The 72,089-nt window shown below is 43.6% G+C and overlaps 3 protein-coding genes across 3 annotated transcripts in view; 2 read left to right on the top strand and 1 right to left on the bottom strand.

Moving 5' to 3' along the window:
• Positions 1 to 13,388: 13,388 nt before the first annotated feature.
• hibadha (3-hydroxyisobutyrate dehydrogenase a) lies at positions 13,389 to 58,333 on the bottom strand. Its single transcript, XM_080442277.1, has 8 exons — positions 58,222 to 58,333; positions 55,628 to 55,788; positions 52,650 to 52,759; positions 47,082 to 47,203; positions 30,585 to 30,718; positions 29,200 to 29,276; positions 17,988 to 18,144; positions 13,389 to 15,312 (listed from the first exon to the last, which is right to left on the bottom strand). Exons 1-8 carry the CDS (start codon positions 58,292 to 58,294, stop codon positions 15,151 to 15,153), a joined length of 996 nt encoding a protein of 331 aa, XP_080298403.1. The 5' UTR covers positions 58,295 to 58,333; the 3' UTR covers positions 13,389 to 15,150.
• LOC308095424 (aldo-keto reductase family 1 member A1-B-like) lies at positions 54,039 to 55,025 on the top strand (the record flags this gene model as incomplete). Its single annotated transcript, XM_080442483.1, has 1 exon — positions 54,039 to 55,025. Exon 1 carries the CDS (start codon positions 54,051 to 54,053, stop codon positions 55,023 to 55,025), a length of 975 nt encoding a protein of 324 aa, XP_080298609.1. The 5' UTR covers positions 54,039 to 54,050.
• Positions 58,334 to 60,382: 2,049 nt separating the features above from the next.
• tax1bp1a (Tax1 (human T-cell leukemia virus type I) binding protein 1a) overlaps positions 60,383 to 72,089 on the top strand; it is a 33,352-nt gene continuing 21,645 nt past the window's right edge. Inside the window, exons 1-5 of the mRNA XM_080442655.1 lie at positions 60,383 to 60,513; positions 62,163 to 62,388; positions 67,346 to 67,448; positions 69,727 to 69,920; positions 71,634 to 71,789. Coding sequence (XP_080298781.1) covers positions 62,197 to 62,388; positions 67,346 to 67,448; positions 69,727 to 69,920; positions 71,634 to 71,789 — 645 coding nt within the window. The 5' untranslated portion in view covers positions 60,383 to 60,513; positions 62,163 to 62,196. The remainder of the gene's footprint in view (positions 60,514 to 62,162; positions 62,389 to 67,345; positions 67,449 to 69,726; positions 69,921 to 71,633; positions 71,790 to 72,089) is intronic.

Below are 72,089 nucleotides of genomic sequence, written 5' to 3'. Positions count from 1 at the left end.
TATTCTGGGGGGTCCCCAGTTCAAATAGGATTATTTTGGGGGGTCACGGCCTGAAAAGGTTGAGAACCCCTGATCTACAGTACATGCGTCTCATTCCAGAATACCCCGAAGAACCATGGCAGCTATATAGGTCTGTGTGGTATAGTTACATTCAGGTTTGCCAGGTTTCTCTGACAAGGTTTCTCCCCAAGGTTCTCTCTATAGGACATGAGAGAAAGGCCGCGTATCAAAATTCCTGGCTCTGAGATCTTGCTCAGATCAAACCACTGCTTTAGCCATAAGAGCTATAATTAATAACACTTTCCAGTGGGTGGCAATGACTGTTTAATTAAAAACTGAAAACTAGCCTACACTTCGCTACCACAACCACATCGAAACAAAACCCAGACACCCTAACTTCCACCCTAAACTTGTCACCCCTCCCTAACCCTCTCCCCTCTGCAGAAGTCTCTCTCTCTCTCTCTCTCTCTCTCTCTCTCTCTCTCTCTCTCTCTCTCAACGCCAAAATCTCTCAGTTCAGGGACAGTGTTGCAGACATCAGGGCTGTAACGTCTTACATTATTTGGGACTGAGTTGAGGCGAATGCATTACCGCGGGGGAAGGAGGGGGTGGGGGGGGGTGTTGGAGGAGGTAAGGTGGGGTTGTGTTCCTCAGTCACGGATTGATGGACACAGGCTCGGACCGGGGTCTCCCTTCATAAAACACGGCTGAGGGATGAGAGAGAGAGGCCCAGGTTTCGACGCAACTTTTAATGCTCGACCATGACTCACGCTGACTGACTGTCCATAATGAGTTTTATTCACTTCCATCATTTGAGTGTCAATGGCGATCACCGGGACCGGCCGAGTGGGGAGATTGACGGGATCGGACGGGATATGTAGTGTGTGTGTGTGTGTGTGTGTGTGTGTGTGTGTGTGTGTGTGTGTGTGTGTGTGTGTGTGTGTGTGTGTGTGTGTGTGTGTGTGTGTGTGTGTACTGTAGTTGGGGCAATGGGGGAAGAGAGGGGGAGACTGGCTTATGTGAGCCTGAAAGGGAATAGTGACAAGAGCAGAGGAAGGATTATACAAAGCAGTGATTTCAGGACAATTCAACGCAACATATAATTACACACATCTCGTCTCTCTTCTTGTTCACCTCACATTCTATCTCTCTGGCCACTTCTCACTCACCTCCTCTCCCATTCTATCTCTCTCTCTCAGCTCTCTCCCTGCATAATCCTTCTCAACGTCTACTTAGCATTCCGATGCTCAACAAAAACAACAATGGTCATAATCCAAAAGGGAGAAATTCATATCTTCTATCTTTTTTTTTAAATGTTTACTTGCAAAGTTGTACCTCTTCTTTACCCTGAGCCATCCTGCCCCTTCTGAAACCTATATTGTAGGACCGCTCCTCAAGCAAGAACCCAAAGAGAGGGTGTTTAGAGACAATAATCAATATTGATCCTGTGATAAGAGTGAGGCAGAGAGGAAGACAGAGTGAGAGCATGAAGGAAAGAGTGCGTTGGGTGGGTCCTTACTCAGTGTGGCTCTTTGACACGATCAATGGGCTTCAGAGGATGGAGAATGGATAGTTCTGTAGGTTCACTGCCAATGACACAGATTGCACCTCAAAGGGCCCACATACTGTCCATCTAGCTCCAGGCTCACTCCTCCCCTTCTTCCTCCTTCATGGTCTTTCTTTCTCTCAGGGTTTTGCCTCCTCCATTCGCCTGTCTTGAACCCTGTTATATATTGTCGCTGTTTGGGCAGAAAACCTTGTATCTCCATGTTAGATCTTTTAATGTTTTTTTTTCGTGAATTAATCACCTATTTTCATCGTACGACGCAAAAGTAGCACGCGTACAAGCTCTGAAGATCTTTGCCCATAATGACATACCCAACACTTGAAATTGGGTTTTATAAATAATTAACCAAAGTATCAAGAAGAGCTTGTGACAAAATAACGACAACAATGGATCTACTGGAACGTAGGTTCTTTTTTCCATTTCCTGAACAGTAACCGTTTTGGACATACAAGGTTTCTGCCCCAAATGAACATACTTGTTTAGACGTGTGGAATGTGTGTGTGTGTGTGTGTGTGTGTGTGTGTGTGTGTGTGTGTGGTGGGGGGGGGGGGGGGCATGGGGGTGTAGCATCTGCCTTATTTTTTCACACACTCCGAGGTATTGACTTGGAATGCAATAAGGCAGTAATCTGCTGGACAGTTACATTAAGAAGACCTGATGGACACATACACCTTCTGCGGTTTTATGGGCCAGGAACATTAGTGGTAAATTACACACAGCGTGTGTCTCACACACACACACAAGCACACGCACGCACGCACGCACACACACACACACACACACACACACACACACACACACACACACACACACAAGCACACGCACGCACGCACGCACGCACACACACACACACACACACGCACATTCGATTACCCACAGCTTGCGCAAACATGCACATGCTTGTGCGCACACACATTCCAGTTGTTTAACCAGTTGAACCCCAAGGTCACTATTCTGCACATGTCATAATATAGTCGAACAGTCATAGGCAAACAATCCACAGAGGTATAGGAGATGTACAAGTTCACAATGTGTCGCAACACACATTTGGTGTGGAGGGAAAAACGGAGGGGGACCAAGTATAGACCCCTGGGGGACTCCGGTCAATGTAGAATATTGTCTCTGTCGGGTGGAAACCTATATACGTCCAAAACTGTTACTGTACATCTCAGGATTCAAATGAGAAAATATCAAAAGCAGCAGATCGACACGCTCAAAACACGTCGCTTCGTGCTGCGTTTTTGCTTTTCGGGTGACGCTGTAGTATGATCAAGTAGGGCGTTAATTTATGAAAAAACACAAAAAGTTAAGAATATGGAGATACTGTCGGAGGTTTCTGCCCGACAGCGACGATATGGAGATTAAGTGGTTAATCGCTTCCGTTACAACAAAGATATGACATTGGAATGTAATCCAAAGTAAAACATGGAAGAGTGTGCTGGATAGCAGACATGTGTGCTGGGTGGTGGTAGCTGTGGTGGTGTGGGGTGGAGTGGTGGTGGGGTGGGGTGGAGCGCTGAGGAATAGCCAGGCAAGGCTGGGTGTCCCTGGGCTCGGGAGGGAAAAGTGTGCTGCTCCAATTGGTCATGCTTACCCCTGACAGTAACACAGCCTTTCTATTCTAATAAAGGCTGTCCTCGCTATATTTACCTGCTTAGCACAGCCCAGTGCTCTGGGGCCACTGTGACCTGCCAGCCAGTGTGTGTGTGTGTGTGTGTGTGCGTGTGTGTGTGTGTGTGCGTGTGCGTGTGCGTGTGCGTGTGTGTGTGCGTGTGCGTGCTTGTGTAGTGTGTTGGAAAGAGACATGATGGTGACTTAGCACCCAGCCACGTCAAGTTGAACATATAGGTTCAGCAATGTCGATATATAGCAACAGAATTGGCAGCGGATGTGAATTTATTTGCAGACGCGTGTGTGTTTGCATCAGAGAGAACGAGTGGGAGAGAGAGTGAGAGAAAGAGGACGAGAGGGGGAGGGCATACATAAGTAGAGGAGCTAGTAAGAGAAAGAAAAAAAAAAAAATAAGAGACAGAGAACAAAAGGGAGAGATACAAAGGAAAAGGATACAAAAACGTGTGAGAGACTTAAAGATTTAGCTTGGTGGATGAGAGTGCTGGATTACAGATGACGGTAGGTAGACACAGAGGATCCCCCGTCATTCCACGGTGCAGGCCAGGGAGCGCTCCATTTGGACGCCGACACGGCCCTCTGGGGTTGGGGGTTGTGGGAGGCCGGGCGGGGGGGGGGGCGCCCGTCAAGTGGTCTTATGGCCTGATGGATATACATACTGTATACGATACAGGGACACAGGGAACACCCTGAATATTGCCTCTTTCTCGCAGCCTTCTCAGCTGCACAGGAATGTAAAAGACGTCAGCGTTACATGAGGAAAATGTCTCACAGCTAGTCGTGGATTTGTATGCACCTGCATACCCAGACACACACCACTGGCAAGATAGTGACAGAAATGTGCACACCATGGAGGTGTAGGAACACGCACGCACGCATGGACGCACACACAAACACACACACACACACACACACACACACACACACACACACACACACACACACACACACTACAAGGGGTTCCTATGCAACGCTGCAGAGTAGTTTTCCGCAACGAATGGGTGAACTGAGCAGCCCCGAAAACTTGCGGCTTCTTATATCAGACTGGCATACTAACTATGCATCAACTCAGCCAGCCAACCGTGTCTCTCCCTCCTGACACCCGCAGCCAATACGCTACCTGGATAGTCGAAAAGCTAATTTGTCAGAGTCAGCAGGAGTCCCTCCCATTTTCCTCTTTCTCCCCAAAGTGAATGTTATTGTCATCGCAAGTCTCAGAGGACGGTTTTATCATTCCTGCTTAGTACAGCAACGGAGACACACACAAACCTGTAGGCTGTCCAATGCGCCCGCACACACACCCTTGCATAAGCAAAGCACTGGTGAAGCCTTTTTTTAGCCTTTCGTTTGCTCCATTTGCGCGCGCGCACACACACACACACACACACACACACACACACACACACACACACACACACACACACACACACACACACACACACACACACACACACACACACACACACACACACACACACAATGAAGGCAGCGTGTGCTCTGCTTTCCTCTGCTCTAAACGAACCAATTATGGGTGTTTATGTCTCTCTAATGTGCGCAAGCGTCAGGAGAGAAACATTGCACCGCTCACCAGCTAATCAATGAGGCCTTGCGTGCTACAGCACCTCTCTCTCCTCCGCTTGCTCTTCCTCTTCCCCCCCATCCTTTCCTCTTCTCAAGCTCCTCTCATTGTCTCTCCTTCTCTCTCTCTCTCTCTCTCTCTCTCTTTCTTGCTCCATCTCTGCTCAATTAACAGACAGGGATGAGGCATCAGGTCAATTGACCATGAAGAGAGCTTTAAACGGTGAAAGACGAAGAGCCATTAAGTAGTTGTTATTGCTCGGGCCAATTGAGTCTTAAGAGGCTGCCGCTTATTGGTTCATTTCGAGCGGATCTCATATTTCTAAATAATGATTCAGATGGCGCTGCGATTCTTCACCGTACTTCTTTTGTAGTCGTCTCTTTGTATTCTATGAAGATTAGTAGAGGTGGTTTCTAGGACTCTTTTGAGAGGGCCATACAGACGTTAAAGTTGTTAGTTGGGGTAAATTAGGTGCCGGCTGCAGACATTTGGTGGGAGCCCCAGGTTCAGTCCTCCTTGGATTCTATTACTAATAAACACCTACATCCTCATGTACTGTACCTTCTGGTTTTTGTAGAACAGAATCATCTTCCCTCACAGACTATCTCCGCAAGAGCCTCGCCTTCAGCTGCTGTGGGCCTGGTGCAAACACAAACATCGCAAACACCTAAATCAGCCCTTATAACAACAACAACTTACCTTCTCTTTTCCACCACCAACACCAACCACCACCACGAGACCCCATGAAGCTGTGGCAGAGATGGATGCCACTTTGCGAGAACGCTGCGCCCCCTGGGTATTTAGAGCCCACCCCTGGCGTGCCCGTTGGGACCGTCCCGGGGACCGGGAGGCCCGTCGCCGCGTTACCGGCACCAGTGATTATTTACCGGAGCGCCCCGGGTCGCCATGGGAACCCGGCCGGTGATGGATTCTGACGGGGCCGATGATCACTCTTCCAATGAGAGTAATTAATACGATGAGGAGCTACTGAGCAAGTGCGGCGCAGGGTGATGAATAGAGTGCGGCCACTGTCGTTACTCACAGGTGACACGAGAGGTGGCGGAGGAAGAGGAGGAAGGAGACGGGAGGGGTATAGCGTTATACGAGGAGAGTGGAGAAGAGGAGAGAAAAGGGCAGAAACGAGAAACAACCGCGAGATGGGAAATATGAAGGCAAGTGACGGAAGACTGCCAGGAGTGCTGCCCCGGAATTCTTTACAGCCAAATTGCGTAACAATTGACATTTACGGGTCAATTCTTAGGATTTAAATTGTGCGGTCAGTCTTACCAACGTGCCGAGGTGGTTTACTAATGGCCACCAATTACTATATTCACGCCACCCGCCCTGTTTAACACTGGTGTTTAAAAAACGGGAACAGAGAGGATGCAAGAGAGAGAAAGATGGGACAAGAGAGGGAACACAAGGAGAAACTGTGTCAGACAACACGGCGAGACAAGTGCACGTGCTGCGCTAACCAGGCAGTATGAGGTCTCCTCTCCACAGACGCCTGCTCATATTATTGAGCTGTGACCTCGCAAGGCAGGTAGCGGGGGTCCAACGCTTCGGCACGGCTCACTACACCCCACCACCGCCCCCCCCCCCGCCCCACCCCATATAAAAACCCTAATGAGCACTTCATAGTTATAATTAGCTGCCACTGTGTGCTTCCCTGTCTCCGCCGCGACGTGTTGTGCGCTAACCTGCTGTCTTCAGCGGAATAATCTCCGCTAATGAACCTGAGCGGAGTCAATGACTAAGGATGGGAAAATGTTGTCTTGCAAAACAGGAAGACGGTTTTCCTGTGTGGGCGTTAGCGACAACGCGCAGACAACTGGGTGTGGATACGGGTATAGGCTTAACGGGCCGGGCCATTATTGGGGGGTGGGGTCGGGCGCGGGGGGGGGGGGGGGCTGGGGTTGGTTTCCACATAAAATGATATCAAACCCACATTACAACCCAGCGAGAGAGAGGGGCTCGTTACCCGCCACCAGACACGCTATTATACCTGCTAACGTGCAGCCACTAATTTGCCCATGCGCCACTTAACGTGCGTTTGATATGAATCACGGGGTACTTAAAGAAGGACCCCCCCCCCCTCCTCCTCCTCCTCCTCCTCCTCCTCGCTGTGACCCTGCCGTTCTCGCTGCTTTAAAGAGCAAGTCGTTAAACAGCCTAGAGGATCCACCGCCGCTTATAATGGGGAGATAATGAACGTTGTTGTCTCATGTATTTATCACAGCAGCAACCGTACGAACCAGGCCTTCTGCTTTTAGTCTTGCAACAGTGATGCGAGGTAGGGGAGGGAGCGGGATAGTTTGGCGGTGGGGGGGGTGATTAATTACAAAGTCTATGGAGACACCACGAGGAAAATAGAAAGATGCAAAAATAGCCTGTCTGAGTCCTATAAGGTAGCCGAGACCTTTGCTTATTTACCTGGATATTAATGACATTGATCATGAGCGTGGCTGTGTGGCACTTGATTGGACAGCCATACTGTACGTGCACATATTTCTTCTGTCCAGAGTCTATAAGACCTTGTCTTGGAGCACTGGGTTGTAAAGGCTGGATCGTATTTGATATTGTGACATGTTGTTGGTCAAGGTCAAGTACAAGGCCAAGTACAACACACAAGTTGGGGTGCATAGTGCATTACTGCACAGACAACATGCTCCTATTGAGCACGAGGACCCGGGTTTGAGTCAGACACTGGTCTTGTCTCGCATGTCTCTCCTCTCTCTCTGCCCTTTGGTTTTCGGTCTAAAATAAAGCATAAAACGCCAAAACAAATCTTTTAAAAAAACAAACCAAAAAAACACAAATACAAGTTGCCATCAGACATCAAACAGTGAACTCTTGCTGACACACCAGACTGATGCAGTAGCTCTGGTCTGATCTGGTCTGGTGTCCCGTCGCCGGTTGACTGGTTTGGAGGGTGAGGTCCCTCTCCGGCTTCTCAGACTGGCCGTCCTGGCGCTCGCAGTGGCTCGGGTCTCCTCTCTACAGACGTCAGCGCGGGCCGGTTTCACCGCGGCTCCTTTTTACAGTCAGCTTTCATGTGTCCTTTAATGAGGAAACCGCCGGCTCAGCAGCCCGGCCCATAAAAACACAGGGCAAATTAAAACACCCAAATATGATTCAGATAGGGCTGCCTACAGCGGATCGGGCCAAAGACACCGCTGTTCTTTGGTGAGACCTCAGTTCAGACTTGTTGGCTACCGTCTAAGGACCAAGTCGCAGGCTTATTGAGGGACAGACACGTTAAAGCTTATCCGAGTGGTGGTGGTGACCCCATGCTGAAATACACGGGTTATATGTGATATGGGATTACTACCATCCTCATCTAACCTGGTCTCAGATAAACATACTGACCCTCCTCACCCTCCTCAGCACTACCCTGTGTATTCTCTAGTCTACCACTGTTTCCCAAACAGTGGGTCTCAGGACCCATCTTTGGGTCGCGGACCAATTTTTATGGGTTGCGAGTAAATATCTCCTTTTTTCCGTTTCCCAAATAAATAAATATATATGCTACAGTATGATTGGAAAACTAGTGGGATTGAAAAAGGTGCAATCGTTTTCACCAACGGAGGCGTGCCGTCTGAAAGGGGACTTGAGCCACGAAAGGCAGCGCCGAGCGAGCTTAGGCGAGCGAGTCGCCGTGATGAGCGTTGCGAAGTCACCTTCAGCCGACTCAGCGCCGTCCGAGTTATGTCCCGATAGGAACAGAATCGTAAATCATCATCCCCCCTAGTCTCGGTACCTCCGAGACGTCAACACCGCCTCGCGCGCAGTCATGGCCCTGCCCCCATGTGCATATGGAGAAATAAAGAACGGACTTACCGGCTCTCTCTGAGAAGGGTCTCTCGACCCTTCTCTCTTACCAAATGTACACTCTCAGAGTTAAATGAACACTTAAGATTTTTTTGGGGTCCCAGAGATAGAAGTCATATCAAATGGGGGTCCATGGCATAATCAATGCATACAGTATCAAACTGGGGGTTCTTGAAATGAAAAGAGATATAAATCACTGCTCTAAACCTTACTGGGTACTGAGCAGATGTCAACACTGTCCAAAGAGTAGCTGTGTATGAGGCTACTGGGCGATAACGATGGCATAGAAGGCCTAACTAGACTTCCTAATACAGAAATGTGCAAATAACACAAGGCCGTCAAAAAGAGACAAGTGCATATTTGACTGGGGCAAATAAAGAGTGATGATGAACACCGAGAACAATAACAGACTGAGTCATGAGCCCGCGACACGACTCCTGCCACCATCCTGGCTCACCACAGTCTGCTACAAATTCGACTGGCACTTAAAACAACGGCAACTCCATAAAACGTTGTGAAAAAACACCAACCTCCCTGCCGCAAAAAAAAAAAAAGTGTAAATAAAACCGAAACCGCATTTGTTTTTTTCCTCCAATTTCATTGTAATGATGGAAATAAGGGCATCATTCTGAGATTAGTGCTTCTATTTCTCCCCGACTGACGTTGGAGGTTATACGAGCCTTCTGCTCAAGAGCTTTGGAGGAACAATGGAACAACAAGGGCCACCGCAGCCAGGCCAGGATGGCTGGCTGGATGGATGGATGGATGGATGGCTGGCTAACTGGGCGGCACACGCTGTGGTGGGCAAGGCAAGTGGAGTGCTCCCCAGAGACAGAGACTGCACAGTCAGGGCAAGACAAGAACGACAAGAGAACGTAACACTCACCAAAATCAGATGATCGGCTTTTTCACAAGTTGTACCGGCAAGGTTCAACGTTAAAATTTAAGTAAAATAAAATTGTGGGCAAGTGGAACCCGTCTTTGACTTGCCCCAGTTCAGCATTTATCTTCAACTGTGGCCGGGCATTGAACAGATGGCTCACCTGTTGGGAGAGGGCATGCTTGGTCCCGGTCAAATACTCTGAAATAGCACTTTTTTTCGGATCTGAAATGACAACAGATTGATAGTAGGGATGCTAATTTAGATTTTATTTTTCTTGATAGCCAATCCTTGTTAACCAATAACTAAACATTAAAGGACAATATACAAATGCACTAGTCAGACCGCTATACTGTGAACAAAAAATCAGTGTTGAAATAATAGAAAAAAGGAAACTGTAATAATCCATTCACGGCTGCCATTTTCTTACCAATTGCTAAGAGACGAGATCCTGTGTTCGTAGACTCAATCACTGCATATGACGTCATGTATGTTGATGACATAAGGGATCTCTATATATGGGCATAAAAGGGACAAAGACAGACATACCGACACACATGCATATTATTGCTTTCAAAACTATTTCAAATTAGACCCCTTAGTTTCTTTTTTTGTCACAGTAAGGCAAGGCAGGGCATTTTTATTTGTACAGCACATTTCAACAATTCAATGTGCTTTACAAAGAACACAAAGCAAAGGAAACACAATCATAAAATGACATTAGGATACATAAAACAAAATAAGTAATAAATATAGATACAGATACAGTTAAAGTGGAGAAACGCAACAGAAAAGTAACTCAATCAAAGGCAGCTACAAACAAAAAGGTCTTTAGTTCTGTTTTAAAAGCATTAAGAGTGGCAGCAGACCTGCAGTTTTCTGGGAGTTTGTTCCAGATATGTGGCGCATAAAAACTAAATGCTTGCTTCCCCACGTTTACTTTTAGGGACAGAAAGCAGACCTTTCCCAGATGACCCGAGAGATCTGGATGGTTCATGATATCGGACGTACAAGACCAGAAGTGTATTTTGGCAATTATTTGACACACAGGGAGCCAGTGTAAGGATTTAAGAACCGGAGTGATATGCTCCACTCTCTTGGTATTAGCAAGGACTCGAGCAGCAGCGTTCTGAATCAACTGCAGTCGTCTGATTGATTATTTTAGGGAGACCTGTAAAGACACCGTTACAGTAGTCAAGTCTACTGAAGATGAATGCATGGACACGTTTTTCTAGATCCTGCTGAGACATAAGTCCTTTAACCCACTAAGACCTGGAACGCATTTGGCTATTCAAAAATAGCAGATATACGAGCTCATAGCGCGGCACCGAGTGCCCCGCTATGAGCTTGTAGATCTGCTATTTTTGAAAAATCTTGATCCAAAAAACTGTTTAGAAAAAAAAAATGTAAGAATCGCCTCAGGTCTTAATGGGTTAACCCGTACTATATGTTTGAGGTGATAGTAGTCTGACTTTGTGATTGCGTTAATGTGGCTGTTTGAATTTAGGTCCGAGTCCATGACTACACCAAGGTTTTTGACTTGGCTAGAGGTTTTTAACATTACCGATTGGAGTTGGGCGCTGACTTTTAATCTGTCTTCCTGGGCTCCAAAAACTATTACTTCAGTTATTGTACATTTGTACTTAGGTAGGCTACATGACATTTGTCCTCTGCATTTAACCCATCCTAGCTTTTAGGAGCAGTGGAGAAGTGCAGACGCTCTGGATAAGAGCATCTGCTAAATGCCTAAAATGTAATTGTGCCGTTAATACGACACCTGGGGAGCCGTTGGGGGTTAAGTGTCTTGCTCAGGGACACTTTTGAGACATATATTGGGTGAACTGGCGACCTTCTGATTACCAGAGGTACCCATTCAACTATGCTGCCCTTAGTAGACATTGATTCCAAATGTTGTTTTTTTGCCTAATTCTGCTGCTATCTTGGTTACCAGTATCCTTCAGTATCCTTTGCTGCACAGATGTGGTCCTAGGGAACTCAGAAGGTCTGACATAGTTCAACTGATGATGTTTTTCACTTACTCTGTCAATGTAAGGTGCATCTCTTAATACCATCTTTTAAATTCCAAGAACGTTAATGCTCCCCTTTTGACAAACATAAGGATGTTCCAGTAACTGGTTAAATGGGGTCCTTCTGAGCCTAAATATAATAGTCCCTTTATAGACTATAAGGGCAATCATTATGGTTTGCGGTGTAAAGTACATAATCTTTTCAAAATGTATATTTCTTTGTCATCTACTGTCTGACCTTTTGCTTTTTAATGATACAACTAACGCGTTAAAGTCTATGTAATTTGTGCAAGAACAGCAACCATACACCTGCAACGTGCGCTGTTGATCGGATGAATGGTTCTTGAGTTATGCGAAGGACACGCATACCTAATTATACTGTACATACGGTATCGTATGCATAAATACATACATGCATACATGCTGTACATTCCTGTAATTTAGATATACATGCTGAAATAAAGACACAATATGGAAATAGACAGTGTATTTGTGAATGAGACAAAATATTTTACTTAAGTAAAAGTATCAATACTGCAATATAGAAATACTGTTACAAGTGTCCGGAATTCAAAATGTACTTGAGTAAAAGTACAAAAATATTGGCATTAAAATGTACTTAAAGTAACAAAATTAAAAGTGCTCATTATGCAGAATGTCCCATTTCAAGTTTTCAAATGTATAAAAATCTTTTGAAAATAGCAGATCTACAAGCTCACAATGTGTCGCATCGAGACGCATTGTGAGCTTGTAGATTGGCTATTGTAATAATAATAAAAATCTACAAAGTAACTAGTAACAAAAGTTTTCAAATAATTGTAGTGTAGTAAAAGTACAATATTTGGATCCGAGATGTAGTGGAGTAGAAGTAGAAGTATAGAAAATTAGAAATACTCAAGTAAAATACAAATGTCTCAAAATTGTACTTAAGTACAGTACTTAAGTAAATGTACTTAGTTACTTTCCACCATTGGAAATAGACAGGCACCAATCACCCTGACAAGGCTTGCTACTTGCTACAGACCCCGTAGCAAAGACCCTTGATACCAAGAGAGGAACTTAATATGCTTATTTGGCAACTGATGCCAGTTGTCTTGTCACTGCAACTGCCTGAAAATGTTGCCTTACATCTCATTGCCTTTCAATAGGGAGGAAGTAATTTCTGGAACCACTGTGGGGGGAAAAAAGTGTCCAGAACCAATTATAGACAGAAAGTCATGGGTCACAGGTTTCCCTTTGTGACAGCCACTGTTCCCCACAGCTATAGCTTCATTAAAGAGTTAGGTAACACTTTCTATGAAGTGCATGTCTATAATGCATTATAAACATACTCATTGCCTTATGTGCTTATAACACTGTATAATAATTATGGTGACTCATACAAATTAATAGTACTTAATAACAATAATCATAACACATCATACAGCATTGTATAATGACATGGTTGAGTATCAAAATACTTCATAATTGCTCAAATATTTTGTGTCATTGTTAATCTAAATCATAAGGAGTACTTCCGAGTGCTTATAACTGTAATTATAGTGTTATAATTCATTATAGACTTTACCTTATAATTATAAAATGCTTTAATATGTATTATGATTATGATTAAGCATTTGAGTAATAATAATAATACATTTTATTTGTAATGCACTTTTCATTCACAAGGAATCTCAGAGTGCCAGAGAGTATTTTTGAGTGCTTATAATTGTATGGTGTCATCAGTAGATTATGTATGTTTAATACATTATAGACATGGACTTCATATAAAGTGTTAAGAGTTACATAGTCAAGCTTCAACTACATATGCAATCAGAGTTATCAAATTATTTACTGAATCAGACCAAAAAGAAAACACTTAATGCCAGACAAATGTCATATAGACAACTTTCTTTTATTTCAGAACTACAATGTGATTGAGTTTCCTTTTTTTTTTTTACAGAATGGAGACACTTAAAACTGTATTCCAGTTTACAGCAAAAAATAACGAACCACGATGATCCTATGATTCTCAATGCAGCAAAACAAAAAAATATTATACATTATATACATGCTCACTGGACAAGGTGGGGGCCTTGTCGCTGTGGCGCTTTACAAGCAAATTGTATGAACTGGGAAGAGGAGAGAGAGATATAAAGAGAGAGAGAAGAGCGGAATAAAGAGCGAGAGAGAACTGAGAGGGCATGTGAGAGAGAGAATGTGCTGTGATAAGTGTTATGGTGCACAGAGCAGCAAGAGAGAGTGCTATAGAAAGAGACTGGAATTTTGTGCTTAACAGTGAAAAATTAAGAGACAGTGGTACTGGGCCAGAAACGATACTGCGGAGGTAAACCGGTGTGAGAACGACAGCAGAGAGGTAAGTTTCAACAGATTCTGTAGCCACAGCAAGAGGAGGTATATACTGTACTGTACGGTAATATAAAACAAAAGCTTGCTGGTCCATGTAGCATTGCTACACATGTAGTGTAAACGTAACCAGAGAGTTTCACAGCATTTTGTCAAATGAACAGTGGTCGTAGAAGTAGTGCCAAACACCGGAACCCAACTTATTGGGTATTCCTGAGGTGAACTGTTATTATTTTGTTAACAATATTCAAGAGGGTGTTATTTGTGAGCCACTCGCAAGCGCCGAAATACTGGTGCGGCATTTCGCTGCTTGTATCTGTGCGAGTTCAAGGTGATCTGACCGAACGATTAAGTGAATGTGAACAAGAGAGTGAACGTGAATGGCACAGTGAAAGTGAATGGATGGAATGTGAACAAATGAAAGCAAGGTTGATACGGTGATGAATACTACATGCTTTCAATAAAAGGTCCTAGGTGGAAGTTAAACCTGTGTGTTAAAGCTCACTTCATATGAGATTCAAAGGAATATATGCATATATGAGGGGCTACTCATGGTTCTTTATAAAGAACCCACATGGTTTATGGAACCAAATGATTCCACATAATGGAACCTTCCTTTTAACCTCTACCCCCCTGCCAATCATCTTCTTTTTCCTCTTCCATTTGTCAAAAGGAAACGGTATACATTCTCACGCTCATTAACAGACAACCTCCTTGTCAGGAAAAAGAAAAGATAATTCAGCAAACAAAACAAAACATTTACCTGTACAAACAACAGGAAATGAACACCGTGGTACATCACCTTATTCAGAAGTTATATGATCAACCTCTAACACATCGTTTGCATTGCATTAAAACTCACATATTTACCCTCCCGTTCCCCATAATGCCTCTCCCTCCCTCTTCTCCCTTTCGGCATGGACAGGGGAGAGGGGGGAGGTAGATGAAAAGGAATTAGGAAGCTTTCCTCTCTCTAGATACTGATCTAAGGTCAGTTTTAGCATTTCGCCCTATGGAGGTAGAGCCAGGATCAGGAAATATGACACATGTGATTTGACGGGGGACACGTTGTCTACGTACAGTATGTTAATTACACCATGGATTCTGTGCTGGAGGGCAAAGGGCCCTTGGCCTCTCCTGAGCACAGTTGGGGGGTGGGGGGAGGGGGGGTGGAGGATGGGTCAGACACTGGGGTGATGGTGGTCAGAACATTTGGGAGAGGGTTCGGGGGGGTGGGGGGGTGGGGGTAAAGTATCTTACAGTAAACCGAGTGCCGCCGCGTTCAAACCATTCACTGCTGCGCCTCCTCCTCGCGGAGGAATTGAAACACGGATGAGAAGTCCTTGTTAGCGTAGCCGCGGGCGCACATTACACGGTAGATCTGGTGGGCCAGGGAGCCCAACGGGACGGGTGTCCGTGTGTTTGTGGCTGTGGTCTGGGCCAAACCAAGGTCCTGGGAACCCAGAGAGATAAGAGGTGGAGATAGAGAGAGAGAGAGAGAGGTAGAGAGAGAGAGGTAGAGAGAGAGAGGTAGAGAGAGAGAGAGAGAGAGAGAGAGTGAGAGAGATACTGCGTTCAGACAGATGGAATAACATGACTTCCTTTGTTTTATACTGATCCTCACCCTGTCAGTGTGTGTGTGTGTGTGTGTGTGTGTGTGTGTGTGTGTGTGTGTGTGTGTGTGTGTGTGTGTGTGTACGCGTGTGTGTGTGTGTGTGTGTGCACGTGTGTGTGTGTGTGTGTGTGTGTGTGTGTGTGCGTGTGCGTGTGCATGCTTAACATAAATGTATCCAGAGAACATGCTACAATTACGTTAGCTGGCACGATGCGGACACACTGCTGTAGCACAGGTGTATGTGTGCATACATATGGTGCATCTTATTGCGCACGTGTGTGTCACACTCACACACGCACACACACACAAAGGAGGAAGCAGTAACACAAGTGACACACATTAGGTCACAGATGGACTGGTGAAAGAAGAGCAGGAGAGACGCTCTCCTGAGACAAAGGGACAACGACAATAAAGCAAGAAAAGACAATAGGCGAACACAAAAACATAAGAGAAAAAAGAATAGAAGCGGCCCTGAATAACTCGTGAGAATGCGATTGAGGAAGAGGACGGCGCATCGCAAGGTCTTTGCACATTAAGTCCAATAAAATGTTTGTATTGGTCAAATCAGTTCTTAATTAATACAAAAAAGCTCAGGGATTGAACCGGGTTCAATTGAAGAAAACAAACAAGAAATGACACAGTCATATATACAAGTAAGACGCGCGAACGCAAAAAAATTAAAATAAATATGAAAGAAAAATATTTTTTTTTAAAGTAACCAATAAAAAAATACAAAAAAAATCTGCGTTAACACATTCCATGCCAGAGTTTAATCTCATAATGTACTCACCAGTGCCAGCGTTTTATTGTTGTTTTTTTGTTTTTTTCATGTCGCCACAGACCTGGCTAAATAAGTTAAAAGTGCGCGTTCATTTGGTTCTAAACACACAGCGGATCTGTGAGAAACGGCCAGCGAAAATAGTTTCCAAATGCGAGCCGCCATCTTGAAGATACAGTGGATCAACGCTAAACAGTGATCAGCGAGGAGAAAAACAACAACCGAGAAAATTGAGTTTTAAACAGGATCCCAGACAGGAAGCGGATACGATCGAAAAAAACGGAACCCGAATAATTCTGTTTCCGACCGGAAACCGGAAACGGAAATGGATCAAAAAAATCGGAAAGTGCACCTGGGGCAATTTCAATGGGAATCGGCGGTTCGCGTAGATCTACGCGACTGGCACGCTGCGGCTTTAAATAGGTTCGCGTAGATCTACGCGACTGGCATTCAATGTGTTAAAAGGAGCACCTTAGAAAAATACAAATTCACAAAAAAAAAACTTTTAATGTTTTTGAACAATTCAACAAAGTGTTTGAAGTGCCTGTTTCACCCACTTCCGGGGGGCGGAGCCAAAATCCGAGCCCGAAGTATTTGTTCGTAGACCCCCACTTAGGGGGGGTAGAAAAAGTTTCGGAGCGATTCGGGCACTTTTCATTTAACATGGGGTTTCAATGGGGAGTTTTTAGGAGCCTTCTCCGGGGCGTGGCTTCCGGGGGAAGGGGTGGGCTTAAACGCAACCTTGACAGGTGTGTTCAGTTTTCAAAGACCTTTCATTTGATGTATGGTACGTCTAAATTGGACATTTACTTATCTCAGAGGAGCTGCACGCAGGCAGTGCACACAGAGACACACACAGAGACACAACCCACAGAGACACACACAGAGACACAACCCGAGCACGGTTTCATAGTAAGCTTCGGCGCGCCTCCTTCCGCTGCGTTCGCAATCAGCTCACAGTAAGCTAAACCCCTTGAAAAGTACTATCAGCTATACGGTTTCAGAGACATAGCGAATGTCATTCTTATTAAGCTATTCATTTTTATGTAATATAATCCTGACCTGAGCGCAGAGTTTCTAATGATCTAATAATTGAACTAGGCTATTGTATCAGACAGAGCGCTGACAACGTCGTCAGATGGGGGAGGGGTGGTCTCGGTAAACTGTGTTGTTTGGGCCATTCATCAATCAAATAGACGGCTTATCAGACAAAGTCACACTGATAAGTAGCAGTATGCGCGCAGTTTAAACAGAGCGTTCTGTTTACCGTTCAGTTTGGGTTTAGATCCCGCCTACTGTATCCGATCATTTCCACTCAGCACATACATGAACACGTCTGCAGAAACGCTAAACAAGACGGCTGCTTCTGCAAAACTGAGCTAGCCCTTTGATTGGCTGGTCGAGTGAGGAAAAGCGCCACAGATTCACCATAGAGATATGTACAGTGGCCGAACACAGTATCGCATCGACATGTTTAGGCTGGCCTTTTACCAAGGCCAGCCAAAGAGGAAAAAGTGACGAGAAAGTGACGACTAGTTGCAGCGTCTCTTTACTGATCAGCCCTGCGATGCGAGCTGATAAAAATTACACCATCACAGCCACTTGTTGGATGACAATTTCGGAGTAGGTGTGCAAGACGTCATAGAGAAGAGTATGGTTGTTTTAAATGATTGTCTGTTTCTTTAATGTGAATAAAGCGGACTGTGTGCGCAGTGGGCTTCACTCTCGTTCGTACCTTGGCCATCAATGTCGTGCCGAAGCCTCCCTGGTAGTTGTTGCCGGAGGGAACGCCCTCCATGACGCCTGGCACGGGGTTGTAGGAGTCACTGGACCAGCAGCGACCCGAGGACATGTTGAGGACCTGGGCCAGGAGCTTGGGGTCCAAACCCAGTCTGATACAAAGAGGGAGAGAGGTCAGAGCAATACTGAATAAAATCTCACGACTTAAACATTTTGTATGGCCAAGTCCTAATGTGCGATTTGTGAAACAGTGTGAAAGGAGTAGCCTGGCAGGCTATGACAGGAGCCCCCCCCACACTAGCGCGATTTCCTAAACAATTAACACAATATGGAAAATGACGATGCTTTAGTGATATTGTTCCTGATTTTCTACATACTGCCAACCAGGTGAAGAAATCACAAATTGAGTCTCAAACCTTTGCTTTTTATGAAATATCCGAGAGCATTAGGGGAGCAAGAGGTCATAAGAAAGAGAAACACCAGTTGGGGAATGATAGAGATAATGAGGGGTAAAAGAGACGGAGAGAGAGAGGTCACTGAGAGACAAATGGAAGAATAAAGCAATCAGCAGTGGGTCAGAAAGTAGAATCTAACCAGGAGCCTTTTCGGCTCCCAGAAGACTGCTCTGTGTGTCCTTGAGCAAGACATACAGTAGAACCTGTAACCAGGTTTTATGTTCTGATGCTGTGTATATTGTATTGCTGTTGTTGCAAAGCCAAGTCCTTAATATTGTCAACTTCACTGTCATCTGGGGACCCCCCCAAAATCAATGGGGGTCCCGACCCACAGGTTGAGAACCACTGCCATAGAAGACTAGAAAAGAGTCATATAAATGCAGTCCATTTACCATAAACACACAGAGAGGGAGAACGAATGTGAGAGCAGAGAAAAGTGGAAAAGAAACGACCAACGGCGCGGCACAGGAGGGAGGGAGAGGAAGGTGTGAGGAAGAAGAGGAAAGAAAAAGAGGCAGAGGGGGGTGATTATGGAATTTATTGAAAAATAGAGCAGAAGTAGCACAGGAGAAGAATGGATGGTTGTGGGGCGGGCAGGCGGACGGGGGGGCGGGGTGGTAGGGGGCGGGGTGCAGGTGATGCCACTGACCCATGTTGAACCCTGGGCCCTGCCTCCGACCATTCCTCAGTGTTAATGGCCGAGTGGGGGACCCTGGTAATGCCGGCTAATGCACTATTGATGTTTAACAGCACCTCTATCCTTCATCATCCCTCCTTCACGAGAAAGAAAGAGGGTAGAGAAGAGAGAGATGGTGGAGGGGTGAGACAAAGAGGGAGAGCTAGATAGATAAAGAGAGAGAGAGAGAGAGAGGGATGAGGCCAAGTGTTTAAGGACCAAGCGGTAGCTATAAAACCCTAGCTGTCATACACACCGCGCGCGCACACACACACACACACACACACAGTTCCCGAGTTCTCATTTCAGAGCTAGCTGGCTAAAAGGAAAAACACACACATCTCCTGTCTACCGTATAGAGAGCATAGAGAGAGGGAGGAACGGAGAGAGACAGAAGGTGGTAGGAAAAAAGAGAGGCGGGCAAGGAGGAAGAGAGAGAAGGAGGGGAGAGAGTGAGAATGAAAGGCAGAAAGAAGTGAACTGCAAAAAAGGGGCAAGCGGCGGGTGTAACCCCGGCATCTGTACGGGTCAGTGTGTGTTAGTTGCTTTTATGCAATTTAATCCATTAAGACTGGGAACGCATCCGTGTCATTTTAAGATTTCTTTGGCTATTCAAAAAATTGCAGATACACAAGCTCATAGCCCGGCACTGAGTGCCGGGCTATGAGCTTGTAGAAAAGAAAAAAAACTCCTATCTGTGCTTCTGGGGGTCCCTGGAACAACATATTTTGAGATGGGGGTCAAATACATATCATTTTGGGTGGTCCTTGACATGGAAAAGTTGGAGCATATAGTTTTTTGGATTTAGAAAACATTTTTAGATATGTATTTGGCCCGTGGGCCCCCCATATCAAAATATATATATTCAAAGATTTGCACAAATTTCCATGATTAAAAAAAATAAATAGCCAAATAAAAAAAAACGACACGGATACGTTCCCGGATTGAATGGGTTAAAAAGGCACACAGTGTAAAGCCACCACATCAAGCCCAGTCCAACAGTAACTTACAGGCCCTGGAACTCTATTCTGCTCTCAGTATGACTATTAAACCATCATAGGTCCTTAAAGCCAGGGCTCTCTCTCTCCCCCTCTCTCTCTCTCCACCTGGCTCTCATTCTGCCATTACTGCCACAGTTTTTATTAGCTGTCTACTGACTAATTAAGAATGGGAATTACATTTACTCTCTCTCTCGCTCTCTTGTTCTCTTTATGTCTTTTGTTTCCTGTCAGCCTCTCCCTGCACCCTCTTTTTTTACAGACTGTTTTGGAAATGTGGTATAAGTGACACAGTGTGTGTGTGTATATATAAACCTGTTTTCTTACTCTTTAAAAAAAAAACAGTAGTCTTCCTGATGATGGCTTTTTCAGTTTGTGTGCCCCCACCCTCCACACGTACCGTTTTCTTCCTCTTCCCCTCCACTCAATCTCTTCTCCTCATCCCCCTATCCTCTCCTGACATCCCCCTGTCTGAGGACTCTAGGGGACATATGTTTGACATCGCAAACCCCCCCAATCTCTCTCTCCCTCCCTCTCTCTCGCTCTTCCTCTCTCTCTCGCACACGCACACACACACACACACACACACACACACACACACACACACACACACACACACACACACACACACACACACGCCCCTCTCTGCGTTCTGGGTGAGCAGCTGAAAAGGTTACTGGCGGAGCTACAATAAAGCGCGTCCGAGCGCGCAGATCGTTTGTTATACCGACCAGAGACGCTGACGGGGAGCTGTTGTCCTCTGTTTAACGATAAATCAATGAAGTCCCCACCCATCTCACATGAGCACACACACACACACATGCACACACACACACACACATTACACGTTTATATACAGACAGAAAAACACCAGTGCGCATCCCTAGTTATTAGCTGACATGGCAGTGTTGCTAATTTGCGTGGAGAACAGGACATGTCACGCTTAACAAGATTGACATGGATAAACACACACACACAAACACACACACAGCAAAACCAAAGTGTTTCTGCTGCAGGTGAAGGAGACGTGACACTAATATTACAGGCTGATGATAAAAAGGGGTCTATGACAGAGAAACAAAAAAAGACGGGTCTGTTAAAGCATGGCTTCCATCAGTGTTGCCAGATTTTGCAAGAGAAACAAGCGGCAAGGTCTACGAAAACAAGCCCAAAAGAAGCGACTAGGTGGACTAGAAAGGGCAAACACAGGGGGTCCCCAGCAAAATGACTTCATATAGCACGTAAATCTGTTTTACTACATGAACGCTATATACATCAACTATTTGAAAATAGCTGATGCTATTTTCAAATAATCTTGAAAAAAAAAAGAGATCCATATTTGGAATATTTTTCAAATATTTTAAACAATTTTGTATGGGGTCCCTGGCACAAAATCTTTTCAGATGGGGGTCTGCGGACAAATACATATCAATTTGGGGCTCCTTGACATGGAAATGTTTCGTTTAAACAATCAGGAAACAAGCCCAAATAAGCAACTACACTTAAGAAACAAGCCCAAAAAAAACCCTGCAACTACCAATTTTTACAAGCAACTTTAGAGAAAAACAAGCCCAAAGTCACTTATAATAAGCAGCCTTGGCAACACTGGCTTCCATGTGCATCTCTGACGTCATGTTGATGTTGGTCTGGATCTGAGATAATGAATTCATAAAATGTGAAAAATTGACATTCAACAGACAAACAGACATTCAATATTGTCAAAATGTATAGGTTTAAAGTGGTTCAACTGATTTTGATGCAATATTAACACAATATTAACACTCCCTGGAACCCCCTCAAGGACCCCTGGGGGTCCCTGGACCCCACTTTGAGAACCACTACTCTAGACGGCTCGCCTCCTAGGAGCCACGCCATAAAACGAGAGATGGTGACGAAGAAGGAGAGGTGGCGGGCGCTTGATGTTTATACACCAGGGAGCCCTGGCAGGTGGAGTTAATTTGCAGCGGCAATATTAACTGTCTTGTTTCACTGCGATTAAGCTCTTCATCTGACCCGCGGCTTGATGCCACAGGAGAGGAAGCCGGGCCCCGCTTCCCCTGTTTATTGTTACATTAAAGAGGTAACGAGCGGCGTTTACACGCACACACACGCCAGTGTTTACTGTCACATTTAAAGAGGTAACAAGTGCGTTTATCGGGCCAACTTTCATCTTCATTTGGAACATATGCTCGCCATTCAATTCTCCCAACAGTCGCAAAAGGGGAGAGCGAGAGAGTAGAAGGAGGCGGAGGGATGCTGTGTGAGTCTTGCTAACCTCCTTCCCTGTGTGTCTTCATCTGCTTTGGTGGCCTAATTTTTTCCCGGCGAGATGGAGAATGAGCACGGGCGATTATGTGCATTTCTACGCGTGTGACTGTGAGCGCGTGACAGGGTCTGCATGGGGACGATGCGTTGTGAGCTAATAGATCTGCTACTTTCGGTATTTTCTGAAAGTTTATTATTTTATTCAAAACAAATGGTTTTTCCCCAATTATATTTAATCTTTAATCAATTAAATCAACCGGTTCGATTGACTGTTGCACCCCTAGATGTATCTGTCTGTCTGTCTGTCTGTCCATCTAATTTGTGTATGTCCTACAGTGTATTATACTAGTGTTCGCACACATAAATGTACACATGTGTTGCGAGGGGATCCGTATCCCTGTAAAGCCCTCATTTCTCTCCCCGTACTGTATATCTCCCTGGGTCATTCTCTCTTCTTTCTTCCACGCTCCCTTCATCTATGTGTGCATCATTAAAATCACTGCTGCCTTTTGCACCTCCTCGTCTCTGGTCTATTCTCCTTTCTTTCCTATCCCTTCCTCCCATGGCTGCTCACCTCCCTTTCTCTCTCACTCTCTCGCTCTTGTCGTTGACTGGCTGGCAGCGTTACTGAAACTGACACAAAGCAGGGAAGAGACAGATCACACAGGAGGAGGAAGGATGCTACACAGTAAAATCCTCAGTGTTCCTTTATCCATGCGTAACTCACGAGTGTACACATGTAACCAAATGGACCCTCACGAGTTACATTTTTACAAAAGGATTTTTTTAACAAAACAAGGAGCTAAAGGAAACAGGGAAGACATGCTGAGGGAAGAGAAAGAGAGAGGAGAAATGGGAGGCAGACTGAAAGGCAGAGAGTGTGGTTATAATTGTCATGCGTGGCCATTCCCTGCACTCGGGGAACGTCACGCTCTGTCGGACACGGCCCAAGCTTCCATCTCAGATCAACAAATTAGCGCCACGAGCAGGACCGGCCATGTGTGTGGGTGTTATGTATGAGAGTGTGTGTGCCTGTATTTCAGTGTGTGTGTGTGTGTGTGTGTGTGTGTGTGTGTGTGTGTGTGTGTGTGTGTGCGCGCGCACGCACGCACACACGCAGGTATTGAAAGGAAAGGGCAGCTCTATCAGGCCCAACTCTGGCATGATAAAATGTTATTGCCGTTTTCCTGTAAATTGGCTGTGAGTGCTTGGTCCTCTTTGTGTGTGTGTGTATTGCGCACGCGTGTGTGCGCCCGCTCCTCTCTGCATAAGAGGATGAGCCGCAATGCAGCGTGGGAGATTTACGGGCGTGGGCTCTCTCTAAACGATGACAGTCTTTGTCAACCCCTTTAATAAAGCCCCCCAGAGATGGGCTACACACACACACACACACACTCTTCCTGAGGTTGTATATGGGCCAAATATTCTCCCAAGATAAGACATCACCAATATAAAAACTCAGAGCTAGGCTCCAACAGCGGTTTTGGAACCTATTCTTAGCCTGAGCTGTAGTCATACAAGACACCGACGAGTGTTGGCTGTGGAACTTACTGTAGGTTCAGGTTGATTAAAGAAATGCTTCCTTCAGTGATGGGGAAGTGTACGACTGCTGTGTATGAGTGTCAGGATCTGTGTAGTGAGAATGTATGTGTGTGTCTGTGTCTGTGTGTGTCTGTCTGTGTCTGTGTCTGTGTGTGCGTGTGTGTGTGTGTGTGTGTCAGAAGCAGGGTGGCGTGTGGTGTGTAAATCTGTGTTGCCGCCTTAATGCCTCCATATTTCAGAGGTCTAGTGGGGGGATTTATGTGCAAGTGCTCATGCCAATTTTCCTTCTCTGTCTCACCACAGATAAATCAGCTGCACTAATACAGCTGCGCTGTGTGGGGAGCGCTCGCGCACACACACGCGCGTGCGTGCACGTACAGTGAGAGAGAGACACATACAGACGCACAGAAAATGGGGTACACATCCCAGCTAAGACGTACAAGCCACAAAAACACATCAGACTAACAACAGGGATATGAAGGAACGTGGCTGGTAGTGAATTCATAAACAGAAAAAGCGTTATACGATGCCAAAGCTCATTTTCTATGGTGCTGCTGGCAAACACCACTGTGAGGTATTCTCAAACGTGTCACACAAAAACCTAGTTATGTACAAGCCAAGGTATAAAAAGACCATGTCCCAAGCCCAGAATGTACTTTATTACTATGTGTGTATATTATATATTTTTTCCACCGTCATCTAAGCCTGATTTACGCTTTGAAGACGATAATGTATTTTGACGTCCCGCAACACTTTGACTTAAAAATCAGGCTTTATCCTCAACTTCCAAGTCAGTAGCAGGTTTCACCAGCCAACTCCCCCATGTACAACCATTTTCCATCCGTAAGCTGTGTGAACTGGACAAAGCCTTTAACCCTCCTTGGATTGACTCGGCTCAGAACGGCGGCTTCAAACTACAAGTCCCATAATGCTCGGCCTCGTCCTGGCCAAAGTGGCTGTGTGCCGGCCCGGGTTGGAGGTGATGATGGGAGCAGTTAGTTTGCAGGTTACAGTGACATGGGTTGTGACAGGAGGACTCCAGTGAGAGCTCAGTCAGTGGATGTAAATGCACGAGGTAGGGGAAGAGGGGTCAGCCCCTAAACCTATCCCCCCCCCCCCCAAGCCCAGATTTAGAATCACCAGAGGTTCGGGCTGCTAAGTGGCCCTCACACCTACTGTATGTCGAAATCGCCGATCCGACCATAGAGTTATAATATATCTAGAGGGCGGATTGCCCCGCCCCCAGCTATACATTTCTATTAAAGTGCTCAGTGGCGTTTTGAAGCACCCGGAAGTAAGAATAGGAACCAATATGGAACCAATATGAACCAATGGAATGGATCCATGGGTCGTGACGCGTCGTGAGCATGCGCACAAAACGGGAGACGCACGCGCAGTAGCATTTAAGTGCATTCTCAGATACCAGGCTTGGCCGCTTCACTGTTCTACCGTAGTTCTGGGGGCTTGGATCCGACCAATACGTCCGAGTCATAGTGTCTGGGGCTTTGTCAGAGTACCCGTTGTACCCGTCTGTCCGTGTCCCTTTTATACCCATATATGGAGATCGCTGTGATCAGTACATGCCTATATATGGGCATGCCCGCTTGTGTGCCCATATATGAAGTTGACTGATTTGTTTGCGCCTGATGCCATGACGACACATTGAGGTTAACCAACACACTCCATATTTGGGCGTAGCTGCATTAGGAACTCCTTATATGGTTATGGCTGAGTCATGGTGACATGAGCGTGACGTCAGAGGTCCACCGGCCAGCCGATCCCCCCTTAAGCCAATTTTAATATAGAATGTGTCAGATATGTAATAATATACGACTGACATCATGGATGACTCATGTGACAGGCTGGGATACGAGATCCACATGATTAGATTTTTTGCCTCACTGCTGCATCTATAAAAATGAATAAATTATTCTATCAATAACTTTTTCGTTTAATCGAATAACCGAGAAGCGTGTTGAATAGAAAAACAAATGATATACCAACGAATCGATTAACCACAAAAAACTATTTTATACTGTACTTCGTCGCACAATGGTGTCGTGCAAAAATAGTGCACTGTGCGGCCGATTGACTTCAAACTTGCCGTTTGTGTTGCCAATATCCCGGGGATGGCTTGTGCCGAATTCAGTTGGACTGGCGGCTGTCCAGAACCGAGAACTGTCTCCCATTTTTGCAAACAGTCTTCTCATTTAAGGGACATCCCTCTCAGGCAGCCCTTAAAGGGACACTTCACCCAAAAAAAAACTTTGTTTCAATGGATTAGTCACCCCATGGAGACTTGAATTCATGGATATTTTTTTAGTTTTTTGTCTCATTCCTAAGACAATAATTTGATGACCGGCATCGGTTCCGGTAGGGGAGACAACGAGTCTCCGTTGTGTCTCCTACCGGAACCGCTGCCTAACGGTCCGCTGGTCATCAAATTATTGTCTTAGGAATGAGACAAAAACAAAAAAATATCCATGAATTCAAGTCTCCATGGGGTGACTAATCCATTGAAACAAAGTTTTTTTTTGGGGTGAAGTGTCCCTTTAAGGTAAAGGCCTGAGGGAGCCCAAACGCGTCTGTTTGTCAGACTGCTTTGACTGATTGAATACTTTATTAACAAGATTATTAATAGTACAAGTAGTGCAGTCAAAGGTTATGCTAAAAGGGTAACACAAAAAGCCCCAGGGGCTCGTTTCCATTGTACCCAATTAATCAGTAATACATATAATAATGCTGCAGAAAATAAATTAAAATGCAAATCATTTCTTGTGTGAGTGTGGACTGTTTCTTAAAACCTAAATGATATTGCCATAATTATATGCCCACAACACAATGTAGGCAATGGTAGAATAAAGGTGGCTCTTCTATAGCAATGTTATGAGAAGAGAGGATGAAGGGAGAATAAATGTCAGGCTGCCACCATGGTGTAGTGGAGGGTGTATATGCTGAATATCCACTTCTTTTTCAGTGGCCATTGTGTACACTCACTTCTAAAGTGTGCATCAATCAGGTTTAGTGCTGTCATACATATACATTTTTTTCAATAGGCTACATATTGATTCTGAATATTTGAAACGGTTTCACTACTCATTTGCCGTACGTTGTCCTAAGACTCTTCTCATCTCTGCCTAGAGGAAAAGCTCAGACAACCACACACACACACACACACACACACACACACACACACACACACACACACACACACACACACACACACACACACACACACACACACACACACACACACACACACACACACACACACACACACACACACACACAACCCCCCCCTCTCTAATTCACAATGTTTGTCACTGCAATCGACTGGCCTTGTTTCTCAAATTGAAAATACTTGAAATAATATTTATTTTTCAGTGCAGCAGTGCTCAGCAACATCTCCATGCTACCGAGCACCTACTGTCAGCTCACAAGGCATATACTGTGAGTACCAACTAGTGAATGTACAAAGAAAGGGACAGTTCAGTGCCCCCCCCCCCCAAATTATATTTTCAGGGGCAAATGCGACCAAAACGGTCACAATGTTTAGCCCTGAAAATCACATATTATCAATATATTGGACTTAACACCTTGATATCAATATTGTGGGGATGACTATTGATGCTTCCACAAAATATTTACACAGTGAGATTTTTGATCAATAATCATAAGTAATGCTTATATGATAATATAAGGAATAATGGCAAATAATGGAACAACTAGAACAGTCAGACAGTTCAGACATTTACATCAGTTTACTGTAATGCAGCCTTTAAAATCAGGAAAATACAACACTTATGCCATATCAAGATATTATGATATCCAAAATCGCAGATAATATCTAGCTTCAAATCAGAATATCGATGTAATATCGATTTTTGTCCCTGGAGAAAAGATTGATTTACAAATGACATTCAACCCTATTTGACTTCTAAATGCTGACAGAATTAGTTGTTGGTCGAATGCACCAGTGTAACATCCTCCTCAAACTAGAGGCAATAGTCTAATAACAGCATGGCCACCCTGTCCAATCTTCAGCTAGCGATAGTTTGCAGTTTGCTAGTCTGCTAGCTGCACTCTGCCAAACCATTCACAAGATACCATGGTGGAAAAAGTACTCAAATGTTTTACTCAAGTAAAAGTATCAATACTGCAATGTAGAAGTACTCTGTTACAAGTAAAAGTCCGGAATTAAACATTTACTTGAGGAAAAGTACAAAAGTATTGGTATCAAAATGTAATTAAAGTACCAAAAGTAAAGTACTAAAATGTTTGAAAATAGCAAATCTACAAGCTCACAACGCGTCGCGATGCGACGCGTTGTGAGCTTGTAGATTGGCTATTTTCAAATAGCCTAGGTATAAAATAGGGCTAAAGTGGTTAATGTATGTTTTATAATGTAATATTTTATCTGCAAAGTAAATAGTAACTAAAGTTTTCATATAATTGTAGTGGAGTAAAAGTGCAATATTTTCCTCTGAGATGTAGTGGAGTAGAAGTAAAAGTATAGACAATTGGAAATGCTCTGGTAAAGTAAAATATACCTCAAAATTGTACTTAAGTACAGTACTTGAGTACATAGTACTTAGTTACTTTACACCACTGGTAGCTCACAACGCGTTGCGATGCGACGCGTTGTGAGCTTGTAGATTGGCTATTTTCAAATAGCCTAGGTATAAAATAGGGCTAAAGTGGTTAATGTATGTTTTATAATGTAATATTTTATCTGCAAAGTAAATAGTAACTAAAGTTTTCATATAATTGTTGTGGAGTAAAAGTGCAATATTTTCCTCTGAGATGTAGTGGAGTAGAAGTAAAAGTATAGACAATTGGAAATGCTCTGGTAAAGTAAAATATACCTCAAAATTGTACTTAAGTACAGTACTTGAGTACATAGTACTTAGTTACTTTACACCACTGGTAGTAGTATAGGTTTAGGTTTCCCACTAAAAAAATCTGTGTTTTTCTCAGGTGCCCATAGTGACAACACTGTGTGGAGTTAGTGATTTTCTTTTGTTGTTTCTTTGTGCCCATTTGTCTATTTGTTAATTTACAACTTCGACATTTCATTCACCAACTTTTGACTACTGGAACGGCTTAATATCCCCTCAGGCATTAATAAAGTTTTTATGTGATCTAATCTTATGTTATATATTTTCCTTGTTTCTCCTCCCAGGCTGTGTGTGTGTGTGTGTGTGTGTGTGTGTGTGTGTGTGTGTGTGTGTGTGTGTATGTGTGTGTGTGTGTGCCGCTGGCTGACAGTACCTGATGCCGAGGTTCATGGTCTCTGCGGTCCCAATCATCCCGATGGCTAGCAGCATGTTGTTACATATCTTAGCTGCCTGGAGGGGGAACCGGGAGAGAGGAGAGGAAACATTATTCTGTGTGTGTGTGTGTGTGTGTGTGTGTGTGTGTGTGTGTGTGTGTGTGTGTGTGTGTGTGTGTGTGTGTGTGTGTGTGTGTGTGTGTGTGTGTGTGTGTGTGTGTGTGTGTGTGTGTGTGTGAGAGAGAGAGAAAGAAAGAGAGGGTTTGCGTGTTTGAAAAACAGTATTAGTGTGTCTCTGTGCATTAACCACTTAAAGCAAAATTACAATAGGTTTCTTTTAGGGACGCAAATGATCGATTTATTCATTAATTGATAGTTGATAACCTTATCGATCGATTTATCAATGAATTTATAAGCGACGTTTAGGACCAAAAGGAAGATTCTTGTCCAAGTACAGAAACATAATTGCCTTGATGTATATAACATTAACGAGCATCAGCTGGACACAGACACACACACCTCCCCTCTGCAGTGCTCTATGGAGTCTGTCTCATTTCTCTCCAAAAGCACTTGAATATGATGGAATATGATTAAGGATTACTGTGATTATTGTAAGCTCACATAAAAAACTAATCAATTAATTGAAAATCAATCATTTTAAATCGGGTAAATTCCTAACGGCAATTAACACATCCACCGCCAGAGGTTAATCTCATAATGTACTCACCAGTGCCAAGGTGTTTTTGTTGTTTTTTTGTTTTTTTCATGTCGCCATAGATCTTGTTAAAATCCTTAAGATTGAGCCGTGAACGGTCTGTTTACATCCGCGAGATCTCCCTGTATCTCCCAGTGAAGACCGCATGTCAAACGGACTTCCATGACTGTAGTTAGAGCGGATTACGTTAAACAGTGAAATGCGAGGAGAAAAAACTACAGGAAGAGAATTGAGTTTCAGTTTCGTCTGTAGAATGGGAGCGGGCGTGATCGTCGAAACCGGATCCCAAATAATTCTATTTCCTGTCATCAAACCGGAAACGGAAGTGGATCAAAAAAAATCCGAAAGTGCACCCGGACCGCGCATGCGCGAAAAGACCGCAGCCCGTAGGACTACGGGCTCGGCGCTTAACCGTTGGATTTAACGGCCCGTAGAACTACGGGCCCGGCGGTAAAGGTGTTAATCGATTATAGATTCATTGTTAACATCCCTAGTTTATTTCTATCAGGTTTAATTGAGATTTCAATGTGGGGTTCTCTCTATATCACCTGCTCAATTTGTTTTACTCATTTTGTATTTCTCTTGCTTCATTGTCAAAATTCTGAGTGTTACTCTAATCCAGAGTGTAAAAAGAGCTCCGGAATTGTAGCGGTGCGAATGCATTCTTACCTGTCCTGTGCCGACCTGTCCACAGTAGACCACGTTGGCTCCCATACAGGTCAGCAGCTCCTGGGCAGCGTGGTACTCCTCCTCTACACCACCCACCATGAAGGTTAGATTGGCCAGGCTGGCAGCCCCCACACCTACACACACACACACACACACACACACACACACACACACACACACACACAGGATTGTATTACTATACTTGTGAGGACATAAACATTGAAAAACAGTTGTGGGGAAAAAAACAGAAACAACGCATTGTGAGCTTGTAGATTGGCTACTTTCGGTGCGAGACATCGCTGCACAACTAAGTATAAAATAGGGAAAACTCTAACCCCAACATCTAAACCTAACCTCAAAATGTCTAATTCTAACCAGAGTCTTTTTCTAATTGTAAACCTAGCTCTAAAAATGTTTTTTAGCCACAAAACAACCATTTCTGTAGTGTGGACCAGGAAAACGGTCCTCATTTCTGTTCATTTCTCCAATTTTACTATACTTGGGGGACATCTGGTACTCACAAGTTCTCTCCCTCTCACGTAATTTCTTGACACAGTACAGTGTGTGACACATGTGAGTACAGCAAGGCTACACTAAAAAAGACGGCAAACTTCATAGACTTAGGAAGAAATTACTATGTTTTCTGGCTGTTTGTACATGTGTGGAAGCCGGGTGGACTGAATCATTTCCTTTCATTGTAAGGAGGCAATATGAAAGCAACAAACATCAAGGACAATAAGCGATCACTTGGGTAATCTTTGACGCACACCATCTGATGGAGTCAGTTAATGGTTTTGAGTAAAAGAACATTAACCACTTGACTGTTTAAGACTACCAACTGTTTGTAAAAGGTCAGCTGTGTGTGTGTGCGTGATAATGGGACAGGAGTGTTAAGGGGAGGCGCACCAGAGGGACGAGGGTATCTTTAAAAGCCGATTGTTGCCATCATCCACCGCAAACTCCCGTGGGAGGCTTTCCCTTTTGTCCTCTCACCCCCCTTATTGCGCCCCCCTTCCCCTCTCTCTCTCTCCCCCTCACACACACACACAGGTCAACAGCTGTGCCTGGGGCTACCCCCCACTACCCACCGCCCGTGGGGGCATCAGTGACAGGCGTGAGGGGTAATTAACGTTATACTTTATCATGTTCAATTAGGCGTCCCTCCCCATGCCTGATGGCTTAAGGAGCGTGCCGTGTTGTAGCAGGCACCTCCACGCCCACCCCTGCTGCCCTGGTGGGGTCCTGTTGGGGCAGATAGATGGCTGAAGACGCGCAACGGCGATTAGCGGGCGGCGATGGCCGTGTTCAGGACGGGGCGGAACAGTGCCGTTGAAAATCTCATCTGCCACGGCCCCGCCCCCTTTTAATGCTCCACTGATTAACTCTAAACTTTAACACAGTTACACACGCACGTGCACACCACACACACACACTTGAGCACAGGATGTAAAATACTGCACACGCGACACACACACAGACATTTTGTGGAGTGCAGAAAGAAACTCAAGTCTAAATAGGGCGATCATGGTGACAATGCAAAAAACTGGTCAGATCATCGTAGTTCTCCCAAAAGAGAGGGAGATTGTGTGTGTGTGTGTGTGTGTGTGTGTGTGTGTGTGTGTGTGTGTGTGTGTGTGTGTGTGTGTGTGTGTGTGTGTGTGTGTGTGTGTGTGTGAGAGACATCAGATCGCTCTTCAGGGTGCCGTGTAGCTCTAATGAAAAGCCTCTTAACGGTGAAAGCCTAATAATGTTCGTGTTAATAATTAAACAGGAATTAGCAGTGAGAAAAACAGCTGAAACCACATTATCAGACTCTCACCGGAGAGAGAGGACAGGAGAGGATTAGAGGAGAGGGAATGATAGAGGAGAGAGGTACTGTATACAGCATAATCACACTAAGGGCCAATTTCTACACTTTCTCAGTTAAATGAATACTCTGGATTTCTCGGTGAATCTGAGATTAGATGAGGCCACTTTTTTCCTGCCACGGCGTCTTCTGTGCTCCATAAGCATAAATATACATCAGTTTACCTCCTCCCCCTACTTTAATTGGCTGTGCTGCTGTCAAGTATGTGACGGTACCGCTCCTCTCTCTCTCTCTCTGTGTATGTGTGCGTGTGCAGTCTGCACACACACACACACACACACACACACACACACACACACACACACACACAAGTATGGGCTGTCAGCGGGTCATTAGGGCCACATAATGAAGCCCGAAGCTCACACGACGGCAGCTGCCTACAGGCCACAACAGACACACACTCAACATAAGGCCAACACTCACACATACATAAACGCCACTCATACACCCATATGGTCAACATACCATGTTTGTAAAAGGTTTGCGATGTACATGATCTACAAGCTCACAAGCTGTGAGCTTGTAAATCTGATATTTTCTGAACATTGAGACCGTTACGCAAAGTTACAAACGGCCTATTTTTTAATGCTCACAAGCCTCCGCGGAAGGTGTTGAGATTGTCTGTTTGGCCCCAGGGATTTAAAAAGTCAAATAGATTCTCTCATTACACTCAGTACATGAAATGATCTCCGCATTTTGTATTGGAGCACGACACTTGAAAGTGTGTGTGTGTGTGTGTGTGTGTGTGTGTGTGTGTGTGTGTGTGTGTGTGTGTGTGTGTGTGCACACACATATATATACTGTATATACATACGCACTTTTTACATAATGTCTTCCTACATTTACCAATGTACATTGGTAAAAAATAACATTTACCAATGTTTAACTTTTTTAATGTGCAATATCTACATACAGATGGGCGTGCACACACATGTAAATACAAACATTGTGTTCTTGAAAAATAGTTGTTTCAAAGGTGAGGGAGACCGACAAATACATTTTCTCTGCACACACACACGCACACGCACACGCGCACACACACACACAGCAGCAGAGTGTGACAACTGTGCAGGTTCATTAGTGGAGATCACTCTTTGTGGGAGGACTAAAGAGGAGATTATTGATAACACAGTCAACACACTGATCAATACATCTCTGAGAGAGAGAGAGAGAGAGAACTGGAGGAAGGAGGAAGGAGTGAGAAAGATAGAGAGAGGGGCTGAGACGGAGAGAGAACGAAGGCGAGAGAGAGCCAGAGAGAGAGAGACAGAAAGAGATAGAGGGAGAGCAAAAGCAGTGGGGGGAAAAAAAAAGAAAAGATCTTTCTTTTGCTCACTACCTCCCACCTTCCCCTCCCTGAAATTAACTAATCACCCATAATAAGCTCTTATGATCTGTAGTGGATTTCTATAAGCAGAGACAGCAGGATGATGGAGGATCCTGCTCCTGGAAGAATAACACGTCATTAGCATAACACAAAGGGGAGTGTACGTCTGCATCCGTGTGTGTCTGTGTTTAGGAGTGTGTGTGTGCGTGTGCGTGTGTGTGTGTGCGAGAGAGAGAGAGAGGAGTCTGTGTTTAGCCCATTAAGACCCGAGGCCGAGTCTACAAATGCCTTCTAAAAATCAGTAGTTCTCACACTTTCAAGGATTTTTCAAGTGTTCAAAAATAGCAGATCTACAAGCTTGCAGCGCGGCACGAAGTGACGCGCTGCGAGCTTGTAGATCTGCCAATTTTGAATGGCCAATGCTGAAATCTAAAATGACACAGACGCTTTCCCGCTTTTAATGGGTTAAGAGTGTGTGGGTGTGTGTGTGCGCGCGTGTGCAAGAGCGCGCACACACGATCGTGCGAGTGCATGCATGAATTTGCGTGCGCTTTGCTCTTAGGTATGTGTGTATGCGTGCAATATACATATGTGTGTGCGTACACACACACACACAAACACACACACACACAAACACACACACACACACACGAGTACGTGTCCACATACTGTATGTTATGTGTGTATACATGAGTGCGAGGGGGGACATCCCGTATGCGGGGCCGGGCCCCTGTCAGAGACGGATTAGAGAGGAATTCCTAATGAGGCTTCGGGAAAGGCGTCGAGGCCCGCCGCCTCATCCATCCCGGCGGGAATGACACTCCCCGGATCGTTAGGGCGCACCGAGCGTCTACACACCGCCCCCTAGGGGAGGAGACGGGGAGGGGATGAGAAGTGAGAGAAAGGCAGGGGATGCGGGAGAATGGATTGGATGAGAGGTGGCGTGGAAGTGGACGTATCTATGGAGACGATACAGGATGCGGAAAAGGAGGAAAGAGTGGCGGAGAGACAAGGGTCTGCGAGACAAGAGTACAATACAATGGAGGGTTTGTGTGGGAGTTAACTCATGCATGTCAGTGAGTGAGGACTGTATGGAGGAGGTGCAGTATGTATGGTTTTTTTTGTCTAATTGTATGCAGACATACCTAATAGCACTTTGACTACTCTAGGAAGACAAGTAGTAAACAATGCAGAATTAAAAGGAATAGTTAAAAGTAGAGAATAAAAAGTGTCGCCACATCCAGCAGGCTGTCCTTTATGGCTGAATCCCGAAGGGATGGAACTCTCTCTCCCTCTCTCTCTCTCTCTCTCTTTTAAATGTCAAGAATGCACTCCAGTCTGGGGTAAGTAGCATTCTGGTGGACAATAAATGGACTTTGTCAATATGATGAATGGCCAAACTATGAATGAGAAAAACGAATCCTTATTTTTAATAAGGATTTTTTTATTTTATTCAATTGTGATATTCAATAAAATAATTTACAATTGGTCAATGATAGACAGCAAAAATAAGTTGCCCAAATAAACCGTCTCCTTGCAAATTCCCATTCAACCTTGAATAGCAACTTCTACAAGTGCACAGTTCCTCAGAATGTAATGATGCTGGCTCAATCAGTGACTCATTATTTTTATATACTTTGGGTGTGTTATTCAGAAGTCTGAATAACACTTATGGTCCATAAAGATATTAAAAAAGGAGGCTTGGTTATTGACATATATATACAAACACTATAAACGCCAACTACACACACACACTTTACAGACCAATAATGCACATTCACAGACGACTGTTCTCTGTGTGTGTATGTGTGTTTGCGTGTGCGTGCACACACACACACACACACACACACACACAGTATATGGAGTAGGACCCATGCACACTGCACCTTCAAAGCACATCTAAGGGTGCTATGACTAATGTACATACAGTAGTATAGTAGTTATTAGTTGTTCTTACTAGTTGACCTTACTAGTTGTTATTTTTTAAATATTGTTGCTACAGTGTTGAGGAAAATGAGATATATGAGATGTAACAAACCTCTAGTCTTCCTGGAGTCCTGAATACAATGCTGTTCCATAAATATTGTGTTATCTCTTGTACACCCAGGAGCAGTAATTAGAGATCAGAGTAAAGAACAAAAGAGAAGCAACTTTACATGGAGTTCTATGAGTTACAGATGGATGCTGAGTGGATGAATGATAGCTGTATTTATGAATGGATGGACGGACGGACGGACGGACAGTGTGTGTGGCATGGATGCACAGTGTTAAAAGTGTACAAAATATTACCAAATGACATTCGTACGCTCTCCGAGTTACACATGGATAAATGAACAATGAGGATTTTACTGTGTGTCTTCCAGCAACACATAGCCAACTCCAATTCATCTGCTCTTAAAACAGAGTTCAAGTTAAGTGAGCTATCAGAGGCTGTTAAGACAGATCATTAACTGTATGCTTCCATACCAGCCACCGACCATAAACATAAGAGGGTGAAATTGGATGTTGTGTGAGGGCAAGCGAAGATCAGAGACACAATTTTGGTTTTGTCTCGTTGTAGCGAGCGCTAAGATTAATTAGCGCGTCTTTCATTGTGCACAAAGACTCAAACGAGGCAATTCATTAAAGCCTTGTAACCTTTAAAAGTTGAACTCCTCTTTTGAAGCGGTCCGTGTGTGCGTGCGTTATTTGTGTGCACAAGATAGGGCAGAGCAGTTTTATGAATTTGCACATGTGGTTGTTTGTTGTATATGTGCGCATGGGTATGTGTGTGGTTGCCTCGTGCTGTAGTTTGTGTTCCTGAACTTGTGTGTGTGTGTGTGGATAAGAGATAACATTTGCATGTATAGTTGTGTACATGCACACATTTGTGTTTATGTAAGAGGGTTGCTGGGCGATGTACTTTGTGTGTGTGTGTGTGTGTGTGTGTGTGTGTGTGTGTGTGTGCACAGTTGCATGCATGCAACTGTGCGTACGTGTGTGTGTGTGTGTGTGTGTGTGTGTGTGTGTGTGTGTGTGTGTGTGTGTGTGTGTGTGTGTGTGTGTGTGTGTGTGTGTGTGTGTGTGTAGGGGACAGGTGCGGCTCCCAGTGCAGGCTGCCAGTGAGGCGTCAGTTGGAGAGCTTCTGAGGCCTTGTCCCGGAGTTACGAGCCGTGTGTAAAGCAGTAGGCACTTTTATTGGTGGTGGGTTTAAATTAAACTACATTTGTGAATATGAGGCTGAACAAACAACCCACACTCAGTTTCACTCACACACACACTTTGTATGTTCCCATGGTTTAGAAGGGAGAATGACGCATTTGAAAGTGTGCCACAACACAACCCTGCACTTTTTTCCCTCTGCGAGGATACTATGAGAAAGAAAATAAACACTCACCACATAAGATATCATACGCTATTAGTGCTCCTCTAAAAGTATTTCCTCCAGTGATGGTGTATAACAATGTCCTTTAAAATATAATATGTTTCATTTAAGCATGCCAATAGGTGTCAGCATATGCTGGACTTGAAGAAATCTTTCCAAAATGTTCAAACGAAGTTGTTCCAAACAGGCCTGCAGTGGCCCGCCATTGCCCTTTATTTTGTATCTATTTATTCATGTATTTGTTTTTAAATGGTACACATATATAATGGTGACATTTCAGTTTGGTCACAGGCATCTATAATCAGCCTAATGGAGCCTTAACACTCAACGGAGTTAAGTGGCAAAGTGGCTGGGAGACAAGTAGAACTGGTGGGGGCAGAATGTTTACAGGCCAACAGCGCAGCCTAATGTGGTCCACCATTATAATTACATCCAAAAGGCAGACCTTTTTCTCAACAAATTAAAACCCCAAACAAGCCCTGTGAAAAAAAAAGCATGACGGATATCAAGTAAATAAGTGAAACGGTAAAGAGGGTGTGTGTTAACCAAAATCACTCGCATAAAAAGGAGGGAGGGAGAAAAAAAAATCTGCACTTTCAATGGTTCATCTGCCAACTTCGCTAATGCCTCTCCGTCATGTTAAAAACAGACTCTTTATCGGCTCTGGTTTACGAGCGCAAGAGCCATGAGAACTGACTCTTATACATGTACACACACACACACTATGAGAACCCAAGGCAAGAAGTGAGAAAATTGCAAAAGTGCACTTGGTTGGAGAGAAAGAAGGAAAAGTACACCAAATTAAAGTAAATTCCGTTTAGGGATTTCACCATAATGCCGTGCAATTTGTGATTAAAGTTATTATGGCTTTGAGCGGTTCGCTAGCGATGCCTGATCACTGACCACTAGGCAGACCCTCATCATCATCATTATCATCATCGCCATCATCATCATTGGAAATTGCTCTATTCCGTAGGGGGGTAGCTGGGCTGGTCAATGGCAGGAGGCAGGGCAGCGAGGGAACTTCAGCCATTCACGATCAATCCCTGCACTGACCCAATGAGACTCATCCTGGATAGAAGGAGGCTAATAATGATCTCCAATTAGACCGGTTAGCAAGATAGGAGCATGCGCGCGTGCACACACACACACTCTCTCATTCTACACACACACACACACAACCCTAAAGTGCAGAAACTGTCATTCATATAGACAGAATGCTAATTCCACTTTAGATGAGTGACATTGTGTATGGGGCTTGCGCCACATTTGATGGACAGAGACTTTCAGTAAGACTCATACACCAGCTGACTGTTGGCCTGCAAATACACACACACACACACACACACACACACACACAGAGCAGATGACACAGGGGCCGAGCAGGGAGGGCCAGTCACCCAGCTGCTGTGGGTCTGCTTCCATCTGGAGTCCAGGCTAGCCCCCCCTTCCCACTACCAGCACCATCATACACACACACACCTCCCTCCCAGCCCCTTCCATCACTCTCCACTGCCACATCGCCCTCTCTCCAGCCTCTGCATGTGTCACCAGGACCCCTCAGTGAAGGGGCTTGTTATGCTAATCTAGACTTTGGAATCATCTCTCTCTCCCTCTCTAGTGCTGGTTAGCCATCAACATTGACAGCCTGACCCCCCCCCCCAGACCCCCACTCCACACACAGCCCTTCCAATGACACTCGCAGCTCCCATTCCTTAACTAGATGTCGGCGAGTCACGGCCGATCACCAGCGAGTTGCTAAAGAATCCCAAGTCTACTGATCTGAATAATGGCGTTTGGAGACTGGATTAGTTTGGCCTGTGGTGCTTTCCTCTATGCGCTCTCCCTTAATGACCAGACAGACCAGGCTCTGAAGGCCTAAGGAAGCAGTAGAACCATGGGTCAGACGGCACTGCCCTGCAAAGCCAATGAAGAACAACTGTGTGAGAACAAGACGAGGTCTAATAAGGGCATGGGTTTCATGTGAAACCTTGACTTCCTGTGGCCAGTCTATGATGCCGGTCAAATCAAACCTCCATTGACTTCCAGTATAAAAATGCAGTTTTAAAAAGTTAAACATTTCAAAAAGTATGAAATATCTGTGAAAAATATTTGTGTTCTTACCTCTGTGGCCTGTTGCCGGCGTGCACAAGAAATGTGATTGTGATCGGTTTAGTGGTTTGCGAGATTAGCCACACACACACACACACACACACACACACGAAGAGACCCTCTTCTAGTCAGTTGTTCTCAACCTATTTTGGCGGGTTCCCAGATGATTTGCTTAAAGTGCAAAAGAGTATACATGGTACAGTATCTGCACATTTCTAAAGTAAAAACGTAGCATTAAGACTTTTTTAGTACCTCTGACATTAATCTTCATTGCATCAAAAGGTAATCAACAAACTATACTTCAGAAATGGGCCATTGGCCAAATTGTCAAATATTACCTAAGAAAGATGCAAAAAAAATTGAAAATAGCTGATCTACAAGCTCACAACGCCAAGCTTGTAGATCAGTTATTTTCACAATATTTATCTGTGGAACAGAGTCAAACACAATGTAATGCCTCAACTCCTACAATTCCAAGTGCTTGTCAGGGTGGGGGGTCCCCAGTTCACATTATGATTATTTTGGGGGGTCACGGCCTGAAAAGGTTGCGAACCAGTGTTCTACATCAGGGGTTTTCAACCGGTGGTCCGCGGAGGTATTGCAGGTGGTCCCTGGCCATGCATAAAAAAAACGAAAAAAAAACGTTTTTTTATTATTTTATTTTTTTACTTTTAATAACTTACAGGAGTTCTTAATGTATTGTATGTGTGATATGAAATGTGAGCTTACCATAACCACAGTAATCCTTAATCATATTCCATCATATTCAAACAAAATCACTGTATTTTATTAGATATTATATTGATATTATAGCTATTTTCTCCAGCTCCCTGTGGTGCATGAACCCCCCACCATTATTGTGTGGGGTGGGTCTATGATGGACCCACCACGCACAATAGTGGTGGTCCCCAGGTTGCTCTTAGTCAGGATGGTGGTCCCTGGGTCAAAATCAGTTGAAAACCCCTGTTCTAGATTGTTCACCCCATAGGACCCACTCCACTAAAAAACACGTAACAAAGTTTATCTCTGGTCATGCCAATGGAATACGCCATCACGAACTGAAGCCTTAAAAATGCCCCCAAAATGACAGAACTAAGTGGAACGGGCTGCAGCCTGAACGGACCGAGAGAATCACTAAGCGATGAACCGACTTGCACAGGTCTTTGGTGTTAACAGGCCCCTAGAGGCTGGAGGATGACGTTGATGCTGTCAGCAAATAACACAGTGCCGTTCTGGGGCCCAGTTGATGTGGAGTGGATATGATTAGGGTCGTCTTGAGAGTGTGCCCAACGGTTACTTAGCCAAGCATTTACAAGCCGTCCCCACGCATACGACATTAGCCCAAACTCCCATGGTCCCACCAGCTCTGGAAGCGGCCCTGTCACAGCACTCTTTCATTCGTACCGATAGCCCAACTTTCCCAGCCTTGGGAGAAACACAATGAAAGGTTTGGGTTTTTTTCTTTTCTTTTAAAAGGCCTTTTTAAAGCCATCGTCCGTTAGCGCTGTGGCAGCCCACCACGGGCTGACAGACACAGACGCAAGCATTCTGGGTAATTACTGCTAACGACCCCGCTGCTCGTTAGCCAGAGCTCCTATTTTTGCCATCGCCGTGCCAACACCCCAAGTCTGTGACGTAAGAGGCCGTTTTGTTGTGGGTCGCCTTTGCATGCGGACACTTTTAACAACACCAGACAGTGGTGCAAGTGTGTGTGAGAACAAATGTTAGTGTGTGTGTGTGTGTGTGTGTGTGTGTGTGTGTGTGTCACAAGTGTCTATGGGAATGTAACTGTCTGTGTACGTCACTGTGAGTGCAAAGTAACAGCTTACAACTCTGTGTGTGTGTGTGTGTGTGTGTGTGTGTGTGTGTGTGTGTGTGTGTGTGTGTGTGTGTGTGTGTGTGTGTGACACACACACACACACACACGACACAGCTGGGTCATGCAGGGCCACAGCCAAGAGACTGGTCAGTGTAGGGGAGAAACCATGAGCAGTATTCAGCCTCTCATGGGCAGAGAGAGCGAGAGGAACATGGATGAAAGAGCTTTTTTGATTGTCGCTTTTTTAACAGGGTTATTATGCCACGATTCAGACCCCAGGGGAGACTGCCAAACCCCTAGTGACGCACATGATACACACACACACACACACACACACACTTCTGTGAGAAGCGCTAGAGCACCATCTCACATGCCCCACACATCAGACAGGATTACGTTTTATATCAGACAAAAATATATTAATTCAAAATAAAAACAATAACGGTACCCACAAAAAGAACAGGCTGTGTGTGTGTATGCCATGTATCTAGTAGTAACTAACTCCCAATATGCCCTGTATCTACTAATATTCCCCTTTAGTTGTTGTTGGGGTATTAGCCAAGTTCATTTGCACATACATGGATTTTGTGCTCTGCATTTAACCCATCCGAAACACATAATCATGAAGGTGTAATGTGTTTTTCCCAGTTTAAATCTGCTGCACCGATTAAGCAAAGCTCGGAAACTGAACCAGAACCGGACATGGAAATGGGTTATCTCCAGGAAACCAGGGACTACAGAAACAGTTAGTCTATTGAACAGCGCCCGGGGAGCAGTTGGGTTCAGGGTCTTGCTCAAGGACACTTCTGACACTAAGCCGAGAAAGAGCTTCGGGAGCGAACCACCCGGGAACATTACGGTTCCCACTCGGCCGCTCTATCTCCCTGAGCCACTGAACCAACACTACCAACACACCATGTCGACTGTAACGTTTCCAATGTAATGAGCGACATGGAATTTCTGTCAAGCATGTCATTATATGTTTATGTGTTGACACTGCGCCAGTTCCCTTTTTCAAGGTGAAACATTATGGCGGATTTGAAGCGTTGTCAGCTTGTAGATCTGTCTTTTCAGTGTGTGACAGTGGCGCGCAACAAAGTATAATACAGGCTTTAGTGTGTTTTAACTAAGTTACATTGATTGAGCTAATAAACCATTGGGAAAGCGTGCAGATATGTGTTTGCAAACAAAGTCAAAAGCTGTGTCAGTCAGAAAGGCTGAACTGAAGTGACCCATATACTGTTCTCTCACACACACACACAGACACAGTCACACACAGTCACACAGTCACACACACACACACACACACACACACACGGGTAGAGTGCCATCTCCTGGTGGGAACATTTTTTTTTTTTTTTTTTTTACTTCTATTGATCCCCATGAGGAAATTAATTCACTGCATTTGACCCGTCGTAACTAAATGACATTAGGAGCAGTGAGTGGACACTGGGCAGCCACCTGGCGGCACTCGGGGGAACAGCTCAGTTGTCTTGCTCATGGACACTTCCTTCTGACAGAAAACCAGGAGGAGCTGGAGAACGAACCGGGGATCTCACTGTACGTTTCCCAGACGGCAACCATATCCCCTGAGCCACTACCGTCTTCAACTCTTCTCATGGTAAGATTGTGTGTGTGTGTGTGTGTGTGGTGGTGGGGGGTATGGAAAAGCAAATAGAAAGCAAGCAAAATTCTAACAGTGGTGGAAAAAGTACTCAAATGTTTTACTTAAGTAAAAGTATCAATACTGCAATGTAGAAGTACTCTGTCACAAGTAAAAGTCAGGAATTCAAAATGACAGTAAAAGTACAAAAGTATTGGTATCAAAATGTACTTACAATACCAAAAGTAAAAGTGCTAAAATGTTTGAAAATAGCAGATCTACAAGCTTGTGAGCTTGTAGATCGTCTATTTTCAAAAAGCCAACGTATAAATTAAGGCTAAAGTGGTTAATGTATGTTTTATGATGTAATCATTTATATCTGCAAAGTAACTAAAGTTTTCAAATAATTATAGTGTAGTAAAAGTACAATATTTGCTTCCGAGATGTAGTGGAGTAGAAGTAAAAGTATAGACAATTGGAAATACTCCAGGTAAAGTAAAAGTACCTCAAAATTGTACTTAAGTACAGTACTTGAGTAAATGTACTTAGTTACTTTACACCACTGGATTCTAATAGCCGTTTGTAAAATTTCCATGGAGTTGACCCGTGTACAACCCCCGAAAACTACTCCCTTGACCTCTCTGCTCTACAAGTTCAGCTTAGCTTATCGGGGGGCCGGACCATTTTCATCCCTGTGCTGGGGGGGGTTTCGGGTGGGCCTGAAATGTGCTGGTGTGGGTGGGTGTGTGTGTGTGTTAAGAGACAGAGACAGAAAGACTACTGCCTGCCTTGATGCTTAGAGGTGGGTTATATGTGCCGTGTGTGTTCTGTGGGCGTCTGCGGGGCGAGCCACACAGGCCAGAGGTAGCAGGTAAATCATTGGTCATCTCAGGATAGTAAAACGAGGCTTAGCTAAGAGCTAGGGAAGGAAGAACCTTCACACGGGACTGCACACACTAACTACGCACTGTCTACAGTATGTAAACAGTGTGTGAGCGTGTGTGTGTGTGTGTGTGTGTGTGTGTGTGTGTGTGTGTGTGTGTGTGTACCCGCCAGGGGGGGAGTTACAGGCCTCTGATCTCACAGACTACACACAGGTCTGCGTTGCAGACGCCAGCCAGTAAACACACCCAGTCTGTAGGCCAAATCTATGCGTCTGTTATGTACAGTATAGTGTGAGAGGGAGGTAACAGTGGTGTCTAATCTGTAGGACTTAAAGGGATAGTTCACCCCCAAAATGACTTTTTTTCCTATTGATTACTTAGTCACCCCATGGAGACTGGAATTCATGGATTTTGGGGGGTTTTGTCGCATTCGTAAGCCAATAATTTGATGAGCGGCAGCGGTTCCGGTAGGAGACACAAAGAGTCTCTTTTGTGTCTCCTACCGGAACCGCTGCCTACCAGTCTGCTGGTCATCAAATGATTGGCTTAGGAATGCGACAAAAACTAAACAATATCCATGAATCCATGGGGTGACTAATCGATAGAATTTTTTTTTTGGGTGAACTATCCCTTTAAACTTTGTGCAACAGAGAACAAACAGGATCTATTAGTTGCGACTGTAAGATTTTGTCAGCAACACATACGTCATTATTTGGATGGAGCTTAGTTTTATGTGTGTGTGTCCATGCAGCGCTGCACCCTTGGGTTGGTCTCAGCAGAGAGAGAGAGAGAGAGAGAGAGAGAGACACAGAGGTTCACTGTGACACATCTCCCTCTCTTCTTATCTCCCCCCCGCTCTCTATCCCCCCCTCCCCTGCCCTCCACTCCATGTGAGGGCAGTTTCTCTCCTCTTTATGACTCTTTATCTAACATGAAAGGCACTGACACGGGATACCCGCCATTACGGCTCCATCAACATGAAAAGCCCTGACACGGAGGTTCTCCGCCGCGGCTCAGCCCATTAAAGGGCGACTGGCGATCCTGTGCTCTGTCAAGTGGCCGTCACACACAGACAGGGCCGACATAATGAGGACTTAAAACCTTAACCTTGTCTTAAGACCCCCGGTCAAAAAAATGGCAATAAAAAGCCCAGAGAAGGGCACCTACTAGACTGGTCCTGCTGGGCTAATTACAACCCACGTCCGAGCTGCCAATCGGTATTGTCCGAGAGTTTAGATGCACAGAAAGAGTGTAGGGCAAGCTGAGAAGCATGGGGTCGAGGTCACGGGGCCAAGTCTCTCTGTATCGATGCGCTAGTTGGGTTTTCTTTCCGCTCATCTCCCTCACATATAATGACCACCCAGTGGTGCAACTCATTAGGAAGAAAATGAACCTGAGGCAACGCAGCAGTCGCCAAACTGTAGCGTTTTCTCCACAGACATAGCCTACATCTGCAATATCACTTAGCACTCACTGTGATTTATTACGACTACAACAGCACTGCAGTGAGAGCAGCTACTGACCTATAGCCAAAACTGAGTTACTGAGCAGTGAGGTGTATATATAGCTATAGTATTAAAAAAAAGAGTTACAGCACATATACAGTAGTTGGCATCACTGCTGTTGATGCCAGCTAGCTTCACGGGTAGTAAACTACCAGTCAACTGGTGTTAATGTTTTTTGATCGATCAAGAACACCACAAACAAAAAGAGTACATTTTTAACCCATTAAGACCTGAGGCCGATTCTACGAATGCCTTCTAAATCAGTAGTTTGCGCACTTTCAAGATTTTTCAAAAATGTTAAAAAATATCAGGCATGCTCGCAGCGCGGCACGAAGTATATCTGCTATTCTCTTCTTTTTTTTTCAACAATATGTTTATTTATTTTCCTTTCTTTTCACAAAATATTTCAACATTATATTACAAACACAACAGAAAACAAAAATGGACAATTACATTAAATCATACAAGACAATCAATGAAAAAACAAAAACAAAAGAAAGACATACATTGGCATCAGCACTACTCCTCTCCAGACTCTTCCATTAAATGCGGCAGATTATTGTTTTCCATATACTGTATAAAACGACCCCACACCTCCTGAAACATCTCTTGTTTGTCCTTAAGTATGTATGTGATTTTTTCTAGAGGTAGGCATAAAGACAGTTCCCTGAACCACTGTGCAATGCTTGGTCTATCCGGGCCTCTTCCAGGTCAATGCAATTACTCTTTTAGCTTGTAAAAGACAAATATCTATGAATATTCTCTCACTGCGCTTTATTCTTTGTCCAACTGGATAGAGGCCTAGCAGAAAGAACTTAGGTTCTGGTACAATGTTAATTAAAAGTATCCTTTGTATTTCCTGCCCTATCTGCTATTTTCTAATAGCAGATATATATTTTAGATTAAAAAAAATCTAAAATAACACGGATGCTTTCCCGGTTTTAATGGGTTAAAGAGTAATAAATCCTTTCAGAAATCAGAAGTAGGTATAAGTAGGGTAGGGATCCGGAAAACGGAGGAGCCGGATCCAACACTGAGGAACCAGAATCGGTTCCATCACATTTGGAACCGTTTCTGGAGCCGGTTTATCACACTGTCAGAGCAGGTCTGCTATACAATTGCAATACCGGTGGTTCTCAAACGTTTTAACCCATTCAATCCGGGAACGCATCTGTGTCACTTCAGATTTCTTTGGCTATTCAAAAATAGCCGAGCCGAGTGCCGCGCTATGAGCTTGTAGATCTGCTATTTTTGAAAAGAAAATCGTGAAAATGTGTGCAAATCTTGGAATGTAAATTTTTAACTCAAATCTTTGCTTCTGGGGGTCCCTGGAACAAAATATTTTGAGATGGGGGTCCGCGGCCAAATACATATAATTTTGAGGGCCCTTGACATAAACTGTTAGGATTTAGAAGACTTTTGTAAATACGTTCCCGGTCTTAACACATTAACTGCCAAGACCGTAGTCCTACGGGCCGTTAAATCCAACTGTTAAGCGCCGAGACCGTAGCCCTACGGGCTGCGGTCTTTTCGCGCATGCGCGGTCCGGGTGCACTTTCGGAATTTTTTTGATCCACTTCCGTTTCCGGTTTGATGACAGGAAATAGAATTATTTGGGATCCGGTTTTGACGCTCACGCCCGCTCCCATTCTACAGACGAAACTGAAACTCAATTCTCTTCCTGTAGTTTTTTCTCCTCGCATTTCACTGTTTAACGTAATCCGCTCTAACTCAAACATGGATGCCCCGTTTGACACGTGGTTTTCACTGGGAGATACAGGGAGATCGCGCGGATGTAAACAGACCGTGTAGCGCTCAATCTTAAGGATTTTAACAAGATCTATGGCGACATGAAAAAAACAAAAAAACAACAAAAACACCTTGGCACTGGTGAGTACATTATGAGATTAGCCCTTGGCAGTGGATGTGTTAATGGGTTAAGGAACCGGAATGGTTAAAATCCTAAAAGGATCCGAACCCTATCCACCAGCCCATTGTGTGGCTGAGAGCTCTTACCTCCTGACACCGGAGCATCCATGAACACGGCCCCCATCTTCTCGGCGGCGACAGCCATCTCCCTGGAGACGGCGGGATCAATGGTGGAGGAGTCGATGAGCAGCGTTCCCTTCTTCACCTTCCTGAGGACAGAAACACACAACCAGAACGCTGAATGTTAATAAAATACAACCGACTTCACACTGAGACCTGTACTCTCTTGGGTCCTCAAGTTGAAGTTGATCAGTCGGACGGTTCTCGAGATACGTGGAGGACAGATACACACACGCACACACATTTCGTGAATTTATAGTAGGATTTATAGTAGGATGGGCACTGCACCAAGTACTGCACCGGGTACCCTCACAACGGCTACCACGGTGATTATTACATAACCGAAGGGGCATGCGTTTCCTATCACAACAGGCATTGGGTTAGTTATTAGGGCTGGGGCGGTATGGATTTGTAGTTATCTCGGTAATAAATCACTGTTTACCGACGGTATGGTGGTACCTCCACAAAAACTTTTTTGAACGAAATAAAAAATAAAAAATAATAATAATTGCGGTTATGAACTTGACACCGCGGTATGCATTACACAACCACGGTATTGCGGTTATTGCACCCAGCCCTAGTAGTTATACCAAAATAACAAGTGAAAACATAAAAGAGGACCCAGAGAATAATCAGACAGACTGTCCTACAGAACTGTCTTTAAGTAAGTGGTTTAAGAGATGTTACTGATAAGGGCCGGGTTTTCCCAATAAGGAACTACTTAGGGAGTTAAAGGGGTAGTTCACCCCCAAATTAACTTTTTTTCTATGGATTACTCACCCCATGGAGCCTTGAATTCATGGATATTTTTTTGTTTTTGTCGCATTCCTTCCTTTATTATTTGATTATAATAAATTTAGCCCCATTGATTCCGGTAGGAGACACAAATGCATTTGTGTCTCCTACCGGAATCAATGGGGACAAATTTATTATAATCAAATAATAAAGGAAGGAATGCGACAAAAACAAAAAAATATCCATGAATTCAAGGCTCCAGGTGGTGAGGAATACATAGAAAAAAAGTTATTTTGGGGGTGAACTACCCCTTTAAGAAGGGTCCCTCTAGAACCTGAACTATGAAGGAAAGGTCAGAAAATTCCAATTTTTTAAAAAGGGACACTTTATTGGGTCATTTTTTATTTTTTTTTATTTTTTTACATTCCTTTGTATCATTTATTTGTTGTATCATATTTGATACAAGGGGTATTAAAAGGGGTATTTCAAGTCGGTTTTACTGCCTCCCCCTGGCCAGCCAAGGCGCCTGATGGAGGGGAAAGGAACTGGTTGGAATAACGTGTTCCTTCCACGCGCTACGTCCAACCAGGGAAACTCTCCCCTGTCAGGTGACAAGAAGGTCAGTTAGCTCTCATGCATTGAAGGAGGCATGAGCTCGGCCCTGGCCTCCCTAGGTTGGCAGAGGGAGTGTAGTGCCCAGGATTACATAGAGATTGGCACTGGGTGTAAAAAATAGGGTTACAAATCGTGGGATAAAAATTTGAAAACAAAAATAAAATCATGTCGGTTTTAACATTACAAAAACAAAAAAAAACATTTATTTTAGACCTGTAGTATCAAATATGATACAAATCGTAAAGGACTATAGACCTGTTGTATCAAATATGATACAAACACTTTTGACATCATAAAAAACAAACTCAAATGCTAAATTTTGAGAGCTCATAAGTGCATTCAAGTTATCCAACACTTATTTCAAAATATTAGTAAAGATATACTAGGAAAACGTACCCGAACTGCTTAAAAAATCATTGTTTGTTAGTAGTGCATCAACCTCTCCTGTTTAGTTGATGGCAGCCATTTTGGGTCAGACCACCTGAGGCTCTGTAACTACCTGCAGTGCAAATGGTATGGTCCAGGGGGAAGTGGGGATGTGTCAGATATGATACAACAGGTTCTTGGTCCAAGTATTCATTACACTGATTTATTAAAAAATCAGTGTAATGTGTGTATCATATATGATACGTTTGGCGTTATAGGGCTCCTGTAAAGTTATGGGTATTTCCCAAACGCGCTCTCATGCCCTCTTACCACATCGCTAAGAAGGCTCTGTAAGAAGCACACAGGTAGACGAATCTTGGCTTGGTTTCAAAACCAAATTCATTCAAATTTTGGACAGTGTGGCTCCCATGAAAACCATCAGGGTCAAAACCCGCCCGGTACCATGGATGAATTCGGACATCCTTACTGCCATGAAGGTCAGAAACAAAAAGTGTTCTGAGCTTCATAAAGGTAGGATCAAACTCGCCAGGTGTTTTAACAAAGGTCTCGAATCCCACGTAGCTAAACTTGAAAAAGAAAGAAACAAGCTAAGAAACAAGGTTAATGGCATGCTCGAATTAGCAGAAAAAAGCTTCATCGATGACAAAATTGAGGAAAATAAAAGCAAACCACGAGAGCTTTGGAAGCTATTCAACAACCTACTAGGCTGCAGCAAGAAATTGAAAACCAGGTTTACAAACATAAGCCTCAAGGTGAATGACACTCATCACATCCAAACATGAAGTGAGTAAAATCCTCAACATATTCTTCACGACCATAACCTCAGATTTGGTTGAAAAACTACCCCCTCACTCTGGGTGCTATGGTGAAGACCATGTTGACTCATTTTACGAAAAACAGGGTGTACGCAAAGATGATTTTAAACTCCCCTGTGAAAACAGAAGAGGTGTTTAAAAAATTGAGTGCTCTTCATCAACACAAAGCCACAGGCCTCGACAATATCCCCGCCAAATTTCTAAAAGACTCGGCCGCCTCCATTGCTCCAATCATTACCCACATAATAAACCTCTCCATCATACAGGGACGGGTCCCTAACGATTTCAAAAAAGCAAGGGTGACCCCTCTGTACAAAAAAGGAAACAAATTAGACCCTGGCAACTACCGCCCTATTTCTATTCTTAGCTCCATCTCGAAAGTCATGGAAAAAATAGTCTATGAACAGGTCGATAAGTATCTTGCCGAAAAAAATCTAATCTACAAATTCCAATCTGGTTTCAGAACAAACCACTCCACTGACACATGCCTTCTCTATTTGAACGACTCTATCAAACAAGATGTCGACAAGGGCAAATATTGCGGCATGGTCATGCTGGACCTCCAGAAGGCCTTTGACACCGTCAATCACCCAATTATGATCAATAAGCTCAAAGCAATAGGTTTTGATGATACGTCAGTGAACTGGATGAGATCCTACCTGGAAGGGAGGGAGCAAGTGGTGGAAGTAAACGGCACCCAGTCCCCCCCCCTCCCTGTGACTTGTGGTGACCCACAAGGAAGTATACTAGGACCTTTACTGTTCCTGATATATGTGAATGACATGTCATCGGCCTGCGACTGCAAGCTGTTCCTGTTCGCAGATGACTCGGCCCTGCTAGTCTCGGACAGGGACAGGCTGCAGGTTGAGAAAACTCTCAGCTCCGAACTCAACAAGATCTGCATCTGGCTCTCTGACAACAAACTTTCATTACACCTGGGTAAAACTGAATCCATCCTCTTTGGGTCCAGTCCTAACCTTAGCAAGGCAGAGAGTTTCACGATCAAAGTGGGTGATGATGTCATCAAAAGAAAGGATGAAATTACCTACCTGGGCTCCATCTTGGAGGCAAACCTCTCTGGTAACAAAAACGCAGAAAAAGTGATCAAAAATGTCAACCAAACAACACGCTATTTGTGGAGGATTGATCGCCTAGTCAGTAAGAATACTCTGAAGATTCTTGCAGGGGCCCTCATTCAAGGTCATTATGATTATGCATGCACTTCATGGTATCACAACACCTCCAAGGCCTAAAAAACAAGGCTCCAAACATCCCAAAACAAACTTGTAAGGCTACTTCTTGGCCTCAATCACAGAACCCATCTAACCCCTGCTCATTTTGCTAGGATTGGATGGCTTAGGGTTGAGGACAGAGTACAGCAACTTGCTATGGGCCTGGTCTTCAAGATACACCACAACATTGGGATCCCCCTGTATTTGTCAAAATACTTCCAAAATGTTAATGCAGTCCATGATCATAACACCAGAGGCAGCTCCACGGATCATGTTCAACCCAGATTTGGCTCAACTAAGGGTATGAACTCGTTCTCATGCTATTCAACAAAAATGTGGAATGCCCTACCAAAAGGAGTAAAGGAGTGTAAAACCCTACTCACTTTCAAAACTGCCCTAAAGATACACCTTCAGGAGGCTGCAATTAGAAAATGGCCCCTGTCAAAGTCTTAACCTACCCCCCCCCACCCCCCCCCCTCCTTCATTTTCCTCTTTTGTATATATATATATATATTTTTTTTTTTCTCTCGTCATACCAGTAACCTGAAAGCTGATTGTATGACATTCTGTATAGTAGTGTGTATATCTGCCTGCCTCTTATATTTCATCATGATTTGTGTGCATGGGGTTCTCATCTTAAACAAGCTTAGTGCTTAATGAGGGTTTCCAGTTTAGTAGACCTTGTATTGTGAATTTGTACTTCCATGTACTGTTATGTACTGTCATGTACTATTCTCATGTCTTTCTAAATAAACTACATCAATCAATCAATCAAAGCATCTTAACCGGAGCTGTCCAATCAATCGATGCCAGACTAACTGATTGTTCCACACAAGTACATGCTTGCAAATTAAGTTTTACAAGTGGGATTGTACTCGCTCCATGAATAAAATAAAGCTGAAAATTAACAAGCTTTAGCACTGTTGGTAACTGTGACTTTCTCTATGACTTCCTCTTTCTATATCAATGTACAGTAGGCTATAATATGAACCTACAGTATAGATACACATAAGTACAAGGCATGACACTATGTGCTGTCTTGTGTTGGGTTTATGTTGTTTTGTGCGGTGTATGTTAAATACAAACTTTAATGAAAAAAAAAGAAAATTAACAACGCGAAGGGAATTGAGGTGCCCGAATGCAATTATAATTACATAAATATTATTGCAGGCAGAATCCACACTTCGAGCTCTCCCCTGCTGTTCTATAATATTATGTCCCTTTAATTTGCTGTGTGTGCAACAGGTCTCTTCATTTAACTTTCAAACAGGGGATTTATGGTGGTGGTGAACTCTTTAATATATTACAGTACTTATTGAAACAATGTTCCAATGCCATCTGGCCGTGGTTATAAACGGGCTAAACATCACATACTGTAGCAACAAATATAAAACTAATATATATATATAAATCTTTATCTATCATAGATCTATCTACATATTGTATTATCATCTGTTTTTCCAGGACAGGCTTCAGACATGCCTCCTGCAGGAGACTATCTGAACCCATTCACTAAGTCGCTCCAGGTGCTCTTTAAAACTGCTTCTTATGAAAGATCTACTTTGGCTAAGAAGGCTTTTGGGAAACCTGTTTACTTCTTAAGAAGACTCTTTAAGAAGTACTTCAAGTACTTCTTAAAACGCTTTGGGAAAATGTAATTGTCTACAACAGAGGAAAAGGAAGTGAAGAGAAGAAAGGAGCCTGGGGGAGGAGAGTAAGAGACAGAGCTCACGACAGAGAGGCGGGCTTACTTGAGGATGCCATTGGGGCCTGTGTACGCCTCGATGACGTTGGGACTGGACGGGAGCATGGTGATGATGCGGTCCGCCTTCTCTGCTACCTCTGCTGGGGAGTCCACAACCTGGGCATCACAAAATGTAATAAAACATAAGCATAGATGGAAGAGGAAAAACTAAATGAACCATACCGTACAAATAATTTGCCGCCTCTTGAACCTCAAAATTATTACTCAAACGTATTATTCGACCTACCAAAAGGCATCATTACTGACACTGACAGTGGATGGCATAGATTTGAATGTGTATGTGAAAGGGAGGGACAATATTATAAAGTACAGTGAGCAGGTCATTATAGGAAATTAAACCCCAACATGGCAAAGCAGGACTGATGTTAACCCATTTAGACCTGAGGCCGATTCTAAAAACGCCTTCGAAATCCTGACCTAGGTTTTCTGAAAAACGTCATAAATATTTATTAAAAAAAATTAGAAAACATTATTATGTTGCTATATACTGTACATAGTAACCCAAAATGGGTTCCCGTCTTGAAAGGTATAGTTACAAATAGGGGTTCCAGCCCTAAATGGGTTAAGTAGACTTAATTTGCACAGCTACTTGTGGACAACATCAATACAAGTCGCTTTGGATAAAAGCGTCTGCTAAATGACTGTAATGTAATGTAATGTAATACAAAATATTGATTTCAACGCATCGCAAAGTCAAGCATCATGAGCTTGGTGTCGCTTCACAATGCGGATAATATGTGCTTGTAGATCGTCAGTACCCGTTGTCAAGAGAACTTGGAGACCAGTCTATGACGGCAGTACTATGATGTCAGGCAGTCTACTTCGTCAGTAATCTATGATGTCAGCACTGTGTCTGTCTGTCCATAGATATCAGTGATATCAGCTTGTAGATCGTCAGTACCCGTTGTCAGAGACCTTGGATACCTAACTATGACGTCAGTATTGTGATGTCAGTACAATGAAGTTAGCATTGTGTGTCTGTCTATAATATCTGTGAGGGTGAAGTAGGCACAAAGTATTTTGAGGTCAACACTGGCATTAGTGCTGTCAATTTCAATTTAGGCATTCAGCAGACGCTCTTACAGTATCTAGAGCAACTTACAATGAGCAAGGTAATTAATCACATACATAGAATGTAGAGAAGAGAGACTGTGCTGTGACGTCAGGCATGACCCTGACCCATATTTGGGCATAATCCGGGCACACAGACTGACACCTACACACAACTTCAACTTTATAGGTTGAAAGGTTTCTGTTTCCATAGCAGCGTAAACAGAGGTCTGTTATATAGAACAGCGGTCTTCTGAGAAATCAGGCACTGTACTTTACATTACAGGAGTACAGAAACAGGACAATTCTCAAATTTAAAACTGTGGTTCTAAAAGCTATGAATGACTTTGCAGTTCTCAACACCGGGCAGAAAATGCCTCTCATTGGACTTGGAACATGGAAAAGTGAGCCAGGCAAGGTGAAGCAAGCAGTTACCTGGGCGTTGCAAGCTGGATATCGTCACATTGACTGTGCTGCCATCTACAGCAATGAGGCTGAGATTGGAGAAGCGCTACAGGAGATGCTAGGCCCTGACAAGGCCCTGAGACGAGAGGATGTGTTCATCACATCCAAGCTGTGGAACACACAGCATCATCCAGAAGATGTGGAGCCATCACTTCTGAAAACCCTGAAGGATCTGAAGCTGGAGTATCTGGACCTGTACCTCATCCACTGGCCCTATGCCTTCCAACGTGGAGAGGTTCCTTTCCCCAGAAAAGAAGACGGCACAATGCTTTATGACAAAATCGACTACAAGGAGACCTGGGCCGCCATGGAGAAACTGGTGGGGAAGGGTCTTGTCCGAGCCATTGGCCTGTCAAACTTCAACAGTCGGCAGATAGATGATGTTCTCTCTGCTGCCAGCATCAAACCCACTGTCCTTCAGGTAGAGGGCCATCCATACTTGGCCCAGGCAGAGCTGCAGGCTCATTGCCAGGACAGGGGCTTGGTAATGACGGCCTACAGCCCCCTGGGCTCTCCTGACAGAGCATGGAAACATCCGGATGAGCCTGTCCTACTTGACGAGCCAGTGGTAGCCACCCTGGCAGACAAATACAGCAAGTCCTCTGCTCAGATTATCCTGAGGTGGCTGACACAGCGAGGGGTAGTGACGATCCCCAAAAGTGTAACCGAGTCCCGCATCAAAGAGAACATACAGGTGTTTGACTTCACTCTTGAAGCCGAGGAGATGAAAAGTGTAACAGAGTTGAATAACGGCTGGCGCTACATTGTACCAATGATCCAAGTGGAAGGAAAGCAGGTACCCAGGGATGCTGGACATCCACACTACCCCTTCAATGACCCTTACTGATGAGTTCCACACCGCCACCTTGATCACATACCCTTTATTCACAAAACTGAAACATTTAAAATATGCAATGATTACTGCTAGTACGGTGTGGCTCTGTAAGATGGTCTATCCGTCTATGAGTGGGTCTGTATTGCGTGTTTGTCTGTCTGTGTGTCCAGAGCTAATCTTTGCACACCGCTGCTGGACCGATCGGCGCCAAACTTTGGATGCAGGCTCCCAGTCAGCCACAGAAGTACCTCCACATTTTTTTTTCAACATGCGTTTTATACAGTGCCCAAGATCCTCATTGGAGCCACTCTATTCCCATGTGGATCCCGAGATCCACATGATTCAAACTTGTTTTTATATACAAACGTTTGTGTTACTTCCCACTGCAAGTGCTTTATGACCACTGGACCCATTTGTGAACTACAGCACTGTGTGTGAATACAAATATTTACAATTATACACAAAAAAAGAGTGGTCTGCTCTGCTGACCTCAGAGCGCTTGATTTGACCAATCGAGTATTCAACCAAGTCTCAATATGCATAATCCTTCCATCTCTGCAACCTCCCTGTCACTAGGTTGGTAGAAATGTAATATTCTTAATCCAGTAGCCTACCTGTGCACCTATATCTTGCAGTTCCTTGCAGGACTCAGGGAAGACGTCCGTGGCAATGACAGGGTAACCATTTTTCAGGAGGTTTGTGGCCATGGGAGTGCCCATGTTTCCCAACCCAATAAACCCCACTGGCGTCTTCGAGGCCATTGATCGACTCGACACTAGAAAAGAAAGAGGAGTTGAAAGGAAAGAAACAGAAGGAGTAAGGCAGAGACTTAGGCCACATTGTAATATCCAGAGATTATGACAACCTAGTTAATCGGTTGTCATTAACTAGATAAGTTAAGGGTAAGTTATTAACTAGAAAAAGTGGAAAACCTATAACCTACCTGAAAAGTCAGGTAGGTTATAGGTTTAGGTTATTGTGGGCCAGCAATGTTCGGAATTCGGCAAACAGGATGGAATCTGAATAAACGGACAGTTCCGTCTTGATTATAGAGATAATGTATACCGAATTACCGATTACAGAGTTTCACGTCGATCGGGCCAATGGTGCCGGAGATTAGCTGTAATTCATACAGTGTGGGTATGATACTGCCTGTTCAGGCTCCACTACTTTGTTTTATGATGTCATATCACCATTGTAACATCCGTGACTCACACATTTTGTCCACAACATGAAGCCCTAAACCATGCCTACCAAGCCTATAATACTACATTCAAATGCCCATCTCAGTTTCACTTCCTCTGCTGTGCCCCCGTGCCCCACAGCCCGTTTGCTGTTACTCTGGAGAACCCACAAGTGATTCAAAAGGACACAGATCTTTGTGACCATTATCGACCGAGGCCCAGATGGCGAGAAATTAAGTTCAGCCTTTGATAGACGGTAAGTATCACTAGGTGTGTTTACAGTGCGTTCACTAAACAGAACAAAGATCAGATTTAAGTTGATGGTTCAGTTCAACCATTAACATATTTGACCCCAGGGTTACTTGCCAATAATTACTAATACACTGAACTTAAATTTCGACTGCACATAAATGTTCAATAAGCTACTTTTTCACGTCTGGTCAAATGCAACACAATTCCCTCTAATTTAATTGACCTCTGACTGTGGAGTACATAATTTGTGGTTATCTACTGAAACAAATTGCCAGCGCTGTGGTCCAGTCTGTTCCTACACAGATAGCTCCGCCAGGAACCAGACAATTTTACCAGATTCCACAGACAGCAGACTGTAAGCCAGTCAGACAGACAGACAGACAGACAGACAGACAGCAAGCATAGCTTTCTTATGCCTGGACAGGTTTGCCTTCTACCTTTAATTCACTGACAGACAATTTGTCTGGTTCCCAAATATGTGTGTTCTCTCTATTGGCTTAACCCATTAAGACCTGAGGCCGATTCTACAAATGCTTTCTAGATCAGTACAGTAGTTCTCAAACTTTTCGTGTCAAGGTCAATTGATATATATTTGGCCGCAGACCTCCCATCTGAAAATGTTTTGTGCCAGGGACCCCCCAGAAGAGAAAAATTCAAACACTTTCAACATGTCCAAAAATAGTGTGCCGTGCTATGAGCTTGTACATCTGCTATTTTTGAATAGCCAGTGTGGTTTTAATGGGTTAAAAACTGCTGTGATCTATAAGCCCCTCCACATTCCAGGTATTTCTCTCTACACAGAGCCTATACTTTGACTCACGTACTCAGATCAGTATCAGTCCCTCTCCCAGAACACACTGTGCACACTGCTGTACAAGCAGGTGATCTTTGGACATGTTGTTATTGTTCAGAGACCATTACTGTTAAACATCAACACTGTCAGCGAGGGGGTGGGTTTAGAGATCCTCTATTTATTGCTCATACTGTTAATACCGGTAGATCTTAATAATTTGCTAATGCTGATGGGTTGAGGCGCTTAAATTAATGAGTGCACTTGATATAATTGTGTAAACTTCAGACATTTTGTATAATAATTAACAGTAGGTTGGACATTCCTTGATGTTTACCCTTCCCACAGTGAAAAGCACTGAAATATCAAAACTACTTGCCATGAGAAAAGCTAAATGTACAATTCACTGTGGAATTATAGGCAGAAAGGCATGAATGGTGGCAAGATGTCGTGGAGTTTGTGTAACGTCACAGTTACAGTTCAAGAATTAAAAGTAGTAAAGCAGGTTGGTAGTTGGTGGGTGCAATGGTTATGGTGCACAATGCTCCAAGTAGTCCAGATTGTCTGTACTCTGCAGCAATTATTAGGCCAGTTGTGCTCAAAGTGGGGTCCAGGGACCATATCTCAGAGTTATGGGGGTCCTTGAAATTAAAAGGTTTGAGAACCACTGTATTAGGCTAATATGGTATGTTTTAAATGTTCATTACTGGTCATCATTTGCGTCCATTTTAAGCATATATTGAGCATACTGTGCAAAGCTAAAGGATGTGTGTGTGTGTGTGTGTGTGTGTGTGTGTGTGTGTGTGTGTGTGTGTGTGTGTGTGTGTGTGTGTGTGTCGCTCTGCAGGAGGCTAACCAGCTAGCTCACACAACACTACAACAGTGGTGAGAGAGGAGGCCCGTTTCTTTGGCATTTTTCGCCATTTCATTTCCCGAGAACGCAAAAACAACACTGGACACAGAGAAGTATAAAATACTTTACCGCCGGCCAGGTCGACATGTTTGCTCCACCTTAGAAATAAATTCCGAGAGCCCCTGAACAAGGAGGCAGCCATGCTTCTTTCCCCTTGACCTCAGCAGCCACAGTGACAGCTGTCACAGCCCTGGAAGTGAAACCGGACGCTGTGGGATAGATCTCATAGCCTGGAAGGACGCTGCCGTGCTGTGATTGGCTACTTGGTCGACAGACAACCGCTGGTTGGTTTTGCTTGACGACAACGTAGCCAATCACAGCGTGCCTGTCGCTCCAGCCTATGTGATCGAATTTGGTGTTTCCCAGAGGCGGGACATCCTGTGTTGTTTTTGTCCAACTGTAATGTGTGTGGGTGTGTGTGTGTGCGGTACAAAATAATGTAGCGGCGGTAATGATTGACTGTCACTGTGTATACTGGTTGGAATACAGCAGTGGTCAATACAGAAAACAATGCCAACAATAATAATGCGGCAAGAATGGTTACAGACAGCTTTCTCCCCACCACTCTATCTTATTAGAATGGAAGTGAATATTTCGTTTCTCCCCATTTTTTTGCACGGACTACAAATGTTTGCAGTTTGTAGTGAGAGGCAACTGATTTATGATTGTGTTGTGTATCAGTTTCTGTCAAGCACCGAAAATAGCCGATCTATGAGCTCACAACTTGTTGCAGTGTGTGTTGCAACATGATGTGAGAGGTAGAGTGACTGCTTGGTGGCTTGCATATTTCAGTCACTATATCACCCTTTATTCTAGACATTCATAGTGGCCATTTGTGTGTGAGCATCACAAACACACACATTTCACATGAAAAAGAAAAACAACAACCCAAATCTGAAATGTAGATGGTCATTGTACAGTATATCCTAAATAAAACACACTAGCCTATTGATAATTGGTACATTGACCAGTAGTTAGATATCATCTCTTCATAATGGGCATGTAGCTACAGTATATGAGGTTTTGATATTGAGAGAAGCATTTTATTTATTGTTTATTTGCACATTCAAAAACAACACATTTGTAACAACAGCATAAAATTGGGCAGGTGAGATTTACTGTAGAAAACCCTGTGGGGTTTATAATGTTAATCTGCACCTCATTTAACAACAAAAATACAAAGTAATCAGAACATTTTAAAGGAAACATAAATTAGCATCCCTTTTCAGCATCCTCAGATTTCACATTAAAAATAAATTAAAAAAAAACCAAATCTGAAATGTAGATGCTCATTATATATATCATAAATAAAACACACTAGCCTATTGTTAATTGGTAAATTGACCAGTGGTTAGTTATCGTCAGTCGATAATGGGTATGTAGCTACAATATGAGGTCTTGATATTTGAGACACATTCAAAAACAACAAATTTGTAACAACAGCATAATATTGAGTTGTGCAGGTGATATTTAGAAAACCCTATGGGGGGGGGGGGGTATAAATGAATCTCACCTCATTTAACAACAAAAATACAAACTAATCAGAAAAATTAAAAGCAAACCTAAATTAGCATCCCTTCTCAGCATCCTCTCAGCACTGGTGAAAGTACTAAGTACATTCACTAAGTACAATTTTGAGGTATTTTACTTTAGTGGAGTATTTCCAGTTTTCAGTACTTTTATTTCTACTCCAACTACATCTCAGAGGCAAATGTCGTACTATTACTCCCCTACAATTATTTGAAAACTTTAGTTACTAGTTACTTTGTAGATTTTGATTATTATTACAAAACATACATTACACACTTCAGCCTATATTTCGGCCATTTGAAAATAGCTGATCTACAAGCTCACAATGCGTCGCATTGCAACGCATTGTGAGCTTGTAGATCAGCTATTATTGTATTATTATTTTCAAAAGATTTTTATACATTTGAAAACTTGGGGATATTCTGCATAATGAGTACTTTTACTTTAAGCACATTTTACCAATACTTTTGTACTCTTACCCAAGTAAACTTGAATTCCAGACCTTTACTTGTTATAGAGCGTTTCTACATCGCAGCACGGATACTTTGTACTTTCACTCAAGTAAAACATCTCAGTACTTCTTCCACCAACTGCTCAGCATCCTCTCAGCATCCTCAGCATCCTTTGGGAGAAAACCAACCAACCAACCAACCAATCAGCGTCCTTCCTGCAAGACATCCAGGAAGTGAGCGCATCGTCTCCTCCATCAGGAAGAAGAGGTGCATCATTACAGTGCATTGATGACAACAACGTAGACGAACAGAAACAGATCGCATCGTTCGGGGGAGAAGAAGTTGATTGTTGTTCTGCAACTGGAATCACACAGATCGGGTACCGTTTCGACCTCGCAACAGAATAAACGATGTCGTTTATTATGGCGCATAATAGTGAGCCGTGTTGTTGTGGCTAGCTGGCCCGGCTAACGGTTAGAAGAGCTGATGACATGACATGATGACATGGCCTGCTCACTAGCTAGTGTTAGCTATAGCTGCGTGTTACCTATAATCCAGAGCATAATGACATGCTTATTACAGCACTGTAGTCTGTGACAACAGGACTGATCCATATGTTTGATCATAGACTAAATATATGTCTGTGTTGTACCATAGATTTATTATACAGAATGTTTGTGTTTGGCTGGTTTTACCATATGATTCTAGATGGCAGTTTGTGACAACAGGACTAATCCATATGTTTTACCATCATAGACATATATATGTCTGTGTTTTACCATAGATTAAATACAGAATGTTTATGTGTCTACCTTTTAGACCACAGACAGGGTAATAGTTGGTCAATAGAGGGATTAACACTGTCTGTAATCCTCTATTGCCCACGATGTAGTGTTTCTGAGTGAGTCGAAGAAGGGAGGAATATAATTAATTACTGGTTGCCTAAGCCTTATAATGATTAATTCTCTCAATTCATGCGACGTGTCTCTGTATTTGCATGGAAAACACAATTATGTGTGTCTCAGAAAGGGTTGTTTTCAATCTCATAAATTATTTCTAATCTATCTATATTTAAATTCCAGAAATCTCTTTATCTCTGTGTGTTTGTGACTCTTGATACGCCCAATTTTTGAGATGATGTCATAGTTCTGACCTCATAGATGACTGGCGTCATAGACTGGCCTCCAAGTACTCCAAGTAATAGAGTAGCCTACCGAAGTCCTGACGTCACTCGCTCATCCCCTGGGTCACAGAAGTAATTTCTCTATGGAGAATAACATCGGGTCATCTTAGAATCGTCTCATTATAAGAATTCTGGTCCAAAAATAAACAAATTGTCCCGGTGCTATTGGGGAGGTGGCTCTGTATCGTTTACCATAGTCAACTAGTCAGTCTCTCATATTTGATAAGTCTGTTTCTGGCGAAGATTTTATTAATTCGGCGGCGGTAACATTAGCATTTTCTCGCCGTCAGTTGAACCCGCTGTGCTCATTTGTTTATTTCTGGAACACAGTTCTTATATGATGCGATATTAAACACGTCTATGGGATGCGTAGATTACGTCAGACTTCGGTGCTCTATGGCAGTGGTTCTCAACCTGTGGGTCGGGAGCCCCAGGGGGGTCCCCACATTATATTTGGGGGGTCCCCAGATGACATTAAAGTGACAATTAAAGGACTTTTAATACCTAAAACAAAGAAAAGATTTGAAATGAAAAAAGACCATTCCTGCATCAAAAGTAATGAACAAATTATACTATCGAATAATATAAGACATACAAAATAGCTGATCTACAAGCTATATTGTAGATCTTGTCACAATATTTATCTGTGGAACCGAGTCAAACTAAATGTAATGCCTCAATTCAAATATGATTATTTTGGGTGGTCCACAGTTCAAATTTTGCGGGGGTCGCGGCCTGAAAACCTGAGCCCAGAACCACTGCTCTATGGGTACTGCCCAAGAATGACGGACTGGTACAGCACTAGTCCAACACTAATAATGTTCCCTCCTCTTTTCTCTTCACAGGTCAGACAAATGAAGTGACCGACGACGACAGGATATGATGTCGTCGTTCCAGGTGGTGGATTCGTCGCCCGGCAGCAGTGTCAGCATCATGGAAACGTCAAACTTTGCCCACGTCATCTTCCAGAACGTGGGGAAGAGTTTCCTGCCCCAGGCGCCGCTGGAGTGCCGCTATACCCTCACCCCATACATCACACCCAACCCTAAGGACTGGGTGGGCATCTTCAAGGTACTCACCCCCCCCCCCACACCCCACCAGCACCCTTGCAGCCTAAATCATTCTGAATCATCATGTTACTATCCTCAAGTTACATTGTCCATTTTGGCCAAATATGTATTTCTTTGTAATCATTATTTATTACTGCTGTGTACACATCCTGAAGTTTCACGTTAAAGGAGAATTCGACTTTTTCCTATCTTTATATGATGTTGTTATATCCCTAGGACGAGTGGTACGGTAGCACATTTTCATAACTCCATCCCAAGTCCACCGCAGCTAAAAACGCGAGCGGCTGGTCCGAAATAACCATAGAAGCCTTCGTGCAGGTCACAGTGATGAGGAGCATGCATCAGGGCTTCTTCATATGCCCTCGGCTGGCAGTTGGTATTAACACATGTGATCCCAGCATCACAGCTTGGCTCTTCAGTACATGAGTGAGAGCTTTGGTGTGGTTTACACTGCATGCAGGAAGAGGAAGAAGGAAGAGTGGTGTGTGAGGTGGGCTAGATGCAGTGGGCCTTCGCTGGGGGGCAAACATTTGGTGGTCTTTATTAGCCACGTTGATTCTTATTAGGACCTCATCATCTTCTCCCCCTCCTCTCTCTCTTTCCATCTCTCTCTTCCTCTCTCCTGCCCCCCCCCCCCCCCCCCCGCCTCCTTCCTCCACTCTTTTATCAAGGCCATCAAATCTCACACGTAATTAAGAGGAAATGTGAACGAGAGGAACTTAATGTCTCGTAAAAGTCAAAAGACAAACATTTTTATCCTCGCTTTAAGAACTGACTTCAAATCCGCCGGCTCAATTAAAAAGGAATAAAGGATGGTGCGTTTATTTGGAAAAGAAAATCAATTGGAAAATGTAACTGGTTAAGCCGCGCTAATGAAACCTGTTTGATGGTTAGCTCTTCATCTCGTGTAACAAGCACCACCCTGGTTTCTTTAATCTTTTTGTCATCTGTGTGAGGCTGTGTTATTGCGTGTGCAGAGAAACATTCATACATTTTATCTGCCAGCGGCGGTAGGATGTCGCCAATTAAAAATCTGTGTTGGAAGATTCTTTTTTTAATTACAAGAAAACCTTTCAACTTGTAATCATTAGAGAGATATGAAGACTCACCACCCACGGATTGAGAAATACTAAGAGATTAGTGACTATTGAATAGGAGCTCAGCTTATCTGTATTTGTAGCTGATAGGTTTAGCTACTGTAGCTATTAAAATGAAATTATCCTGGAATGTTTTGACCTCAACTTGTTGAATTAATTTCATTTCCTATGCAGTGTTGGAAGTGGGTTTTTCACGTGCTGCTCTCCAACAAGCATAAATATTGCAGAGATGACTCAGCATATTGTGTCTGTCACCTTTTCGTGTATATTGCAGACAACGTGAAAGAGTGAGTGAGAGATCCGACTCACTGCTACTATGACTCAGACCCTCTCACAATTATAATAACAGGCACTCCTAGGTTCAGTTGTTGTGCACAGACACCCCCTAGTGGCTCAAACGGCTCACATCATATTTAGGACAAGCCCCTTTTTTTTAAAACAATTGTGACTGCTAAATGTAGGTGTATACTGTCTGTCTGTACACGACAACAATGTATACAATACAAACACTGACAGTGTACACCCTAACCAAACATGTCCTTTCTATTTTCCAGTGTGTAAGCTAAATTGCCCCGGCCCTCAGTAAACTATATTGAGCAATTTGTGAAGAGTTTGTGCCGTGTAATGTGTTGTGTTGATATGTTGACACATATCAACACATACATGCGTGTGTGTGTGTGTGTGTGTGTGTGTGTGTGTGTGTGTGTGTGTGTGTGTGTGTGTGTGTGTGTGTGTACACACACACATACACACACACGCACACATGCACGCACACATGCACGCACACGCACACACACGCACGCACGCACGCACACAGAAAGCCCCCGATTTCGGAGGCTTTTGGTCGTGGCATGTTCTTTGGGTTGGCAGGGAGAAACCCGTTGTGCGAGTGTGTAATCAACGTGTCATCGCGGTGCTCACTGGATGACTGATTGATAGCTGCCTTGCCTGTGATTATTTTATACCATCACTCCTGCATTGGAACGCCGTGCCATACCTAAGCTAACGTCAGTCAACCTGACTCTGCAATTAGCAAATTATTTATGTCTGGCTTCGCCTGAAATGGGGGCGCGTGCGCATGCACAATGCACCCGAAGCAGACTTGGACGGAATCGTAAGATATGATGAATCTTTATCTATCGCTGGAGGAAAAAAATCAGTTCAGTGGCTTGAAAGTAGACAGACCAGAAAAGCAGTATTGCATCATAAATAAAACCTCAATGTAAAACATTTAACTTGTATGGAGAGAAGCGTTCATAATCAGCGCTCACTGTGCCAGGAAAAAAATACCTGATAGAGCAACTAGTTTAATTGTAAAGTAGAATATACGCTAGCATCATGTACTGTATAGGTATAGACAAGATAGATATTCTTAAAGAGAATGACTATGCTGGAAAGAATGTTTCCTTGGCTAAATGTCGAACGCTGACAGTTCCCATATGATTGGTATGGCATCGAGCTCACTGTAATGGTCGGATAAGTGGGGAACTATAATTACATAATTATCAGACTGAAACACATTTGAATTGGACCTGATTTACGGTCTACTTTGCGTAGTTAGAGCTGCGCTATTATACTTTGAACATTCTTTTCTGATTGTCAATCCTCTCTCCTTCTCACATTTGTTGACCTGTTTTTGTTTTAATAACTTAACCCATTCAATCCGGGAACACATCTCTGTCATTTTAGATTTCTTTGGCTGTTCAAAAATAGCAGATCTACAAGCTCATAGCACGGCACCGAGTGCCGCGCTATGAGCTTGTAGATCTGCTATTTTTGAAAAATCGTGAAAGGTTGTGCAAATCTTTCAGTATATATATTTTTTTAAAGCGAACATTTGTAACTCAAATCTTTGCTTCTGGGGGTCCCTGGAACAAAATATTTGACAAATGTTTGCTTTAAAAATATATATATTCAAAGATTTGCACAAATCTTCAAGATTTTTCAAAAATAGCAGATAGCTCATGTGCAGCTATGAGCTATGAGCTTGTATATCTGCTATTTTTGAATAGCCAAAGAAATCTAAAATGACAGAGATGTGCTCCCGGATTCAATGGGTTAACTGGCATTACAGTATGTACTGTAGGCTAAATCTTGTAAAAACTAAATAATAATATCAGCTATTATTTCAGTAATGTAAAAATATGTTGACTTGTAGCATATGTGCATATACATACCGTATATATATGTGTGTGATATGTCACCCTGGTGTGTCAACTGAACACCTAAATATGATTATATAGGTTTGACTTCCTATAATCTCCAGCCAGGACGGGAAACTTTCTCTCTGGGTCTCAACTCTCCTTTTTACCGGTTTCTAAAATGGAGGCAGGTTCCACCATGGTCCCACTGGTGTCAAAACCACCCATGCATCCAGTTCAGTTATGTAATATCACATGCATGTATAGCACATGTGGGTCGTGTGTGTGCGTGTGTGTGTGTGTGTGTGCGCGAGCATGAGCGTGCATGTGTGTGTGTGTGTGTGTGTGTGTGTGTGTGTGTGTGTTTTAGCGGTCTAGACAGAGAGGGAGTGTGATTGTGCGCGACAGCTTTACGACATAGGACTGGAGTTATGATGTTCGCAAGTCCCTTTCATCATCTGTCACTTAACAACACATGAAATTCATATAATTACATCTCCCCCGCTATTCTGTGTAAAATTTTCACCTCTTTTCTTTTTTCTTACTTTTCTTTTTTTTTGTTAAACCTAGCTTTGCTTCCCCCCCCCTCTTCTCTTTGTTAAGGCTGTTCTCGACTGCTCTGTGCGAGTATTAAACACACACACACACGCACACGCACATGCACACACGCACGCACGCACGCACACACACACACACACACACACACACACACACACACACACACACACACACACACACACACACACACACACACACGCACACACACGCACACAGACCAATGCCTCCTCTGCCCCTCTTTCTGAGCCTAAAAGGGGCAGGAACTGAGGGGAAAGGGAAAAGGAGGAGGAGGAGGAGTGTCGGGTCTTAAATAGTTCCACTCTTTGCCTCTAACCAGGTTTGCACAATCCTGCCTTGTGGGCCGTTTAATTTACGTCCACAACATCCCCCTCATCAATGAACTGACATAACTTGTGATGTAAGTGGTGTATGATATTAAACATTTTGTCGCCGTTGGGCAGAATCCTTGTAGATCATCTTTTTTTAAAGTTTTTCCATAAATTAATGCTCTATTTTATACTTTGACATACTTTATACTGTACTGTATAGGGGCAAAGTAGTCGAAATAGCAGATCTTCAAGCTCACATCATGTTTGCGATGTGACGTGTTCCAAAATTGGGGCGCCAGGTTGACAGTGGTTAAGTCTGTAGGTTTTATAAATAATGAATCCATGAAAAGTAGTAACTAGAGCATGTGATTAAATAACAACTATATTAGACCCATCGGAACACAAGTTCCACACTTTTTTTTCTCCATTTCCTGAAAAAAAAAAGTAACAGAGTTTTGGACATACAAGGTTTCTTCCTGACAGTGCCGATTTGTATAAAAGGAGCAGTTCACCCAAACGATGACTTATTTTCTATCAATTACACACCCCATGAAGCCTTGAATTCATGGAATTGTTTTGGTTTTATCCGGTAGGAGACACAAAGGAGACTCTTTGTGTCTCCTATACCGGACATACACTCGAATGTGTAAAAAAAAAAAAAAAATCTCCATGAATTCAAGTCTTCATGGGGTGTGTAATTGACAGAAAATAAGTCATTTTTTAGGTGAACTATTCCTTTAAGCCTATCCAACATTTGATTTGTCAATATCCCGGCATACTGCCCTGTATTTTGTTGTGGATGAACATCTCTGGTATGCGTGCTGTGTCTTCAGGTGGGTTGGAGCACGGCCAGGGATTACTACACCTTTCTGTGGTCCCCCACATCAGAAAACTATGAACTAGGAAGCACTGTGCACAGGACCGTGGTGTTCCAGGGTAAAGTACACACACACACACACACACACACACACACACACACACACACACACACACACACACACACACACACACACACACACACACACACACACAGACACACACGCACACACGCACACACCCTCACTATGTAAACCGCTCGTTGCGTAGACCCAGGGTATTCCAAGGTAACTCCTCCGTTTAACAGTGCATATAAAAACCAGCCCTTTTATTTTATTAAAAGGAACACAACCGCAACCGCGGCCCCGGGAGCAGAACACCTCTATAACCCACACACACTCACACACACACACACACACACACACATGCACGTCGAGGGCCCTTGAACTGGTTTTACTGGGCTTGAAACGGTCAGATATTACACAGTGAAAATATGAGAGCACTCTGTGGCGTGTCAGTAAAAAAAGCGGTTCGGCTTGCTGCGGGGGAATACGTTGTGTGCTGCTGTTCCTGTATACACGCACTTCTCTGGAGTCAGACCTGACTCCACAGCTAAAGCCGGATTTATACTCGCGTTAGTTGCATGCGTGCACAAGAAGTATATCAAGCCTTTAACCCATTGAATCCGGGAACGCATGTCTGTCATTTTAGATTTCTCAATAAAAAAAAATAGCAGATATACAAGCTCGTAGATCTGCTATTTTTTTTTAAAATCGTGAACATTTGTGCAAATCTTTGAATATATATTTTTTAAAGCGAACATTTTGAACTCAAATCAAATTCTACAAATCTCTTTTTCATGTCAAGGACCCCAAAATTATATGTATTTGGCCGTGGACCCCCATCTCAAAATGTGTTGTTCCAGGGCCCCCCCAGAAAGCAAAGATTTGAGTAGAAAATGTTCGCTTTAAAAATATATATATATATTCAATGATTTGCACACATTTTTGAAGTATAGAATAATGGTTAAAGTGGTTACACAGATGCGTTCCCGGTTTTAACGGGTTAAGACTTTAGAACCTGGACTCAGAGTGTAAAACTCTGGCTTGTCTGACGTGACAAGTTACCAGTTGGAATATGACCTCGGCCTTATCACCTGCTACCGCAGCCATGAAATTATCAACAGTAGCGTCGCTCGATTGCGCAGTACAGTAGCACATTTGTAGATATATGACAAAGATTCTTGATCAAACATTCCCGTCGCTACTGTTTACCCCTGCATAGTTTTTTTTTCTCAGGTTCCAGCACCCCCACTGCTGGAAAAATGACTTAGTCCCCACAATACTTTGTCATGTGGCTTTATTGCCCCGCGCTCCAAGCAAATAGATGTCTACACAGCAAATATATTGTATGGTGCATTGAATCCATATATCATGATGTAAGTAGCAAAGCAAAAAGGGCACAACGGGGATAGATCGTGGGAATTGTTGCCTTCCCAGGAGGGAAGAAAGAATCCCACCACCAAAAGTTTCTCGCAACCTAAAAGGTAGAGCTAAAGGCTATTGTGAATGGTGGACTATACAAGATGCACGTGCGCACATCAGATTCAGATTCAGAATGTCATGTCACAGGTGTTTACAGGTGTAACATAGTTGGTGAAATTCTCTCTCATAAAAGCTCTCTCTCTCCCAACATTTTACAAGAATAGAGAAAAGAATAGAGAAAGAAAGAAACAAGGGAAACAAGTCATATATTTCAAATATTCCTAATATAATACAGGCAATGTCAAGTATACATGAGGTGCATGGTTAGAAGAATAACAAGAAAATTAAGTTAAAGGGATAGTTCACCCAAAATATTACTTTTTATATATCGATTAGTCACCCCATGGAGACTTGAATTCATGGATATTTTTTAGTTTTTGTCGCATTCCTAAGCCAATAATTTGATGACCAGCGGACCGGTAGGCAGCGGTTCCAGTAGGAGACACAAAGGAGACTCTTTGTGTCTCCTACTGGAACCGCTGCCGGTCATCAAATTATTGGCTGAGGAATGCGATAAAAACAAAAAAATATCCATGAATTCAAGTCTCCATGGGGTGACTAATCGATCTGGGAAAAAAGTCATTTTGGGGGTGAAATATCCCTTTAATATTGCAGCAGATATAGTATCTCATTCGCTTGTACGTGGTTAGAATTCCTAACCTATACGCATTTTAATAGGAGAGTAGGACATCAGCTGTCATTTGAAATACATTCATAAATACGCTGCTCATCTTCTCACACACACACACACACACACACACACACACACACACACACACACACACACACACACACACACACACACACACACACACACACACACACACACACACACCCCCCTTCTTGCCCAACAGGCTACTACGTCCCCAAGTCCGACGGGGAGTTCTACCAGTTCTGCTACGTGACGCACACCGGTGACATCAGAGGGGCGAGCACGCCCTTCATGTTCCGGTCCGCCACGCCCACCGAGGAGGAGCTGCTGACGGTCACCGAGGACGACAGCAACTCGGACATCCTGGTGGTGACCACCAAGACAGGCCTCCTGGAGGTAAACACACTGCATGGCCCTCCAACCTGCACACACGTAGTTGTTTTTTCTGGTCATATCCGTATAGGATTCATGTAGGTTTCTGTGTAAACCCTTGAAAATGCTTGAATTTGACTTTTTTTAATTTTTCAAGTTGGGGAGTGTGCTCTAATGTTGCTCTAAAGTTGATGTGAAATTAAAAATGCCCTTTTATCCCTTTTTACGTCACATATCTTGCACCTATTTAACAGTACATGTGGAATTCATAAATATTTCCTGGTATTCTTATATCCAAATCCAGCCCTAGTTTCTTCCTGTGAAACAAAATAGGATTTCAACCAATGACAACATGACATCCACCCGTCAATCAATCTTCAACTTTTAATTGTAATTCTCCATGTTTGTTCTGAACCGCCCACTTTTCAAAGTGTCTCCACTACCGATACGGTTTCACTCTAAACGTATGTCACGAGATGGAAGTTAGATGCTCTTGAGTTGCTGTTTCTTCTGGGCTTGAAAGCAAAGTGCTGGAAAGGGATGATTTTACTTAACCCATTAAGACCTGAAGCCGATTCTACATGTCTCCTAAATTCCAACTGTATTCTGAAAAACGTATGTTTCTATATCAGTGGTGCTCAATACTTTTCATGTCAAGGACCCCCAGAATTATATGCATTCGGCCGCCGACCCCATCTCAAAATATGTTGTTCCAGGGACCCCCAGAAGCAAAGATTTGAGTTAAAAATGTTCGCTTAAAAATATATATATATTCAAAGATTTGCACACAATTTCACAATTTTTCAAAAATAGCAGATCTACAAGCTCATAGCGCGGCACTCGGTGCCGCGCTATGAGCTTGTATATCTGCTATTTTTGAATAGCCAAAGTGTAAAATCATGCTTTTTAGCTCAAATAAAAAAATGACAAATGCGTTCCAGGTCTTAATGGGTTAACCACATAAGCCCTATATATACTTTGTTGTGCAACAAATACACAGTTGATCTACAAGCTCATAACGCATCACATTTTGGTGCGATATGAGCTTGTAGATGTGGCTATTTAATTTTTGAGAATAAAACATTCTTGAAGATTTTTGACAATTTTCGCCTATAATGACATGCTCAAAATAGGGAGGCCAGGGTTAATGTGGGTAACTCTCAGTATAGCGTGCAGATCAATGCTCTCACGAAACAAACCCTTTGCGCAACTGTATGCTACTGCAGTGGCTTTCAAACTTTTTCATGGCAAGGACCCCTAAATTGATATATATTTGGCCGCGGACCCCCATCTGAAAATATTTTGTGCCAGAGACCCCCAGAAGAGAAGATATGTGTTAAAAAAAATCAAAATTCTACAAAATTCTTCAAACACTTTCATGATTTTCCGAAAATGTAAAAAAATAGCAGATGTACAAGCGCTGTGAGCTTGTACATCTGCTATTTTGAATAGCCAACGTATAAAATATGGATAAAGGGGTGAAAATGTATTAACGGATTTTTCTGGGGACCCCCTGGAGACCCCTCAAGGACCCCTGGGGGTTGAGAACCAATGTGCTATGTGAGGTGCTTGAAAAAGAAAGCCATGAAATGTGTAAATTGAAAAATGTCAAGAAAACCTGTTCCAAATTTCCGGTCAAGGCCTTTTCTCTGCCCCCGACTGTCCATCAACTCCCCTTTCTCTCTCTCTCTCTCTCTCTCTCTCTCTCTCTCTTTCCTTCCTCACTCGGAGGAGCAGCGGGTGGAGGAGGCGCAGCATGAGCGCAGGGAGCTACTGAAGAGCGTGCGCCTCCTGCAGGAGGAGAAGCAGCAACTGCAGGACGAGCAGAAACGCCTGACCAGGGAGAGAGAGCAGGAGAGAGAGACCTGCACTCTGCTGAGGACCCACAACCAGGTTTGGAGACACGGAGGAAAAGGGGGGGGGGGGGTGTGAGGGCGAGATGATGGGGGAGGGGAGTATGGAACGCATTAACCCATTCAATCCAGGAACGCATCGGTGTAATTTTTTGATTTATTTGGGCTATTCGAAAATAGCAGATCTAAAAGCTCATAGCGCGGCGCCGAGTGCCGTGCTATGAGCTTGTAGATATGCTATTTTTTTGAAAAATCTAGAACATTTGTGCAAATCTTTGAATATATATATATCAAATCTTTGTTTCTGGGGGTCCCTGGAACAACATATTTTGAGATGGGG

The sequence above is a fragment of the Gymnoscopelus braueri genome (genome assembly GCF_963280865.1).
Source record: "Gymnoscopelus braueri genome assembly, chromosome: 11".
Classification (NCBI taxonomy): Eukaryota; Metazoa; Chordata; class Actinopteri; order Myctophiformes; family Myctophidae; genus Gymnoscopelus; species Gymnoscopelus braueri.
Note: the sequence above shows the minus strand (reverse complement) of the source record. Positions and strands in the feature narration are given on the sequence as shown.

Coding starts and splice junctions, on each gene's coding strand:
- hibadha (XM_080442277.1), bottom strand. CDS start 58,294: ATGGCTGCCTCCTTGTTCAGGGGCTCTCGGAATTTATTTCTAAGGTGG. Junction 52,760..55,627: donor TGCAAGATATAGGTGCACAG/GTAGGCTACTGG, acceptor TGTGATGCCCAG/GTTGTGGACTCCCCAGCAGA. Junction 29,277..30,584: donor GACAGGTCGGCACAGGACAG/GTAAGAATGCAT, acceptor TTCCCCCTCCAG/GCAGCTAAGATATGTAACAA.